The 70,215-nt window shown below is 44.5% G+C and overlaps 4 protein-coding genes across 12 annotated transcripts in view; 2 read left to right on the top strand and 2 right to left on the bottom strand.

Annotated features, from left to right (window-relative positions):
- Nucleotides 1-16,569, top strand: part of LOC118391206 (solute carrier organic anion transporter family member 2B1-like) — a 25,946-nt gene extending 9,377 nt beyond the window's left edge. For 2 of the 3 annotated variants that reach the window (XM_035782355.2, XM_035782357.2), the window contains 12 exons: nucleotides 864-1,026; nucleotides 1,175-1,399; nucleotides 1,909-2,007; nucleotides 5,751-5,884; nucleotides 7,639-7,735; nucleotides 8,002-8,166; nucleotides 9,230-9,419; nucleotides 9,539-9,689; nucleotides 10,222-10,391; nucleotides 11,317-11,381; nucleotides 13,670-13,790; nucleotides 14,008-16,569. In XM_035782355.2, coding sequence (XP_035638248.1) covers nucleotides 864-1,026; nucleotides 1,175-1,399; nucleotides 1,909-2,007; nucleotides 5,751-5,884; nucleotides 7,639-7,735; nucleotides 8,002-8,166; nucleotides 9,230-9,419; nucleotides 9,539-9,689; nucleotides 10,222-10,391; nucleotides 11,317-11,381; nucleotides 13,670-13,790; nucleotides 14,008-14,194 — 1,767 coding nt within the window. In that variant the 3' untranslated portion in view covers nucleotides 14,195-16,569. The remainder of the gene's footprint in view (nucleotides 1-863; nucleotides 1,027-1,174; nucleotides 1,400-1,908; nucleotides 2,008-5,750; nucleotides 5,885-7,638; nucleotides 7,736-8,001; nucleotides 8,167-9,229; nucleotides 9,420-9,538; nucleotides 9,690-10,221; nucleotides 10,392-11,316; nucleotides 11,382-13,669; nucleotides 13,791-14,007) is intronic. The other variant, XM_035782356.2, reaches the window with a different exon arrangement.
- A 3,105-nt stretch (nucleotides 16,570-19,674) lies between these two features.
- On the bottom strand, nucleotides 19,675-25,007 carry LOC118391207 (pigment epithelium-derived factor-like). 4 transcript variants are annotated; one of them, XM_035782360.2, is made up of 9 exons: nucleotides 24,422-24,508; nucleotides 24,273-24,325; nucleotides 22,077-22,140; nucleotides 21,581-21,770; nucleotides 21,325-21,483; nucleotides 20,976-21,179; nucleotides 20,749-20,888; nucleotides 20,400-20,610; nucleotides 19,675-20,292 (listed from the first exon to the last, which is right to left on the bottom strand). In XM_035782360.2, the coding sequence occupies exons 3-9, from the start codon at nucleotides 22,137-22,139 to the stop codon at nucleotides 20,042-20,044; spliced, it is 1,218 nt and encodes a 405-aa protein (XP_035638253.1). In that variant the 5' UTR covers nucleotide 22,140; nucleotides 24,273-24,325; nucleotides 24,422-24,508; the 3' UTR covers nucleotides 19,675-20,041. The 4 variants fall into 4 exon arrangements, with proteins under 4 accessions (XP_035638253.1, XP_035638252.1, XP_035638251.2 ...); XM_035782359.2 differs by lacking the exon at nucleotides 24,273-24,325 and having other exon boundaries at nucleotides 24,422-25,007; XM_035782358.2 differs by lacking the exon at nucleotides 24,273-24,325 and having other exon boundaries at nucleotides 22,077-22,152; nucleotides 24,422-25,007.
- A 139-nt stretch (nucleotides 25,008-25,146) lies between these two features.
- On the bottom strand, nucleotides 25,147-29,734 carry LOC118391208 (alpha-2-antiplasmin-like). 3 transcript variants are annotated; one of them, XM_035782365.2, is made up of 8 exons: nucleotides 29,589-29,734; nucleotides 28,174-28,245; nucleotides 27,849-28,047; nucleotides 27,589-27,732; nucleotides 27,242-27,430; nucleotides 26,993-27,135; nucleotides 26,601-26,805; nucleotides 25,147-26,012 (listed from the first exon to the last, which is right to left on the bottom strand). In XM_035782365.2, the coding sequence occupies exons 2-8, from the start codon at nucleotides 28,228-28,230 to the stop codon at nucleotides 25,636-25,638; spliced, it is 1,314 nt and encodes a 437-aa protein (XP_035638258.1). In that variant the 5' UTR covers nucleotides 28,231-28,245; nucleotides 29,589-29,734; the 3' UTR covers nucleotides 25,147-25,635. The 3 variants fall into 3 exon arrangements, with proteins under 3 accessions (XP_035638258.1, XP_035638257.1, XP_035638256.1); XM_035782364.2 differs by lacking the exon at nucleotides 29,589-29,734 and adding an exon at nucleotides 28,656-28,751; XM_035782363.2 differs by lacking the exon at nucleotides 29,589-29,734 and adding an exon at nucleotides 28,656-28,731 and having other exon boundaries at nucleotides 28,174-28,263.
- Nucleotides 29,735-31,826: 2,092 nt separating this feature from the next.
- LOC118391792 (Na(+)/citrate cotransporter-like) lies at nucleotides 31,827-59,403 on the top strand. 2 transcript variants are annotated; one of them, XM_035783275.2, is made up of 12 exons: nucleotides 31,827-32,097; nucleotides 38,390-38,518; nucleotides 40,085-40,221; nucleotides 40,399-40,769; nucleotides 40,989-41,178; nucleotides 41,548-41,670; nucleotides 41,929-42,141; nucleotides 56,090-56,199; nucleotides 56,300-56,415; nucleotides 58,114-58,275; nucleotides 58,904-59,041; nucleotides 59,257-59,403. In XM_035783275.2, the coding sequence occupies exons 1-12, from the start codon at nucleotides 31,969-31,971 to the stop codon at nucleotides 59,395-59,397; spliced, it is 1,959 nt and encodes a 652-aa protein (XP_035639168.2). In that variant the 5' UTR covers nucleotides 31,827-31,968; the 3' UTR covers nucleotides 59,398-59,403. The 2 variants fall into 2 exon arrangements, with proteins under 2 accessions (XP_035639168.2, XP_052313891.1); XM_052457931.1 differs by having other exon boundaries at nucleotides 59,233-59,367.
- Nucleotides 59,404-70,215: the final 10,812 nt, after the last annotated feature.

Genomic DNA, 70,215 nt, shown 5'->3' on the forward strand with positions numbered 1-70,215 from the left:
TGTAGATGACATCGCCGAAGTCGAGGATCGGTAGGATAGTCAGTTTTACTAGGGTAAGCTTGGCAGCGTGAGTGAAGGAGGCTTTGTTGCGGAATAGAAAGCCGACTCTGGATTTGATTTTTGATTGGAGATGTTTGATGAGAGTTTGCAGTCTAGCCAGACACCTAGGTACTTATAGATGTCCACATATTCAAGGTTGGAACCATCCAGGGTGGTGATGCTAGTCGGGCATGCGGGTGCAGGCAGCGATCGGTTGAAAAGCATGCATTTGGTTTTACTCGCGTTTAAGAGCAGTTGGAGGCCACGGAAGGAGTGCTGTATGGTTTAATTGCTACATTGAAATTATTTCGCCACTATGGCCTATTTATTGCCTTACCTCCTTTATCTTACATCATTTGCACACACTGTATATTGAATTTTCTATTGTGTTATTGACTGTATGTTTGTTTATTCTATGTGTAAGTCTGTGTTGTTGTTTATGTCGTATCGCTTTGCTTAATCTTGGCCAGGTCACAGTTGTAAATGAGAACTTGTTCACAACTGGCCTACCTGGTTAAATAAAGGTGAAATAATAAAAATGTAAAAAGGTTAGTTTTTTGGGGTTAAGGGTTAAGATTAAGGTTAGGGTAAGAGTACGGTTTAGTGTTAGGTTTAGGGTTAAGGGTTAGGGAAAATAGGATTTTAAATGGGCCTGAATTTTTTGTCCCCTCAAGGCAAGGTCAGCCGTACAAGACTGTGTGTGTGTGTGTGTGTGTGTGTGTGTGTGTGTGTGTGTGTGTGTGTGTGTGTGTGTGTGTGTGTGTGTGTGTGTGTGTGTGTGTGTGTGTGTGTGTGTGTGTGTGTGTGTGTGTGTGTGTGTGTAGGTGGGGAACACGGTCCTGATAGTGTTTGTGAGTTTCTTTGGTAGCCGTGTTCACCGGCCACGGTTCATCGGTGGAGGGGCACTGGTGGCCAGTCTGGCTGCTTTGATGATGGCCCTGCCTCATTTCATCAGTGGCCCCTATGAGTACACAGTCCACATCAGCCGTAAGTCACACACACACAAATGCAGACACGTACACACATTCAAATACACGCACGCACATACAAACACACATTTGTTTGAATCTCAAAACAAAAATACTTTTTATCACCTAACTTCTAACTCCTTCCTACCTCTACCTTTGTTCCATAGAATCCAAGGATGACAACTCTGGTCTCTGCCAATTAGAGAGCTCCTTCCAAACACCCTTGTCCAATCACAGCTGCACACAGCAGGAGAGTCATGCTCAGCAGGGCGTATTCCCGCTCCTGCTCCTAGGACAGCTACTCCTGGGAATCGGCGGCGTTCCCATCCAACCCTTCGGGATCTCCTACATTGATGACTATGCCAGCAAGAGAAACTCTCCCTTCTACCTCGGTATGATCACTGGGAATGACTGGGATACACAGAAAATTCTTGGAATACTGGGAATACACATTCTGATGCAGGTCCTTTGGGCCAAAACGTCAGTTTTTTAAAACTACAAATCAATAGATCATTGTTGTTTTTTAAGAGGGAGCGTTCCACCATACTTCTGCAACATTCCTGCAACTTTTGCCTGAACTCTATAACCTCCAATACTGGGAATACTTGCAGGGATGTTAATGGAGTGCTAGATGAGACATTTCACACATAACCCTGGTGCAGAAGGTGAAAAGATAGCAATGAAACAAAAGTGAATGTATTGTATCCACTCATTGTTTGCAGCTCTCAAGGCTGTGTCATGTTAAGTCTAAAAACCATGTGCAGACTTTCATTTTCTTTTCATCAACTCGGAAGTATGATCTGGGGAGAAGCAAATCATGAGCAATCACACTTTATTTTCTGTTTAACTGTATTGACCCCACGACAGGAGTGTTATGTCTGACTGTGGTTTCCACCTGCAGGTATTCTCCTGGCTGTCACGTCTATCGGTCCTGCATTTGGTTTCATGATGGGCTCCTTCATGCTGAATTTCTTTGTCGACATCGACAAGATGTCCAAAGGTTAGCACACTTGCTCGCTCACGCACGCACACACGCACACACTCACACACACACACATCCAAGGAACATCCAGGGGTCATGTTTTCTCTTATCACACTACTGACAATGAGTTTCAATGGGTTAGTGTTGAACCAGGATGTGGACATAAAGCTAGGGTTAGTGTTGAACCAGGAAGTGGACATAAAGCTAGGGTTAGTGTTGAACCAGGAAGTGGACATAAAGCTAGGGTTAGTGTTGAACAGGGATGTGGACATAAAGCTAGGGTTAGTGTTGAACAGGGATGTGGACATAAAGCTAGGGTTAGTGTTGAACAGTGATGTGGACATAAAGCTAGGGTTAGTGTTGAACCGGGATGTGGACATAAAGCTAGGGTTAGTGTTGAACAGGGATGTGGACATAAAGCTAGGGTTAGTGTTGAACCAGGATGTGGACATAAAGCTAGGGTTAGTGTTGAACCAGGAAGTGGACATAAAGCTAGGGTTAGTGTTGAACCAGGAAGTGGACATGAAAGCTAGGGTTAGTGTTGAACCAGGAAGTGGACATAAAGCTAGGGTTAGTGTTGAACCAGAAAGGGAAGTGGACATAAAGCTAGGGTTAGTGTTGAACCGGGATGTGGACATAAAGCTAGGGTTAGTGTTGAACCAGGAAGTGGACATAAAGCTAGGGTTAGTGTTGAACCAGGAAGTGGACATAAAGCTAGGGTTAGTGTTGAACCAGGAAGTGGACATAAAGCTAGGGTTAATGTTGAACCGGGATGTGGACATAAATCTAGGGTTAGTGTTGAACCAGGATGTGGACATAAAGCTAGGGTTAGTGTTGAACCAGGAAGTGGACATAAAGCTAGGGTTAGTGTTGAACCAGGAAGTGGACATGAAAGCTAGGGTTAGTGTTGAACCAGGAAGTGGACATAAAGCTAGGGTTCGTGTTGAACCAGGAAGTGGACATAAAGCTAGGGTTAGTGTTGAACCTGGATGTGGACATAAAGCTAGGGTTAGTGTTGAACCAGGAAGTGGACATAAAGCTAGGGTTAGTGTTGAACCTGGATGTGGACATAAAGCTAGGGTTCGTGTTGAACCAGGAAGTGGACATAAAGCTAGGTTTAGGGTTGGAATGCAATATAGGGTGGGTTCCGTAGGGTCACGTTAGGGTGTTTTCTTTACATGCCTGAGTTTGAAGCAGTGAATAAAATCAGGTGTTAATGAAGACTAGCTGGAATAATGTTAATGATGGCGACGACCTTATCTTCACTCCACTGCTGTGAATTCTAACAAGCAAATATTCAACCTCCTTCTGTGTGAACAAAAGCCACCACTACAGACATGTTCTCACCCTGCAATGCTTCAGATACCTCTAAAACTGGATTTACAACAATCATGGGCCAGTGTCCTGTATTTGCAGTCTGCTCTCATTGATCTCAGCTTTCCAGTTGAATTCATCTCATTTATCAAGGTGTGAGAGCATTGTCTATGATTTGATAAATGTTCAAAACTGTTCAAAGGACTGCTGAAGTCAATTTAGGTAATACTAGCTTTTTCCCGATCGTTTTGAGGTGTGTGTGTGTGTGTGTGTGTGTGTGTGTGTGTGTGTGTGTGTGTGTGTGTGTGTGTGTGTGTCTGGGTGTGTCTGGGTGTGTGTGTGTGTGTCTGGGTGTGTGTGCGTGCGTGTGTGTGGTTGTGTGTGCGTGTGTGTGTTTCCTCAAGCCTGAACTAGCGCCTTCTGCAAGGCACAGACAGTGCAGCTTAATGGAACATGACTTAATTCTTGCAAGAGCAAATATTTAGATAGAACTAATATGGACATTATATACAGTGCCTTCGGAAAGTATTCAGACCCCTTGACTTTTTCCACATTTTGTTACGTTACAACCTCATTCTAAAATGGATGTAAAAAAATGAATCCTCATCAGTCTACACACAATAGCCCATAACGATAAAGCGAAAAACGTTTTTTAGACATTTTTGCAAATGTATTAAATACAAAAGCAGAAAAACCTTATTTACACAAGTATTCAGACCCTTTGCTTTGAGACTCGAAATTGAGCTCCGGCGCATCCTGTTTCCATTGGTCATCCTTGAGATGTTTCTACAACTTGATTGGAGTTGACCTGTGGTAAATTAAATTGATTGGACAAGATTTGGAAAGGCACACACCTGTCTAAATAAGGTCCCACAGTTGACATGAGGTTGAAGGAATTGTCCGTAGAGCTCAGAGACAGGACTATGTTGAAAAACAGATCTGGGGAAGGGTACCAAAACATGTATGAAGCATTGAAGGTCCCCAAGAACACAGTGGCCTCCATCATTCTTAAATCAAATATGTTTGGAACAAGCAAGACTCTTCCTAGAGCTGGCAACCCAGCAAAACTGAGCAATCAGGGGAGAAGGGCCTTGGTCAGGGAGATGACCAAGAACCCGATGTTCAGGCTGACAGAGCTCTAAAGTTCCTTTGTGGAGATGGGACCTTCCAGAAGGCCTTTATGGTAGAGTGGCCAGACTGATGCCACTCCTCAGTAAAAGGCACATGACAGCCCGCTTGTAGTTTGCCAAAAGGCACCTAAAGACTCACAGACCATGAGAAACAAGATGATTTGATCTGATGAAGCCAAGATTGAACTCTTTGGCCTGAATGCCAAGTGTCACATCTGGAGGAAACCTGGCACCATCCCTATGGTGAAGCATGTTGGTGGTAGCATCATGCTGTGGGGATGTTTTTCAGCGGCAGGGACTGGGAGACTAGTCAGGATCGAGGCAAAGATGAAAACAGAAAAGTACAGAGAGATCCTTGATGAAAACCTGCTCCAGAGCACTCAGAACCTCTGACTGGTATGAAGGTTCACCTTCCAACAGGACAATGACCCTAAGCACACAGCCAAGACAACGCAGGAGTGGATTTGGGACAAGTCTCTGAATGTCCTTGAGTGGCCCAGCCAGAGGTCAGACTTGAACCCAATCGAACATCTCTGGAGAGACGTGAAAATAGCTCTGCAGCGACACTCCTCAGAAGATTGAAAGAAACTCCCTAAATACAGGTGTGCCAAGCTTGTAGTGTCATACCCAGGAAGACTTGTTTTTTAAAAATAAATTTGTTTTTGCTTTGTCATTATGGGCTATTGTGTGTAGATTGATGGAAAAAAAAACAATATAACCCATTTTAGAACAAGGCTGTAATGCAACAAAATGTGGGAAAAAACAAGGGATCTGAATACTTTCCTAATGCACTGCATATAATGAATAATTTAACTTATTTACTTCTGTAAAACAGTGCATGATATGAGATTAATTTCCATGAGAGAAATCTGCTTTACTCCCTTTTTGGAGTAAAATAGGTTCTTAACTGGAATTTGGGTTCCTACAGTCAGTGTGACCTCATTCAACAGAACATTTAACCTCCGGCAAACTGAGTTTCCAGGAAGAAATCACTCTCTTTCACTGGGAGAAGCTCCACATTCATTTTCAATGACTGAAAGTGAAAGACTGAGATTTCTTCCTGGAAACGTTTGACGGAGATTCAATGTTCTGTTGCATGATACCAAGGGAAAAAACAACTTTCTCTTAACACCGTCTAAAATTGCTGAAAACGTTTTAACATGTTGAAACCAGGAACTGTGCTCAGGGTACACTTCTATACATACAGTGCATTTGATTCAATTTATTATTTGATTTAATAGTTTCATCAAATATTTTTATTTTATTATTGATAATGTACTTTGCCACTAGTAAAATAATATGTCTCTCTCCTGTCAGCAGATGAGATAGGTCTGGAGAGAGGGGACCCTCGCTGGGTGGGAGCCTGGTGGTTGGGCTTTGTCGTGGCAGCCTCCTTCCTCTTTCTCACCTCCCTGCCCTACCTCTTCTTCCCCCAACAGATGCCAAAAGAGGTGATTGTATACCAGCTGTGTCACAGTCATGACATGTATTTATGATTTATTGACTCTAATGAAAGTTGCACAATCTTCTCTCATAGAAAATATGTGGTTCAGAGCAGGTGAGAGTGATGTGGTTTGACCTTGTTGAATAAGGTCTTGGCTCATATCCATCATTCGGAAATATTTTTTTTAGCAGATTTTGGTTCATGTTTCTCTAATCAAGCATCTAGCACAAAGAAGAATACTCGTGCCAGGTCTTGCTCAATAGTGAAAAAGTCTGGATATCACATTAACATGCCAAAGCATAACTTGGCGTGCACACACACACACACACACACACACACACACACACACACACACACACACACACACACACACACACACACACACACACACACACACACACACACACACACACACACACACACACACACACACACAAACAAACACAGACACACAGTCTCTCTCTCTGTCTCTTGAATGCTGGAGCTTTAAAAGCTCTAAAGCTTGGTGTGTAACTTGAGTGCACTGCATTGCAGCATACTTAGAATATGTGGACAACTACAAATACCTAGGTGTCTGGTTAGACTGTATACTCTCCTTCCAGACTCACATTAAGCATCTCCAATCCAAAATTAAATCTAGAATCGGCTTTCTATTTCGCAACAAAGTATCCTTCACTCATGCTGCCAAACATACCCTCGTAAAACTGACGATCCTACCGATCCTTGACTTCGGAGATGTCATTTACAAAATAGCCTCCAACACTCTACTCAGCAAATTGTATGCAGTCTATCACAGTGCCATCCGTTTTGTCACCAAAGCCCCATATACCACCCACCACTGCGACCTGTATGCTCTCGTTGGCTGTCCCTCGCTTCAAATTTGTCGCCAAACCCACTGGCTCCAGGTCATCTATAAGTCTTTGCTATGTAAAGCCCCGCCTTATCTCAGCTCACTGGTCACCATAGCAGCACCTACCCGTAGCACGGGCTCCAGCAGATATATTTCACTGGTCACCCCAAAGCCAATTCCTCCTTCGGCCGCCTTTCCTTCCAGTTCTCTGCTGCCAATGACTGGAACGAACTGCAAAAATCACTGAAGCTGGAGACTCATATCTCCCCCACTAGCTTTAAGCACCAGCTGTCAGAACAGCTCACAGGTCACTGCACCTGTACATAGTCCATCTGTAAATAGCCCATCCAACTACCCCATCCCCATACTGTTATTTATTTTTGCTCTTTTGCATCCCAGTATCTCTACTTACACACTCATCTTCTGCACATCTATCACTCCAGTGTTTAATTGCTCAATTGAAATTATTTCGCCACTATGGTATATTTATTGCCTTACCTCTGTTATCCTACCTCATTTGCACACACTGTATATAGACTTTTTCTATTGTATTATTGACTGTATGTTTGTTAATTCCATGTGTAACTTTGTGTTGTTGTTTGTGTTGCACTGCTTTGCTTTATCCTGGCCAGGTCGCAGTTGTAAATGAAAACATGTTCTGAACTAGCCTACCTGGTTAAATAAAGGTGAAAGAAAATAAAAAATACACTTTACATTTGATCATTTGATCATTTCGCAAAGAGACAAACTATCTCTTTGCCACATCGTGTGACCCAGGTCTCTGCAAAGGCTATTAGAGAGAGTTAATGCAATACAGGCAGGATTACATGTTTATTGTACCGTATTCACACTGAAATCTGTTTTAACACGAGTAAAGAGCATAATTGTGGATCTTCCTCTCCCCTGGTTAGGAAGCTGCAGGCAATGCCAAAGAACCCAGAGCCGAGGAGGAAAAGAAACCGCTGCCAGACCCCGTCCAGGAGCTCACCCTCAAACAGTTCCTCAAAAGTTAGACTCTTTTCTAAGACCACATCCGTCTGTTTCCTTTCCATTTCCCTTCATTGTGTCTGTGTGTAACTACATGGTGTTGAGGGTGACGGTCACTGTCATGATACTGATAGTATATGAAAAGTAGTTGTGGTGGTCTCTCTCTTCCTCTATTGTTGCTTCTCATCCCTTCTTAAATATGATCTGAAGCAGATAGCAGTGGCTTCGCTCGCCTCTTCCTTCTCCCCCTCATCTCCCTCTCTTTCTCCTCCCCTTCTCTCTCCCAGGTTTCCCCCGTATCGCCCTGAGGACCCTGCGGAACCCCATCTACCTGTTGGTGGTGCTGGCACAGGTCCACCTGGCAGCTATGATAGCCGGCCTTGCCACCTTCATGGCCAAGTTCATAGAGCGCCAGTTCACCCAGACCGCCTCCTTCTCCAACATGATGATCGGTGAGAGACACCATTCGTTATCTCTATGGAACATCCTGGTTTAGATTACGGTTCATTTGAATAGAAATAGGACCAAATGGAAATTCAACCAATGGACCAAATGAAAATTCCACTCCATGGAGAGTGATTTCTTCAGTCAAATCTGCACACCTCCAGTATTTGACATATACACAGTATTAGCTGAGGATAATTATGCTTCGATTCTCCAATGGCCTATGGAAAGCACAGGGCGCATAGAAAACTACCACATAAACACTTTCAATCCCTTAAAGTCAATGTCCTCGCCCCATGGAAATCTTTATTTATTTATTTAACTAGGCAAGTCAGTAAGAACAAATTCTTATTTTCAATGACGGCCTAGGAACAGTGGGTTAACTGCCTGTTCAGGGGCAGAACGACAGATGTGTACATTGTCAGCTCGGGGGTTTGAACGTGCAACCTTCCGGTTACAACGCTCTAACCACTAGGCTACTCTGCCGCCCCAAATCTAATTAGCATAGTAGAAAAATCTGCATAAAAATCTGTCAGATTAATGATCAACTGGAGGTAATCATTCACAGATGCTGTCCAGACGATAAAGACTCCATTGTATGTGCAGAGCACAGCCAATCAAACCCCTCCCACCCATGTTTATAGCCTTGGAATACAATGTGTTCTCTTTGATGAACAGGTTCAAATCTGGATAGGATTTACTTGCCCTTTACCCCAGTGTTGTAGCCAGTTCTTTGGCGGGGTGCAGAATCTCCAGTGTTAGCAACTGAAGCTGCCAATATATCAACATTTTCCATGACAACCAAATAAGGCTGACCATTTTTAGAAGGGGGTTAACAGAGCTAGGCAGAGGGGAACCACCCTGCCTAAGTAATGGGAAACATTGGTTGTGTTCCAGATTGTCTTTCTCAAAGTCGGGATGCGCACATCTCACAGTGTTTAATGTCTCCGGAACCATATTAACATAGCTGTCTTCTCCGATGTGCAGGGCGACTGCAATTAACATGATCTGGAACGTGCCTACTGCTTTATTCTGAGTGACCCTTACTCTTTGATCTTTGTGTGCCTGTAGGTGGGGTGAACATCCCTCTGGCGGTGCTGGGCATTGTGCTGGGCGGGGCTCTGATGAGGAGGCTGAAAATCTCTACTCGAGGCTCCGCCCTCATGTGCACGTCAGCCATCTTGATGTGTATACTCACCGCACTGCCTCTCCTCCTCCTCGGCTGCTCCACACAGAGGGTCACTGGCGTCTACCCCACCAAGTAGGTTGCCATCTCAAAAGGTTACCCTCACCTCTCCACCCTCCTTAAAACAACACTTAAGCCATATGTTGCCATATTGTACCAGGCACCATTTCTCTTACATCTTCTTCTGTTCTCAGACAGAACAGGTCTTTGGAGTGTAGCTCTGGGTGCTCCTGTCCAACTGAGGCCTTTAACCCCGTGTGTGGCTCAGACGGGGTGGAGTTCAGATCGCCCTGTCATGCAGGCTGCTTGACCAAAGTACTGGATGACAATACCAGCAAAATCCTGGTAAACCACTACACCTGCCTATCCATTAATGGGCCGAATCCTAACTTCTCCTGGCCAACCATTCCCATTCAATGAATCTTCCATGTATTATATTTGCTTAAACAAGAAAGCAGAGAGAAAATTAAATCATATAAGATGCAGAATGACTGAAGAAACACTAGATGATGGAGATGATGGGTTTCAAGGTAGTAGACGTGTCAGACAGACTCTAAAGGGGCCTCACTTCTGCTTTACTGTCACAATCCAATGCCTACTGCACAGAAAACAGAGTTTAAAGCCAGACTCAGCATTCTTAAACCAACACACACACACACACACATGCACGCACACACGCCACCATCACACAAAGCCTGGGAGAAGAATATTAGTTTTGCTTGAAGCCAGATAGACTGTTTCTTGATAATGTTTTTTCAACATCTTTGTGAGATTGTCATTCATACCTACGAATGCCAACAGTTACTGCCAGATGCAATGGTGTGAGTCTGATTGGCCAGTGGTTAACGTCATGTGACTCTCTCTGTCTCTCTGACAGAAATACACCGACTGTGGCTGCATAGGGGTCAGCAGATCCTATGGTTATGCATTGCCAGGGACATGCGGTAGTGACTGTAAACACCTCCTCCTGCCCTTCATGGTTCTCTCAGCTCTCACCTGCTTTATTGCATCATTCTCACAGACCCCATCCTACATGATGATACTGAGGTAGAACAGACACACACGCCATTCACACACAGGCCTAACATGATACTAACATACTGAACACACACACACCAATGAAAGAGAGAGGGAGAGGGAGATGGAGAGGGAGAGGGAGAGGGAGAGGGAGAGGGAGAGGGAGAGGGAGAGGGAGAGGGAGAGGGAGAGAGGGAGAGGGGAGAGAGAGAGGGAGAGCATCTGCAAATCAAAGTCACGTACACAGATTAGCAGATGTTATTGCAGGTGCAGCAAAATGTGTGTTTCATGCTCCAATGCCGAGAAAACAATACGCACATAATCCAAAAGGGAAAAGAAATTAAGAAATATCAGAACGACCTATGTCAGAGTTCAGGAAGATAAAGACATATAATGGTGTGTATAGACAGAATGGACAGAATATGAGTAGAAATGGTGTGTACAGCAGTAGTTACATAGGTTGAGCCATGACTAAAATACAGAATATACATATAAAGTCTGTAAAACAGTGTGTAAACATTATTAAAGTGACCAATGTTCAATGATTATATGTAGAGAAAAAGCAAGTCTCTAAGGTGCATGCAACAACAAAGATTAAGATAAAGTGGATGGGGGTTGTGTGTGTGTGTGTGTGTGTGTGTGTGTGTGTGTGTGTGTGTGTGTGTGTGTGTGTGTGTGTGTGTGTGTGTGTGTGTGTGTGTGTGTGTGTGTGTGTGTGTGTGTGTGTGTGTGTGTGTGTGTGAGAGAGAGAGAGATAAGTCTGACATGGTTTACTGCATCCGTTCAGCTGTTGTGATTCACTCTGATTTAAACGCAGTTCCATCCAGCTGGCCAGTAGCTTCTTCACACCAGCACTGATTCTGTTACTGATGTTACCCATCACCCATCCTTTCACTCTCCGTCCCATCTACCCTCTCCATCAATTTGTCCTTCTCTCTCCCACTCTCCTCTGCAGGACAGTGAGACCAGAGGATAAGTCTTTTGCTGTGGGGGTTCAGTACATGCTCTTCAGAGTGCTGGGTGAGTTACAGTGTTCCAGCCTGAATTTAAAATGGATTACATTTAGATTTTGTGTCACTGGCCTACACACAATACCCCATAATGTCAAAGTAGAATTATGATTTTAGAAATTGTTACACATGAATAAAAATGAAAAGCTGAAAATGTCTTGAATCAATAAGGAATGGGAAAAAATGTCAGTCTCTCGATGTGCAAAACTGATAGAGACATCGCTACAAAAGGTGGCGCTACAAAGCATTAACTTAAGGCGGCTGAATAATTTTGCACGCCCAATTTTTCAGTTTTTGATTTGTTAAAAAAGTTTGAAATATCCAATAAATGTCGTTCCACTTCATGATTGTCCCACTTGTTGTTGATTCTTCACAAAAATATACAGTTTTATATCTTTATGTTTGAAGCCTGAAATGTGGCAAAAGGTCGCAAAGTTCAAGGGGGCCGAATACTTTCGCAAGGCACTGTATTCAACCCATTTGTTATGGCAAGTTTAAATAAGTTCAGGAGTAACAAGTCACACAATGCTTAACAAGAAGTCATAAAATAAGTTGCATGGGCTCACACTGTGTGCATTAATAGTGTTTAAAATTATTTTTTAATGACTACCTGATCTCTGTACCCCGCATATACAATTATCTGTAAGGTTCCTCAGCTGAGAAGTGAATTTCAAACACTGATACAATCGCAAAGACCAGGGATGTTTTCCATTGCCTCACAAAGAACAGGGCACCTATTGGTATCGGTAAAAATGTTTTTAAAAAGCAGACACTGATTATCCCTTTGAGCATGGTGATGTTATTAATTACACTTTGGATGGTGTATCAATACACCAAGTCACAACAAAGATATAGTTGCCGGAGAGGAAGGAAACCGTTCAGGGATTTCACCACGAGGCCAATGTTGACATTAAAACAGTTAGAGTTTAATGGCTGTGACAGGAAACAACTGAGGATGGATCAACATTGTAGTTACTTCACAATACTAACCTAAATTACAAAGTGAAAATATGTAAACCTGTACAGTACAAAAAAAACATTCCCAAACATGCATCCTATTTGCAATAAGGTACTAAAGTAAAATGGACAAAAATGAACTTCATGTTCTGAATACAAGGCGTTATGTTTTGGGCAAATCCAACACAATACATCACAGGTTCAGCCTGCTTTCCAACAGGCACTGTGAGACAAATTCACCTTTCAGCAGGACAACAACCTAAAACACAAGGCCAAATACAGTAAACACTGTATTGTTGCTTACCAAGACAACATTAAATAAGTGGCCTAGTTACAGTTTTGTCTTTAAAATCTATGGCAAGACTTGAAAATGGCTGTATAGCAATAATCCACAACCAATTTGACAGAGCTTGAAGAAATAAGACATTTATAATGTGCAAATATTGTACAATCCAAGTGTGCAAAGCTCTTAGACTTGCCCAGAAAGACTTTCAGCTGTAATCACTGCCAAATGTGATTCTAATGTGTACGTATTGACTCAGGGGTATGAATACTTATGTAATCAAAACATTTTAGTGTTTATTTTCCTACTTTAAAAGAAAATATTATTATTATTATAATATTATTATTATAATAATACAGAGTATTTTGTGTAGATCTATTACAATTAAATCCATTTTACTCCCACCTTTTAAAACAACAAAATGTGGAAAAGTCAAGGGGTGTGAATACTATCTGAAGACACTGTATATCAGCATTACACAGACAGCCACACTCACCTCTTTGCCTTGGATTCCAAGAAATGTAGATAAATGACCTACGGGGATTGACTTTTCTGCTCGAGCAGACATCCATAATTTTAACAGCAAATGTCTGGGAAACTGCCTTTTAAATATTTAACCCTGAATTTTACTCTGTTTGTCCTGTTAGGTGACATTAAAGGTACAGTAGAGTCAGCAATATGACGTAGATGCACAAAGCAAACAGCATAGTGGGTCAATTTCCACAACAACTAAGAGCATTGGAGCGAGATACCAAACTTCTCTGCTGTTTTGGTCCCATGGCTACCACGTTGTAAAGTGTGAAGCATCTCACTCATCGCAATATATGCGTTTCTGCTCATGCAATGTCATTTAGCTGACTCTACCTTTAAGCAGGACCATGTGCACAATGGAAATAAGACTCTACGGGGATAATTAATATAAAAACACTGCCACTCAAGAAGAATCCCCTCACAGGAACTCATCTAAATCTATGTTTACACAGTGTGTGCATGCATGTCTGTGTGTGTGTGTGCGTGCATGGATGTGTGTTTATAATTCTGTGTATGTGTGTCTCCAGCGTTCCTGCCAGCCCCAGTTCTGTATGGCACTGCCATAGACACCACCTGTATCATCTGGGGGAAGAAGTGTGGGAGGAACACGTCCTGTCACTACTACAACATGGACCTCTTCAGACAGAGGCAAGAGCCAACAGATATGTCAGCCATGTCACCATACTAGAAAGTATTTGAGATGCGCTTGATTTAGCATAGAGTTGTTACGGACCATTTTACCAGGCAAACTAAATCAAACACAGTTCAAGTATTTAAAAGTATTTCCAATACTGTATTTCTTAGATCCAGGCCTGTTATAGAGTATACAGTATGTCTGATATTCCCCCCTCTCTTCTGTGTGCAGGTTCCTGGGTCTGCAGGCATTCTTTGTCACCGGAGCGTTTGTCTGCTTCCTGCTCTCCCTCCTGGTCCTGAGACATAGGGCAGGAAAACAAGGCAAGCAGGCAGGACAGGGATACACTATGATTGACAGAGAGCTGAGTCCAGACAAGAACACCGCCTCCAAAGAATTGCAGAATATGGCAGCATGAGAGAGGCCTGATAGAGAAGGAGAAAATAAAAAAAGAAAGAACTGAATTGCGAACTGCGTAGAAAGTCTATTTCTATCCCCCAGAGGGTCACAATGAAGACTACAGAAATGAGAGCTGCTTCGAAAGTGTTGGGGAAGCTACTCTGAAAATATAGGTTACCAAGCTAGCAATTACTTCACACTGGAAGAAGTTAAACTACACTAAAGCTACCCTCTAACAAAAATATATAGTTTTATTAAACTAAAGTTACTTTGAAAAAGGAGTTCACTATATCCAAACTACTTAGTGAAAATGTATAAAAATAAAAATGACATCTGAAATGTCATAGACTACCAGTTGCAATAACACATCACTTTGGGGTATCAACAGAATGTGTAATTTGCCTATTAAACACATATAGGCAAGTGAGAATTAAGTAATGTGTGGCTCAATTGGCAGAGCATGGTGCTTGCAATGCCAGGGTTGGGGGTCTGATTCCCATGGTGGACCAGTACAAAAATGAATCCATTTTGAATAAGCCCGTTTGCTAAATGAAAAAAAATAATTAGGCAGGTGTGATGCAGAAAAAACGAAATTATTGACTACATCACCCATTTTATTTTTGCAAAAAAGTAGGGTGTAGTTTCAGTAGTTAACTACACCCCTACATGGCAAAAAGTAATTAGGTGTGCAACTCTAGATTTCTTACATACTCATATTATTATTATTTGATTTCTTAGGCCGCTCGAGCTTAAACGATTTAACACCAAACCAACTTCCAAATGCCCAGACTGCCCCAACTGGGGTTGCTTGAGAAAAATATGTTTGATAACATTTATACCTTTTGAACCATATCAATATTTAAATGAGCTCCCAATGCATTTCAATGGAAAATGCATCTCTATTAAGCTATTAACTCCAAACCAACATTGAAATGTTCAGACTGACCCAACTTAGATTTCCTGTCAAATGATTTTCTTAAACTATGTATACTTTAACTATAAATGTGCAAAAATGAACATGAGTTTAAATGAGAACCATAGGAATACAGGGGTAGCTTATCAAAATAAACCAGTTCCTTGGCCAGTTAAGCTAAGCTACAAGACCAACTTTAAAACATTCTGACTATACCTACTTCAAATACTTTAAAATCATTAACTATAACTACATGAATGTGTCCCACATTTGCATATAACTCACCAGCAGTAACTCTGAGACCATTCAAACAAGAGACACCAAACCAACTTTCACATGTTCAGACTATCATAACTTCCAATTCTATAAAAAACGTATTAACTAGAACTATTCAAATTTGCATAAAATACCTCACCAACAGTAACCCTTGAACCATTCAAGCTAGAAACACCAAACCAACTGTCACATGTTCAGGCTATCCTATACCTTTCTAGTTACCTACTAAAAATACTACCATATTTTAATTTAGTTCAAGTAACACCAAGCCACTGCAAAATGTATTTCAATTACTGCTTGAACTACATAGTTCCCTTCTCCCAAAACTGGGCATAGAGAAGGTACACTATTACTGCGCCCAAACTGACTGTAATAATGTGTACAGCAAGTGCTGTATCTGAGCCATGGCACGTTTACTAGAGCATGTCATTCTCTGGGACCAGTCTGAGTGGTTCCCTATCCACTGAAACAGGGTCAGATCTTTTTATATACCTCCTATAGTTAAGGTTAGGACTTGGGGAGGATAAGCTGCTATAAGCTGATCCTAGACCTCTAGAGGGTAATCTCTACCTCTAGTGAGTATTACAGGACACCTGATCTATGAACTGAAGATCAGCGTTATCAGACCAAAGAGAGCATTAGATTAGACCAAACTTACCAAACTAATGGTCTTCAGATGTTGGTTGTTTTTATACCATTTTTATATACCATATATTTTTCTACAGATTTTTTACAAACTTTTTGTCCTTTGTAAACAAGGCATACTTGAACGTATACTTTCAAAGAAAATGATCATTATAGATTGAGGAGGCGCCTTACATATATACAACTCCAATAATATATCATGCTTATAATCTTATACTGTGATGAAAAAAATGTAAATATTTTCACTACATTATATGAAGTGGAATTTTTATTTGATGGACAATTCCACACAAGGCATCTGTTTCTCCATTGCTCTTGTCATGTAATGAGTTATGGTAGGCAAGCATTGTGAGTTCAAAGGCCCTTTCCAAACAGGGAAGAAATCATGCATGTAATGAACTCATGTGAACCCATGTGACATGGAAGAGGGGCATTGCTCTCCAAGGGGAGCGAGAGGAGGGAGGTGGAGATGGGACGGGGATGTTGTGAAACCTGAGCCAAGCATTTATAACTGCCATCCTGAGTGATGATACACAAGGTTAATAAACTCTATCAACAGACATGTTCAGTCCTCATCCTTTCACTGCAGAAAATGTTGTGTCAAGGAGTCCTGGCAGGAGATGGCATGTTATACTTCATAGATTAACTGTGTCTTGCTGACTTACTGTCTTAAACAGGTATGGGGTGACACAAGCTGGTACATGAACGATTGTGTGTGTGGACCTGCCAAGACCTCCCTAACATTGATATATCTGATATCTGAATGCACCTGAATCTCAGAATATCAGAGTTAACATCTGGGAGTCCTGCCATGTCCACAGAGTCAAAAGGCAAAGAGTCCCAATTCCTGTTTTCATTTCAGAGAGACACATCATTCTTGAATTGTCAGTGTGTCTGCTGGCTGGCTCTAACACTGCTGCTTCCAGAACACTATGTTGGGGTATAGGGGAGTGTGAGTGAGTGAGTGAGTGAGTGAGTGAGTGAGTGAGTGAGTGAGTGAGTGAGTAGGCAAGTCAGTTAAGAACAAATTCTTATTTACAATGACGGCCTACCCTGGCCAAACCCGGACAACGCTGGGCCAATTGTGCACCGCCCTATGGGACTCCCAATCACGGCCGGATGTGATACAGCCTGGATTCGAACCAGGGACTGTAGTGACCTGATAAAGGCAATTCAATCTCCCGGTTAGTCACCAGTTAAAGTATCCTAGGGTAAAGGTTTTTTGGGGATAAGTTAAATTACATTCGTATACATTTATTACTTCTGCATAAGTAATTGAACGTATACAAATTGTATTTTATTTATCTCTGATCCCTTAATGACCAGTCAGCTCGTCACAGAGGTGTGCTGGCGAGCGCGTCTGTCAACTGTCTTCGAATAATTTGTCAGAATTCTCCTCTTTAGTCTATGTACACAGACTAATCTTTACCTCATTCACATCTCCTCTTATTTTATTCCATTGTGAAACTGCATCCCATGTCTGCACACTGCTTCCTCTGTCTGTGTGTTCGTGCATGTGCGACTTCCTCTGTCTGTGTGTTCGTGCGTGTGCGACTTCCTCTTACAGACAATCTGACCCATAGTGCTATGAAAACATGAAGTTGTGAAATGGTGAATGGTTTAAAGCCAAAGGTTAACCATGTTTACTGACAGGGATATGAATTACTATGAATTACTCTCCTCCTGTTCTCTCTCTGCCTCCTCAGCGCTGTCCCTGATAAAGGGCTCCCTCTAGTGGCCACAATGGGGGCCTGAGAGGGGTGGCATGGAGAGAGAAACTTAACTCTGGATCTCGAAGCCAGTTCCACTGCATTTTATAATTGTTCCCCTCTAATCAGCGACTGATGTCTTCCAGGCATGGCTTTGGTTGTGTTTGTTCTGGGGAGAGTTACCGTGGCCACAGGAATCTCTTCCCAAACATAGAAAATGTATTTCGAATCAGCTCGTACAAGAAACATGACTTCATGCAAACACACCACACACACACACACACACACACACACACACACACACACACACACACACACTCTTCATCTATGTTTCATTTGAAAGATGCTCTGACGTACAGAGAAGAATGAGAAGAGTATATGTGACCCGTTCCAGAAAGCTAGGTGTATGTTCCACGTCAATACTTCACAGGAGAGGCATTTGAACGTACGTATTTCCTTTTATCAAAATGCGTTTTTTGGTAGAAATGCCTTCTGGAACATGTGAACTTCCATGTGCCTTAATAACAGACTTGTATGCCATGTAAATATGAATACAATTGTTAAATTACAAGCCTAGTTGGTTTAGCCACAGAAAAAAAACAGCAACCTCCTATCCATGATTGGCTGAGATAATGAGTGGGCTGGACATGCAGAGAGAGGCGTTCAGATTGGTTTGCCATATAGCTCGCTTCTGTCTATTTGAGTTGGTCAGTATGTGTAGGTAATCCTGTCTAACATGGCTCGTTTTACGTATCACGTAGTACAGGTATTCCCAAACTGGGGAACGCGCAACGCCGTCAGGGGTATGCCAAATAAAAATTAATCTCTTCACATTTTCAAACAGTACATTTATAATGTCAGATGGGGCTATACATTTGGGTGAGTTTTATTCCCTCGCCTAAATCGCCTCGTTTCACTGCCAAAAATAAAATTAAGCCATCTAGGTGTTCAGTGAAATAACAACACAATGTCAAATACAGGTAGCCTAGTCAAATAATTAACATCCAATCACATTAAACGTTACTCTTATCACGGGAATTCCACTAACGGTCCATAAGTAGCCAAACATAGCTGCTGCCATTTTTGGTATCTGTACTGACGGTGCAAAAGCAATGACAGGGAGACATAGTGGAGTGGTAACGCGCGTGCAAGCAGTTGCTCCCTACGCCACTTGGGTACACTGCAGTATCCACCGAGAGCCTCTTGCTGCCAAGGGAATACCTGAAAGCTGTTTTTTTCTAATCTGAATGATCTGAATCTAGGATTTCAGGGACTCTCCGCAACTATATTCAATGTGCGGGACAAAATTGGGGCTATGATTAAAAAGTTGGAGCTCTTCTGTCTGCAATAAGAAGGACAACACACAGGTCTTTCCATCATTGTATGATTTGTGTGCAAAAGAACTCAAGCTTGCGGACAATGTCAAAGGTGATATGTGAGCTGTTCTCTCATTTGTGACTGGAAGTAGTTAGCCAACGTTAGCTTGGGTGCTTGACTGTTGTCGTCGTTGTTAGGACAGAACGCTCGGCTAAAGCTTAAGAGTGTGTGAATGATGCTGAATGGGTGTAGACAATGAGCAGCTCTCCAGTAGGTACCAAAACATTCAAAGGCCATTTTCTCAAAAGTGAGGTTCAGTTAATCAACTTTCAAAGCAGAATTACTTTCCCATTGTTCCTCAAATGCAGTGTATGAAATACAATTTTGTAGCTCTGTGTCTCTGCTTTTATCCAATGTAAAAAACACCATTTCAAATTATGCAACATAAGACCGAATCAAGGCGGTTGGTCACATATGTTTGTGTTCGTCCTTTAATTTTGTTTACCAGCACAATAGCTTAAGAAAGAACATCCAAGAGTCAAATTTCTTTCCAAAATAACCCTTTACTGGAAGCAGCTATTGTATGTCAACTGGATAAAGTTATACAACTCCCTCTACGGAGTCAGACAGACAAACAGAAAGACTTAACTTCAATGTTTATTTATTGCATCGCAATTGACAATATTATGAAGAGTATTTTGGGGGGCTAAAGTATGTGCCTTTATTTAAACATTATGAGAGGTGTACTTTTCAATCACAAATGATTTTCCCTGAAAACAACTTGAGACTATCAGTTGTGAGTGTTCAGACTTTTGGTCTGAACTTGTAGCCTGAATGGTATGCATGGTTTTCATACATGATTAAGAAACTGTATTATATGATCAATGGGTAAATCTAGCTGCTTATCCATCCTCTCGTATTGTGCATTTATGACACAAAGAAGCTTAAGCTTAACGATGGCTGATACCCTCCTAGGACCTGCTTAGAATGCAGTGTGTATCTGTGTTTATATCCTCAGATTGCGTGGGTTAACCACCTTGCCAATAAAGAGCAGTGCCCCCGAGGCCTCATCCCTCACCAGGAACAGGAAGGGATGGTCCACGCAGTACGAAAGGGGTGTGGAGGCGGGGTGGGAGCTGGCATACTGGGTTCCTTCTGGGGCCATCTCCATGACAACCTTATGATTGAGGCTGCTGAGTTTCGCCGCCTGAGACGAGATCTTGGTCAGGTCCGTGTCTGCCAGAAATTCGTCGAGACCTGGAGAGATGGAGAAAGAGGATATGAGAGATGTGAAGGCAGAAGAGCAAAATGAAGACCGAGAGGGAGTGAGAGGAAGAGAGAAGGAGGGAGGAGAAGAAACTCACCCAGGTCAGTGAGCAGTGGCAGGAGGTCAGTAGAGTAGCTGAATTTTAGGACAGGCAGTGTGAGGGCCGTCTGCACGGGGTGAAGGGTCATGGAGAGGTCCTGAACAAACTCAGCTGTCAGGCTCTCCTCCACCAAGGTCATGTTCTGAGTGACATCATCAGGAAGGAACACAAACATGCTGACGTCATCCTGCATCTGGATCTGAGCAATCTGGAGAGAAAGGGAGAGGGAGTGTGGGGGGGTCATCAATAAATGTTTTCCCTGAGGCAAACTTGATAACTGGCTAGTTAAGAAAGTAATGACCACTGGAGAAAGCATAACTGCTGAATATACTGCATCTGTACTCACTGTACAGCCCAGGTCTGGGTCTACACCCATCTTCACTGGGTAATTGTCCTGCTGCATCATGGAAATGCGGGCAGGAGCCTCTCCAACAAGCTGGAAGTCCTCCATCACTCCACTCTTGCTGAACCGAGTCATCCACTTCACTACACACACACAAACAGCATCCCATAAACGACTGCACACTTTGGGGAGAAGGGTAGAGAATTGGACTGCAGACAGACTGTCCTTACCATTGAAGTAGGCGGCGCCCAGAGGAACCACACCAGAGTTCCGTCCCAGGGCCTTGGACATGAAGCGGTCGACCTTGCCGCCCGTCTGCTGTTTGACCCAATCATTGATCTCATTCACATCTTTAGCCCCGCCCATCAGAGTCTTGGGCCGCACCCCATACTGCTTCTCCACAATGCCTAAGTATTCCTGCTTCAGACGCAATCCTAGAAAGATACACACAGGTCAACAAACATACACACAATCAAAACACACAGACTGATCAAAATGATCTGAGACACATGCTCACACACACACACACACACACACACACACACACACACACACACACACACACACACACACACACACTGCGGGCCAGGTAGACACGTGCAGCGATGCTGAGGCCTTTGCCAGGTGCTCTGAGTGATGCAAGTAGGTCTCTGAGTGTGTCATGGAGCTGAGGGTCCTGCAGGGTGTGATACCTCAGAGCTCTGTATAACCACCTCTCTGAACGATCCGGAGATGCTCCTGAGAGAGATCAATATGTAATTACAAATTTGCAAATTAAATACCAGATAAATAGCAGACAGTGATATAAAGTATAACAGTGCTGAGGCTTACTAACCCATGGATAGCTGAGTGAGCACTGCAGAGATGCTGATGGGGGCCAGGAACACGTTAGTTTTTGGGTTGCGACCCGCCAAGGCCCGGAACAGGTTGTAGCCGAAGTCAGAGGTGGCAGCGGCCATCTTTGCTCTGGGCGTGGTAAAGAGCTCCACAGCTTCCTCTTCCCCTCCCGCCTCCTCTGTCTCCAACTGCATGGGATTGGTCAATCAAAAGACACAGGAAGAGAGAGAGGAGGGTTATTGACATGGCTTGTTCATGGAGAATGAGAAAAATAAGGAGATAGAGAAGTGATGTGACAAAGAGTGATGCTGTTCGGAATTGGCAAGCCAGAATGAAAATGGAGGGACGTAGAGATGGAGAGACTGTGGTGAATCTACTAGAGGAAGATGAGAGATGAAGTGTAGAATAGGAAAACCAAAGGGACGGAGTGAATAAAAGACCTGAGAGCATAAAAAAGAATTGAGAGTGAAAACAGCGATGTGGAGTGGTCTCACCAACTGAGCATAAGAGAGGGAGAGGAGGAACCCCAAACACAGCAACAGGGTCGTCCGCATCATCCTGCAACACAAACTCAATTACACACACATTATTATTCAAACATACACTCTCTCAATTGAGAATGCTTTTTAGTCCAGGGCCTAGGCTTAATCTGTGTCAGGGAAACTGGCCCATGGTGTGCGAGTCAGATTTTTTGACTGTGAGTGTGATTGGCTGCAGGGCTCCTGTGGGAGAACGTAGTTTGAACTTGTGATAAATCCTGTCAGCATCTCTTCTTTTCCCTCTTCCCTCTTCTAGGCAGTGATGTTTACATGTTTGTGTGTTCAAACTGAACTCCATTTCTTCCTCTTACTGAGCAGAGACTAAAACCATACCCAAACCGTCTGTGCGTGCAATCATGCGAAAATTGATTTTGTCCCGCTACACCAAACGTGATCACGACACACATGTTGAAATATCAAAACAAACTCTGAACCAATTATATTAATTTGGGGACAGGTCGAAAAGCATTAAACATTTATGGCAATTTAGCTAGCTAGCTTGCAGTTGCTAGCTAATTTGTCCTGGGTTGTTATTTTACCTGAAATGCACAAGGTTCACTACTCCGACAATTAATCTTCACAGAAAACGGTCAACTCTCCTCCTTCCAGGCTTTTTCTTCTTTGGACTTTATATGGCATCTAATTACCACAACTGACTATCTGACCTCAGTTCATCTTTCAATCACCCACGTGGGTATAACCAATGAGATGGCATGTGGGTATATGCTTCTAAAAGACAATGAGGAAATGTGAGGCAGGACTTGCAACTTCTATTTTAGCGCTTGCCAACGCAGACGCTCGTTGGTGCGTGGGAGCATTGTGGGTGCAATGATCGAATAACATGTGTGTACATTTATTTTGCAACGCTTGCGCACGCGACGGGTCCGGTTTGGGTAGAGTGTAAACCATGTAATATATCCCAAACTTCTGGCTCTCCACACACACAGTGTAGCTAACGCACAACACAAGCAGAGGCAGACTGTTCACACCGGTTTACTAGCTAGTCACACTAACACAGCTAGTAATGTTAATGAGCTTTGTGGGTTGAATAGGGTCATACAGAGTCCAGAGAGGTGAGCAGACTCATTGACACAGACAGAGAAGTGAAAGTGAAAGGTCACAGGAGATTATGGAGAGTTTGAGGAGGATGATTTTTCAGACCACAGACAAACACAGAATAGTAGTATAACTCTGCCAGTTCTCATTCCCAACACCCCCGCTCATCCTTTCCTTCTCCCTCTCACATTCTCTTTTAACCACACACACATACTCTCTTGTTCCCCCAGCACATCTGGTTGTCATTGAGCTTCTCCTGGCTTCCCTGATGAAAAGAAACATCCATCACTGAACCTCAGACCACACACACTTCTCTCAATTCCTTTCTTCTTCTCCGCCCCCTCTCTGCAGGCCTGATGGTTAACCCAGGCACTCCATCTCTTTCCAACCCAAAGAAGCCAGCCAAACCCACAGACAGACCACCTCTCTGTACTGAGGCAATCACAAACATGGTAAATTACCAATGTTTGGCTAATGGTACTATAGGTCATCTTGGGTTTTTTGGGGTGGGGGGGGGGGCCACAAAAAGTTTTGTTTGGACACCAAACCACTGCTCTCCTACACGCTCACATCTATTGACTCCCATACTTTCAGGCCACGAACAATGAATATCCTGCCATGAGAATGTCTATCCTGCAGGTCCTGAGGTACGGACCACAATGTGCACAGTGTTCAATTGCTCTATACACATCACCTTGCATATGGAGTCTAGACATGTCTTTAGTATTTTCTCTATTAGATAGGTTTGCAGTTGATTCAAACCACCTTGAGTGTTTACTGTGATATAGAACTGACTAAAAACAGGGACAATTAAACAAGTTGTTTGGGCTCTGGGAAAGGTTAGTCTTGGCGTGTTTCCCTTGGTGCCGTGCTCAGCAGCTTGAATGGAAATTCTGAACCAGTGAAAAGTAGCCTACTGGAAAAGAAAAGGGACCAGTGGACCAAATCCACCATAACATTGTGCACTTGTAAATCAAAAGCATGGATTATTCACTCCTGATATGGAGATTAAGGTATCATAAAATGAAGGCTTCAAAACACCATAACACTACAAAGCCTGATTAAAAAGCTTTACAAAAAAAAAGTCCTGCTTACTAAAGTGTTATTAGGTCTACTCCGTTCTGTAATTGTTGCACAGGAGGTTCTGACTGGAGAAAAGAAAATACCGGTTTAGTGCCAGAGTCTTTCATTCCGTGCAATCGACCTTGATAAAACATCCCATATGATGCGTAAAGGCGACTAACCTTTCAGCGCGAATATGGGCCACGTCGCCCGCCAGTGTGTCTTCAGCAGCGGTCTCTCGCGTAGAGTGCTGAATATAGCCGGACGATGCACACAGCGGTGTATGAGTGCGGTGGAGACAACTTTCCCCCGCCCTGCTCTGACGTAGCAGAGGATACAGCCGGTTGGGTTTAGCAAGAAGCCGGATGGCTGTTTTGAGCGAAAGGCACATTCATGGTCCCTTCTCTCCCCTGACATTACAGCATGTCAAATTTCACGTGCAAGCAAATGACCTAAAACGTGAATTATTTTTTAATCGCAAGAATGTGCTGGAGAAGAGTTAATTCTGCAATATGTAACTTTTTGGGCGACCCAATCAAAATCAGACCTTAGTTATAGATCTGTCACTCATTGAAAGCAAGTCTAAAATGCGGGAGATGCATTTTATTTCTATGCTTGTAGTTCGTGTGTCTTTTACTTTTGTACACCAGCGCCAAACTACTGACATCAGTATTTTTGGTTCCAGAAAATGTATTTCACTGGTTTAGATGGTACAATGATTCTGCACTATACTTGCTTGTTTTGTCAAACTGAAATTAAGCAAACTATTAGAATTTTAGCAACCAGGAAATAGCGATTCCTGATTAAATAAATTGGGGTATAAGGCTTAGCATAAGCCCATTTAAAATAAAATAATCAGTTCTTATACCAAAACTCCAGTAACATGATCACATCCACTACTAAGACATTCACTTCATCCCTTTAATCAATACCAGAGGTGGGAATAATTAGAACAAAGCACAAATAGTGTAAGACAGTGCACAACCAAGTGTAAAAATGGCAACAAATTTGAGTGTTCATCCACACAGTATTATGGGACAGGTCCATGGTCTCTCCTCAATCCAGGGGCATACAGTGGGGAGGGACTGTGAGAAGTCAGGTGTCTAGGCATAGGGACTGGGGTTGGTTTGGGAACTGTGCCAATGGATTGGGATTTGCTATATGAGGGCTAGGATCCATATGTGACCGGCTGGTTGGGCTGTTCTCACAGAAAAGTGAGAACTTGATGCCCAGCCTGCCCCAACCAAAGTTGGTTTAGGAAGGAACGGTATGAGAGGGGTTGGCACAGGATCTTTGCCCTGCCACTTGGTTGTTTGAGTTCCCCCTCCACTTCATTCAGGGGGTGCCGATGCACCTCCCTCCAGCAGGGGCGCCACACTATTCTCATTATGGCTGGTTAAAGTACATTGTTGCTGCTATGGGGACCGTCACTCTGTACATTGTTACTATTAGTGCTGTCACTTTGGGTATTGTTGCCATGGGGATCATCACTGAGTTGACTGTCAATGTGCATTGGGCTGGTGTCAGGGGCAGGGTTAGTGACAGTGCCCAGGAAGAGGGGAGCAAGGGAGGTGTGGTCTACCAGGGCAAACAGGAAGGGGGAGTTTACAAAGAAGATGGGAACGGAGCGCATTATGGTAACAGAGGTGGCTGCAGATGCGTCGGCCCCTTCCTCACTGAGCTCTACCCCGCAAGCGTGACGCACACTGGACACCTGCAGAGGAACCGCCGATATACCGGACAGATCAGGACCAGAGAACAGAGATCCCAAACCTGAGAGAGAAGAGATTGATTGAGCATTCATCCTACACTTTTGACTGTTGTAAAACACCTGTTTCTAGCTCACCTGACTCATGGAATAGTTTTAGACCTGAGAGGAAAAAACTTGTGGCCAAAACTATTGACCTTTCTCTGCTAGTCTAAACAGACTGGATGCCTCCCACAAATTACCAATGTTCCAGATTTCACATCAGAACTAAGACAAATGTCAGTTTGGCAGATAGGAAAGAGCGGAGTTGGCTGCCGGAAAATCCATCCAGAGCCCTGCCTCAAACATTTCCGTCAGTTAGCTAGGAACTTGCAGAGAATCAACTGAGTAGTTTGCATGCGCCATGACATTAGCGTTACAAGCTTACAACCACTGACCGGCTGTGGCAAAAATAACCGCATTGTGTGTACACCTCATGTTTGAGGGGATTATTCATTTAGTTTTTGCCCCGCCTACCCAAACTTGTGTGATTTGTTGGAAGTGTCAGGTCTGAATAGCACCCTCTCCGAATTTGCCAAGAAAATCCAACATTACTCCCAGACCTAGTGCGATGGTCCTAGGTCTGGAATTTCTTAAACTACATATGTGCTCACCCATGCTGGACAGCGCCTCCTGTAGCTCTTGACGGTACTGCAGGGTGAACTTTGGCAGTTGGACCTGCATGGTGCTCTCCTGAGGTAGACGCCTGTACAGGTCCGAGATGTTTAGCTTGGCCACCAGCGATGACACATTTCCTCTTCCTGGCAACGGCATCACTACGAGGAAGCTGGTGTTTCCCTTAAACGGAAAACATGCAACCTGCAAACAGAAGGGGGGTGGGAGATAGATTTTAGAATGGGATAATGCACTGTAAATATTACGAGAAAGTTGGAAAAGGACAGTATTTATTATCAACGTTTCAGGATCAAAACAAATCTCCAGTAGGAGGATGTCAAAATAAAGAAATTTAAGACCGCAACAGTGCAGAACAGCCAGCCCAGCTCACCTGAGCTCCAAGCTCCCCATCTTCTAACAGGCTCAGTGGGTACTTGGCTGAGCGCATCATGTCCACATGGACAAAGTTGTTGTTGTCCAGGTAGAATTCCCCTTTCTGTGTGAGCTGAGGGTCGAAGCGAGCCTCCCACTCACCTACCAGAGACAACAGGAGAACAAGCCACAGTTGTAAAGGGTAGACACTTCTATGGTGTACAGTTTCCAAACCTTTATTTTAAAGACAGGGAGTGAAAAGTCACACCTTTGAAATGCACAGCATTGATAAGCATTAGCACCATGTCGTGCGGAATACTGGGCAGGAAATTGGTCATGTGACCTTTGGTGGCCTCCTCCACCCATCGGTTGACCTCCTCCACTGAGATCAGGGGGGCAGGCTCTGATCTGTACCTACGCAGGGATTCTGCAATAAAGGACTGGTACACCTCAAACTCTGAGAGAGAGGTGAACACAACATATACCAAGTGTCAAAATGGTAAGACCTTTACAGCAGTTACAATCGATGTGCTTTATAATTATGTTAGTAGATTGCCATTTTCTGGCACAGAGCTGCAGCGCTGACATCTACTCATCCTGGAAGCACACACACACCTGGGCGCAGGTACATGCGTGTGGCCACCTGTAGGGAAGTGTTGGTGAGGTGTTGGAGCAGGCTGCCCAGGGTGTGATGGTAGCAGGGTACAGTGTGGGCATGTAGAGAACTGAGCAGCAACTTCTGGGTCTCGTTGTGAGCTCCTGATAGGGGCAACGACCATGTTGAGCACATTAAGTCTTGGCGATAAAAGCTAACACGCACATACAATCTCAGCTATACACTCTTCACATTATACATGAGCTCTCACACGCCTCACCCAGTGAGAGCTGTGCTAGTGCGAGGGCCACACTTAAGGGTGATATGATGACATTGGGCTGCTCCGGCCCTGCCTGCAGGCTGTCCAGTAGTTGCCGGCCCAGTCTCTCTATAGCACCTCCTACTGACCGCCAGGCCTCCTGTCTGAACACCTGCTCTCCACAGGAGTGGTCCTCAGGAGCTACCATATCAGTTTCATCCTGAAAGAGCAAGAGAGACAGTCTAGGGGTTAGACTAGAGACCAGAGTAGGGTTAGGGTGCTAAAAGGTTAGATATTTAAGAAAGGTTGATGTGTTTCAGGGTAGGGTTACGGTTGGCCCTCTTACAGTTAGTCCCTGCTGACAGAGGCAGAGCAGCAAGAGCACAGCCAGATACAGCACCATATCCCAACAGATAGCCTGCAAAACAGAAAAAACCTGTACAATAATGTAAGGTTACAGGTTCAATGCCCATTTAGGGGAAAGTCTGGGGCAGATGTAAAAAAATAAGGTTAGATTTGCTTGTATAGAAATAGATAAGTACACATACAAAACACAGCATGGATACCCAAAGGTTTTCTTGGGTCTCAGTTCCTTTCTAAAGTGCAACAGTGCCTTCACATGACTAGATTGACCAAGTTAAGTTACACAGTGACCAAAAACAGTGACAACCAATACTTCTCTTAATAAGGGAGGACACTGCTTGGATCTAAAACCAACAAAGCCTTTCCCAACACAAATCAACTGGAAACAACTTCCCAGAACAATGGCCACACCACAAACATTTCTTCCCAGAAAGCATGAACATGTTCTCAAAAATGGTTGCTCACAGAATTAACACTTGACACCACACCACCTTTCCAAACAATGACTGTTCCAGTACGAAGCTCTAACATGAAAATGACTCTAAGGTGCTTTTATACATTTACATGTTCAACACCAATTATAGTCCCCTGGGCAACATGGACCGAAATGATGGTTCCTACCCTGTCACAGTAACTTTGATATTTAAGATTCAATAACAGTGATTATCAATGCATAGCAATTGTTGAACCACTCACTTTTACAGAGCAATAACAAAGTACCTATTGCTGCTGGACATGGGACATGGGACATTGGCTGAGAGGAAAAGAGAGCCAATCAAAAGCAGGATTGCTTGGCTAGTGGTCAGTGTGGCGCAGCATAAGCCTGGTTCTACAGTGCAGAGATGGGTGGTGTTTTGCTCTGGGACCACAAGTGTTTGTCAGAGGGCCAAAGGTTTCTGTTTTACTTCTAAAGTCCACAAACAGCAAACACTGGCCTCACTACTGCAACGGTATCATATATATATATATATATATATACAATTTGATGCAATTTGTATCTATATCTATATATATATTATATATATAAATATATATAGATATATAGATATAGATTAAAAAATATATATATATATATATATGACTGCATAGAATCATTAGCGTTCATAGACATAGTAGAAATAGTGGTAGTGGGGATATTTATTGATTGATTTACTGTACATTTACATTTACAACGGGCTCTGTAGTCTTATTTACAAAAAACAGTTTGTGCTATTATTATATCACTAGTAAACGAATAGCTACAGCCATACATCTAAATCATGGTCCAAATAGCTTTAAATAAAAAGCACTTACTACAGTAGAATTATATGGTTTCATGCACTGTGCCAAAAAAGACTCCCCAACACCACAATCCCTTCCAAGCCTCTATCAAAGTGAATCGAGATGGTAAAAACTTACCCAGCCGATGTTTGGTCAGGGGATAGGTAATATAGGCAAAAAGGATTAGGATATAGACAGACAGAGAGACAGACAGACAGGCACGGTGAGTGTTCCCTTAGCTGGATCCTGTAGTGCACAGTATTCTACATTGTCAGCCCCCTCATTGGCCAGTTAATGTTCAACCCTGCATTGATTCAGCAGAGTGACTACTCTACCAGAAAATGTGACCCACAGGTCCAACCTGTCTTTATAAGAGCTTTGGCTCCACAACCCGGACAGAGAGCACTGAGCAGCATCATTCCTTCTCTCTTTCCTTCCTTCCCTCATTTCACAGACTTATCACTGATCTGAAACATTTAGCAGGTGCAATTCATGTACAAGTTCCCAGTAGCACAATATTTTCACCTTTCTGCTCTCATTAGATCAGTGGTATCCCTGAGGGAGGAGGACAGATGCCTTTTGAAATGTCCAAATAAGGGGGACCCTTACAAAAATCATCTTAATATCTAGCAGTAAGGACGTCTATGGCAGCTTTTACACAGGCAGCACAATGCTGATCTTATTGTCAGTAATTGTTTTTTTGACCAATCAGATCAGCTCCAAATAAGATCAAATGTCCAAAGATCTATCTGATGTCAAAAGACCAATTAGTGTGGGAAATATCAGAATTGGGCTGCCTGTGTCAACACAGCCTAAATGTCTCTATTTATCTCAGAGAAAGATGCGGGTGTAGTTTGGATTGTGACATTACTCTCTCTGACCTACAAACACATTTTCCTAGAAAGAGTTTGGAAACCCTCACAGATAGCTCTACGATAGTGGCAAATGTCAAATATCCGCCTACTGAAGTGTCTGTGACCATGAGAGTTGATATGTTCCAATATTATTAATACATGCATGGACTTCATTTACAACACTGTGTCTCCCTCTATCAGCCCTAATGGAGGAAACCCAACATAAGCACTGTAGAATGTTTCTATATGAATCAGAGTTGCTATTACACCATTTTGGGCCTAATCCTTATCCTCTGTCTCTCGCGAGCCCTTTAGGTAAAATAGAGTAAACACAGAGGGTGTCGTTTGGGGAGGGGGTGGGGGATATTGTTTTTCTTGCACAGGCCGCCCCATTCCAACCCTATGCCCACACAAGACCTTGGCACAACCGTTGCCACCCCACAATGCACCTATGAATCAGGCCATCACCTGCTCAGCCCCCTTGGGGTGGTTTGGGGTGACTGTCTGTTTACTGCCTTCCATTAGGGTAGTATAAAGGACACCACCTCACAGCCCCCACATGTTAACTCACAAGCCAATTGATTATGTTATGTATACAGGCAGGAATCTGTCAGCATAACTGATTTAGACCTTTACCTGCTACAAATAGCTGACTGCAGAGAACAAGTAGCCTTCTGCTCATTGAAATCCTGGCCCTGAAATGCGGGAAAGGAGCTTTTCACTGATTGGATTACACTGACAATGAAGAAGATGATTGGCCATATTGTATGAAGGATGATCTGCAAGGGGTTTTCCATGTTCAAATCAAATTGAAGAAAATTATCTCTGTTTCAACTCTAATTTCCCAGACCATGTTGGCTATTTCAAGTGACATATCATGATAAGGACTGAGTGTATGTACAAAAATGGCCAAAGGGTGGCAGTGTAGGATCTGAAGTCAAATAATGTGTGTGTGTGTGTGTGTGTGTGTGTGTGTGTGTGTGTGTGTGTGTGTGTGTGTGTGTGTGTGTGTGTGTGTGTGTGTGTGTGTGTGTGTGTGTGTGTGTGTGTGCATGCGTGCGCGTGCGTGTGTGTGTGTGTGTGTGTGTGTGTGTGTGTGTGTGTGTGTGTGTGTGTGTGTGTGTGTGTGTGTGTGTGGTGTTTTGGGGAGTGTAACTTCACAAAGGACGTTTGGAGTTTCCCAGCAGCTACTGCTGTTCCAAGGAAACCCTATCTATCTATCTATCTATCTATCTATCTATCTATCTATCTATCTATCTATCTATCTATCTATCTATCTATCTATCTATCTATCTCCTCCCCCTTATGTCTCTCTCAGAATACAGTACATTCTAGTTTCAGAGAGCCGTGTTTATTTTCCTATTTTTCTAAGTTAATGTTTAAGTATAAATGCTACTCAACATTTTTTCTCTCTCTAGCTGTCACACACACTCACTCACACACACACAAGAATGCCACTCAAAAGTGTTGCCACCCCTTTGTACACACACACACATAGAGAGAGAGAGTAAAATAAAAAAGAGAGAGAGAGTAGAGAGAGAGACAGAGAGATGTCATGTGCAGTTGTGTCCCAACTGTAAAGCCGGAGGTATCTGGAGGTATCTGAGCTCTCCCTCATCATTTTTGCTTTCTTCCCTGGGATGGGACGCGTGCAACTCTAATTTATGTCAGTATTCTCTGATCGAGCGAAGATGGTGTCTTCGCTCCAGATTATGTGGATGTTCAAGGATGGGGTGATTCTGTTCTGTACACCGTTCCTGCTCCTCCCGCTGCCTCTACTGATCGGAACCACGGTATGCACCAAATTTCTGGACAGACATATTCCAGGGGTCCCTATCTCCTCTTGACCCCATCTAGGCCTAGTCTTTCTGATTTCTGCACCAAGAGTACGCTATCTGTATAATGATTTAAAATATTTTTGTAAGAGCCTACTAGTATTCTATCGTCTTGTTAGATATTTCATTAATTGTTCATTTGTACACCTGACACATGCTGATTTTGACTTAAACATTTATTCCTTTAGACCTCCGCCACACACGCATGCACAGACACACAAACACGCACGCATGCACAGACACACAAACACGCATGCACAGACACACAAACACGCACGCATGCACAGACACACAAACACGCACGCATGCACAGACACACAAACACGCACGCATGCACAGACACACAAACACGCATGCATGCACAGACACACAAACATGCATGCATGCACAGACACACAAACACACACGCATGCACACACACACACAGATGTATTATGTTGATTTCTTTTTCAGAAGAGCGCACTTTTTCTGCCAATTCAGAAAATGGAAATTCCTACAAATGTACAGAGGGTAACAGGGTCAGGACCTGGTGTGACAAGGGGGTGACACATTCTTTCAGCTTGCTCCAGGGGTGAACTTAGTGCAGAACTCTCGTGTTGTCTTTAACCCTTTCTTGTCCTCTTAAGATAGAACTGCCCCGCTAAGCAACCTGGTCTCAAAGACTACAAGTAATATAGTAAATGGAAAACCGTGACAACTCAAATTAGTATGATATGTTACATTTGGTTTGGTTACATAAGACAGAAGGTTATAGCCATGGGAAGTAGGGGTGCTGAAGTAATAAGGATTCCAAAACTGTATAATTACTCATGTCTGAACACTGATTGAATTTGCGCAGCACATACACTACCGTTAAAAAGTTTGGGGTCATTTAAATATTTATTTGTTTTTGAAAGAAAATCATTTTTTTGTCCATTAAAATTACATCAAATTGATCAGAAATACAGTGTAGACATTGTTAATGTTGTAAATGACTATTGTAGCTGGAAACGGCAGATTTTTTATGGAATATCTACATAGGCGTGCAGAGGCCCATTATCAGCAACCATCACACCTGTGTTCCAATGGCACGTTGTGTTAGCTAATCCAAGTTTATCATTTTAAAAGGCTAATTGATCATTAGAAAACCATTTTGCGATGATGTGAGCACAGCTGAAAACTGTTGTGCTCATTAAAGAAGCAATAAACCGGACCTTCTTTAGACTAGTTGAGTATCTGGAGCTTCAGCATTTGTGGGTTTGATTACAGGCTGAAAATGGCCAGGGACAAAGACCTTTCTTCTGAAACTCGTCAGTCTATTCTTGTTCTGAGAAGTTAAGGCTATTCCATGAGAGAAATTACCAGGAAACTGAAGATCTTGTACAATGCTGTGTACCACTCCCTTCACAGAACAGGGCAAACTGTCTCTAACCAGAATAGAAAGAGGAGTGGGAGGCCCTGGTGCACATCTGAGCAAGATGACAAGTACATTAGAGTGTCTAGTTTGAGAAACAGATGCCTCACAAGTCCTCAACTGGCAGCTTCATTAAATAGTACCCACAAAACACCAGTCTCAACATCAACAGTGAAGAGGCGACTCCAGGATGTTGGCCTTCTAGTCAGAGTTCCTCTGTCCAGTGTCTGTTCGTTTTCCCTTCTTAATCTTTTCTTTTTATTGGCCAGTCTAAGATATAGCTTTGTCTTTGCAACTCTGCCTATAAGGCCAGCATCCCGGAGTCGACCTCTTCACTGTTGACTTTGAGACTGGTGTTTTGCGGGTACTATTTAATGAAGCTGCTAGTTGAGGACTTTCTCAAACTAGACATTTACATTACATTTACATTTACATTTAAGTCATTTAGCAGACGCTCTTATCCAGAGCGACTTACAAATTGGTGCATTCACCTTATGACATCCAGTGGAACAGCCACTTTACAATAGTGCATCTAAATCTTTTAGGGGGGGGTGAGAAGGTTTACTTATCCTATCCTAGGTATTCCTTAAAGAGGTGGGGTTTCAGGTGTCTCCGGAAGGTGGTGATTGACTCCGCTGTCCTGGCGTCGTGAGGGAGTTTGTTTCACCATTGGGGGGCCAGAGCAGCGAACAGTTTTGACTGGGCTGAGCGGGAACTGTACTTCCTCAGTGGTAGGGAGGCGAGCAGGCCAGAGGTGGATGAACGCAGTGCCCTTGTTTGGGTGTAGGGCCTGATCAGAGCCTGGAGGTACTGAGGTGCCGTTCCCCTCACAGCTCCGTAGGCAAGCACCATGGTCTTGTAGCGGATGCGAGCTTCAACTGGAAGCCAGTGGAGAGAGCTGAGGAGCGGGGTGACGTGAGAGAACTTGGGAAGGTTGAACACCAGACGGGCTGCGGCGTTCTGGATGAGTTGTAGGGGTTTAATGGCACAGGCAGGGAGCCCAGCCAACAGCGAGTTGCAGTAATCCAGACGGGAGATGACAAGTGCCTGGATTAGGACCTGCGCCGCTTCCTGTGTGAGGCAGGGTCGTACTCTGCGGATGTTGTAGAGCATGAACCTACAGGAACGGGCCACCGCCTTGATGTTAGTTGAGAACGACAGGGTGTTGTCCAGGATCACGCCAAGGTTCTTAGCGCTCTGGGAGGAGGACACAATGGAGTTGTCAACCGTGATGGCGAGATCATGGAACGGGCAGTCCTTCCCGGGAGGAAGAGCAGCTCCGTCTTGCCGAGGTTCAGCTTGAGGTGGTGATCCGTCATCCACACTGATATGTCTGCCAGACATGCAGAGATGCGATTCGCCACCTGGTCATCAGAAGGGGGAAAGGAGAAGATTAATTGTGTGTCGTCTGCATAGCAATGATAGGAGAGACCATGTGAGGTTATGACAGAGCCAAGTGACTTGGTGTATAGCGAGAATAGGAGAGGGCCTAGAACAGAGCCCTGGGGGACACCAATGGTGAGAGCGCGTGGTGAGGAGACAGATTCTCGCCACGCCATCTGGTAGGAGCGACCTGTCAGGTAGGACGCAATCCAAGCGTGGGCCGCGCCGGAGATGCCCAACTCGGAGAGGGTGGAGAGGAGGATCTGATGGTTCACAGTATCGAAGGCAGCCGATAGGTCTAGAAGGATGAGAGCAGAGGAGAGAGAGTTAGCTTTAGCAGTGCGGAGCACCTCCGTGATACAGAGAAGAGCAGTCTCAGTTGAATGACTAGTCTTGAAACCTGACTGATTTGGATCAAGAAGGTCATTCTGAGAGAGATAGCGGGAGAGCTGGCCAAGGACGGCACGTTCAAGAGTTTTGGAGAGAAAAGAAAGAAGGGATACTGGCTGTAGTTGTTGACATCGGAGGGATCGGGTGTAGGTTTTTTTCAGAAGGGGTGCAACTCTCGCTCTCTTGAAGACGGAAGGGACGTAGCCAGCGGTCAGGGATGAGTTGTTGAGCGAGGTGAGGTAAGGAGAAGGTCTCCGGAAATGGTCTGGAGAAGAGAGGAGGGGAAAGGGTCAAGCGGGCGGGTTGTTGGGCGGCCGGCCGTCACAAGACGCAAGATTTCATCTGGAGAGAGAGGGGAGAAAGAGGTCAGAGCACAGGGTAGGGCAGTGTGAGCAGAACCAGCGGTGTCGTTTGACTTAGCAAATGAGGATCGGATGTCGTCGACCTTCTTTTCAAAATGGTTGACGAAGTCATCTGCAGAGAGGAGGAGGGGGGGGAGGATTCAGGAGGGAGGAGAAGGTGGCAAAGAGCTTCCTAGTGTTAGAGGCAGATGCTTGGAATTTAGAGTGGTAGAAAGTGGCTTTAGCAGCAGAGACAGAGGAGGAAAATGTAGAGAGGAGGGAGTGAAAGGATGCCAGGTCCGCAGGGAGGCGAGTTTTCCTCCATTTCCGCTCGGCTGCATGGAGCCCTGTTCTGTGAGCTCGCAATGAGTCGTCGAGCCACGGAGCGGGAGGAGAGGACCGAGCCGGCCTGGAGGATAGGGGACATAGAGAGTCAAAGGATGCAGAAAGGGAGGAGAGGAGGGTTGAGGAGGCAGAATCAGGAGATAGGTTGGAGAAGGTTTGAGCAGAGGGAAGAGATGATAGGATGGAAGAGGAGAGAGTAGCGGGGGAGAGAGAGCGAAGGTTGGGACGGCGCGATACCATCCGAGTAGGGGCAGTGTGGGAAGTGTTGGATGAGAGTGAGAGGGAAAAGGATACAAGGTAGTGGTCGGAGACTTGGAGGGGAGTTGCAATGAGGTTAGTGGAAGAACAGCATCTAGTAAAGATGAGGTCGAGCGTATTGCCTGCCTTGTGAGTAGGGGGGAAGGTGAGAGGGTGAGGTCAAAAGAGGAGAGGAGTGGAAAGAAGGAGGCAGAGAGGAATGAGTCAAAGGTAGACGTGGGGAGGTTAAAGTCGCCCAGAACTGTGAGAGGTGAGCCGTCCTCAGGAAAGGAGCTTATCAAGGCATCAAGCTCATTGATGAACTCTCCGAGGAACCTGGAGGGCGATAAATGATAAGGATGATAAGCTTGAAAGGGCTGGTAACTGTGACAGCATGGAATTCAAAGGAGGCGATAGACAGATGGGTAAGGGGAGAAAGAGAGAATGACCACTTGGGAGAGATGAGGATCCCGGTGCCACCACCCCGCTGACCAGAAGCTCTCGGGGTGTGCGAGAACACGTGGGCGGACGAGGAGAGAGCAGTAGGAGTAGCAGTGTTATCTGTGGTGATCCATGTTTCCGTCAGTGCCAAGAAGTCGAGGGACTGGAGGGAGGCATAGGCTGAGATGAACTCTGCCTTGTTGGCCGCAGATCGGCAGTTCCAGAGGCTACCGGAGACCTGGAACTCCACGTGGGTCGTGCGCGCTGGGACCACCAGATTAGGGTGGCCTCGGCCACGCGGTGTGGAGCGTTTGTATGGTCTGTGCAGAGAGGAGAGAACAGGGATAGACAGACACATAGTTGACAGGCTACAGAAGAGGCTACGCTAATGCAAGGAGATTGGAATGACAAGTGGACTACACGTCTCAATGTTCAGAAAGTTAAGCTTACGTAGCAAGAATCTTATTGACTAAAATGATTCAAATGATACAGTACTGCTGAAGTAGGCTAGCTGGCAGTGGCTGCGTTGTTGACACTACACTAATCAAGTCGTTCCGTTGAGTGTAATAGTTTCTACAGTGCAGCTATTCGGGGGCTAGCTGGCTAGCTAGCAGTGTTGATTACGTTACGTTGCGTTAAAAGAACGACAATAGCTGGCAAGCTAACCTAGAAAATCGCTCTAGACTACACAATTATCTTTGATACAAAGACGGCTATGTAGCTAGCTACGATCAAGCAAATCAAACCGTTGTGCTGTAATGAAATGAAATGAAAATGTGATACTACCTGTGGAGCGAAGCGGAATGCGACCGGGTTGTTGAGTGGGAAGTTATATTCGGTAGACGTTGGCTAGCTGTTAGCTAGCTAGCAGTGTCTCCTACGTTAAGGACGACAAGTAGCTGGCTAGCTAACCTCTGTAAATTAAGATAATCACTCTAAGACTACACACTCTAAACTACACAATTATCTTGGATACGAAGACAGCAAAGACAACTATGTAGCTAGCTAACACTACACTAATCAAGTCGTTCAGTTGAGTGTAATAGTTTCTACAGTGCTGCTATTCGGTAGACGGTGGACGTTAGCTAGCTGGCTAGCTGCTGGGCAGTAGACTACGTTAGGACGACGAAATACGATAATTACGCAATTATCTTTGATACAAAGACGGCTATGTAGCTAGCTAAGAAGAAATTGCTAAGATTAGACAAATCAAACCGTTGTACTATAATGAAATGTAATGAAAAGTAATGAAAAGTAATACTACCTGCGGACCGAAGTGCGAATGCGACCGCTCGCTCCAACCCGGAAGTAGAGCAACTGTGTACTTGTCCTCTTGCTCAGTTGTGCACCGGGGCCGCCCACTCCTGGCGTAGAAACATTTCCTCGTCACACCATAGGGTGTTGAAGTTCAAGTTTACATTACTTGAGCTCGACGAATTCACATCGCAGATCAATGTTTATACAATGGCACCCCCAGACACAGAGAACATTGTGTTCGTGTGCTTCAGTTATTTTGTGTGTGTGTGTGTGTGTGTGTGTGTGTGTGTGTGTGTGTGTGTGTGTGTGTGTGTGTGTGTGTGTGTGTGTGTGTGTGTGTGTGTGTGTGTGTGTGTGTGTGTGTGTGTGTGTGTGCTTGTGTCCTTTTGAACTCAAGAATATTTGGGTTCTCTGTACTTCTATATGGCTCTAAATAGAGTATTGTAACTGTGTGGGTTTTCAGGAGGCAAGATGTGCCTATGTGATAGCTCTGATGGCAGTGTACTGGTGTACTGAGGTATTGCCACTAGCGGTGACTGCTCTCCTGCCCGCTGTCCTTTTCCCTCTGTTTGGCATCATGGAGTCCAAGCAGGTACGTGCGTAAAGATGTAGGATCTTAATTTGAGCACCCTGCTGCAGGAGAACTTTACTGCGATGCAGGAAATGTAAAACCTGTAGAGTATTTGAGGTTAAAGGCTTTTGAAGTTTGTAATTTCCACTTTGACTTGATTCTTCATTACCGAAAATGTACACTACATGATCGAAAATATGTGGACAACTGCTCGTCGAACAACTCATTCCAAAATCATGGGCATTAATATGGAGTTGGTCCCAGCTTTGCTGCTATAACAGCCTCCACTCTTCTGGGAAGGCTTTCCACTAGATGTTGAAACATTACTTTGGGGACTTACGTCCATTCAGCCACAAGAGCATTAGTAAGGTTGGGCACTGATGTTGAGTGATTTTGCCTGGCTCGCAGTCGGCAATCCATCCCGAAGGTGTTAGATGGGGTTGAAGTCAGGGCTCTGTGCAGGCCAGTCAAGTTCTTCCACACCGATCTCGCCGAGTGACGCAGCGGTCTAAGGCACTGCATCTCAGTGCTAGAGGCATCACTACAGACCCTGGTTTGATTCAAGGCTGTATCACAACCGGCTGTGATTGGGAGTCCCATAGGGCGGTGCACAATTTGCCCAGCGTTGTCCGGGTTAGGGTTTGTCATGCGGAAACAGGAAAGAGCCTTCCCCAAACTGTTGCCACAAAGTTGGAAGCACAGTATCGTCTAGAATGTCAATGTATGCTGTAGCATTAAGACTTCTCTTCACTGGAACAAAGGGGCCCGAACCATGAAAAACAGACCCAGACTAATATTCCTCGTCCACCAAATGTTATAGTTGGCACTATGCATTGGGGCAGGTCGCGTTTTACTGGCATCCGCCAAACCCAGATTTGTCCGTCGAACTGCCAGATGGTGAGGCGTGATTCATCCCTTCAGAGAACGCGTGTCCACTGCTCCAGTGTCCAATGGCAGCGAGCTTTACACCACTCCAGCTGATGCTTGGCATTGCGCATGGTGATCTTAGGCTTCTATGCGGCTGCTTGGCCTTGGAAACCCATTTCATGAAGCTCCTGACGAACAGTTCTTGTGCTGATGTTGCTTCCAGAGGCAGTTTGGAACTCAGTAGTGAGTGTTGCAACTGAGGAGAGACGATTTTTACACGCTTCAGCACTCGGAGGTCTCAGCTGAGCCGTTGTTGCTCCTAGACATTTCCACTTCACAATAACAGCACTTACAAATGACCGGCGCAGCTCTCGCAGAGCAGAAATTTGACAAACTGACTTGTTTGAAAGATGTTATCCTATGACGGCACCACGTTGAAAGTCACTGAGCTCTGCCGTAAATCCATTCTACTGCCAATATTTGTCTATGGAGATTGCATGGCTGTGTGCTCGATTTTATACACCTATCAGCAAAGGGTGTGGCTGAAATAGCCAAATCCACTCATTTGAATGGGTGTCCACATACTTGTGTATATATTGTATCAACCCCTACAAAAATGTCCATTCATTATAATCCACATAATAATAGACATTTCCTGTTGAGAGATTATTTTCCTGCTGTAGCAAACTGGATCAAAGTAAGATCCTACATCTGTATCAGGTGTGTATGCAGTACCTGAAGGACACCAACATGCTGTTTGTAGGCGGTCTGATGGTGGCTGTTGCCGTGGAGACATGGAACCTTCACAAGCGCATCGCCCTCAGGGTTCTACTTGTTGTGGGGGTGCGGCCTGCCCTGTGAGTAGCTAATCACAGGTGTCTATCTTTATCAGTTTATCAGGTATCAAATCAGGATTGTCTGCAAAATTCAAGACCATGTAAACCCACTGAGCTAAAGCCTAGCATTATTTCCTCCTTCTCCACTTTCTCTTTTCTCTTTCTGATACACTGGCCCCCTTTTGCTGTCCACGCCAGTCTGATGCTAGGGTTCATGGGTGTGACAGCATTCCTGTCCATGTGGATCAGTAACACAGCCACCACAGCTATGATGGTCCCCATTGTCCAGGCTGTCCTGGAGCAGCTCAACAGCCCACAGAATGGGGAGAAGCCCTTGCCCATCCCCCAGAGCCAGGAGAATGGTATGATTCCTGAGGAAAGACTGGAGAACAGTTCAAACCCACAGGACAGACTTATCATCCAGGACAATCACATTCCACTGGAGAAACCAGCCACAGAGGATAAACTGGACTCCCCAGACAAACCAGTTCACCAGGACAACTCTCTGGCTGATGGGAAGCCAGGTGAGGGGCACTGGGCTGGAGGCAAAGGTCAGAGCAGGGGGCTAGGTGAGAATTGGAGTACTGCCTTCTCACCAACACACTATAATACAGTTACATGTACATGGCGATTTCAAACAAATATAGACTTAGGTTGTATGTCTACAGGCAACAGGCACACTATAGCCTGCCTAGCTAACAACTTTGGCTGTGACCTCTTGGTAGTCCTGATTCCCAAACCTCTCTAATATATAGTGGTATTGTCTCCCCCTTCCTCTCTGTATAAAGTGGTAGTGTCCATGGTCTTGAAAGAGGGGACTGAAGCAGAGGAGCAGGTTGGGGAGGAAGAGGAGGAGAAGGAGAGGATGAAAATGTGTAAAGGCTTGACGTTGTGTGTGTGTTACGCTGCCAGCATCGGAGGCACTGCCACTCTCACTGGTACCGGACCCAACCTCGTCCTCACAGGGCAGATGAGCCAGTATGTAACACACACACGCACGCACGCATGCACGCACACACACATAGCATATGTACCTCTCACAGACATACACCTCACAAATGTTAGTGCATATCCCATGTATGAATATAGATATGGGTATCCGAACATATCGTGTTGATCAACTGGCATTTAACATTTTTGAGAAGTGAAGTTGGTCCTTTTTGAGAAGTGAAGTTGGTCCTTCTGTAGCACAGTTGGTAGAGCATGGCGCTTGTAACGCCAGGGTAGTGGGTTCGATTCCCGGGACCACCCATACGTAGAATGTATGCACACATGACTGTAAGTCGCTTTGGATAAAAGCGTCTGCTAAATGGCATATTTAAGTTCTTAACAAAAACCCACTGTCAGACTCTTCCCTCAGAACGGTGACGTGGTTAACTTTGCCTCGTGGTTCGCCTTTGCCTTCCCCACAATGCTGCTAATGCTGACGCTGGCCTGGCTCTGGCTCCAGCTCGTCTTCATCGGCTTTGAGTGAGTGACCTGGCCAGAGCATCACAGTGCATTATTCTAACTCTACTCTCTCTTCTCAGTTCAACCACGACATGATATTTGTAAAGGTTTGCATGGGCCAAATAGGGGCAATGTCTCTCTCACTCACTCTGCTTCTTATCTGACCTATTAGTTTAAATAATTTCTCTCTCTCTCACTCACTCTGTCTTTCTCTCACCCCCTTCTCTTTTGCTCCCCCACTCATTTCTCTTGTCCCTTTCTCCCCCTCTTCCTCTCTAGTCTGAAGCGTACGTGGGGCTGTGGTGCTGTGCAGTCAGAGAAAGAACATGCAGCGTATGATTTGATCCGTGAGGAGCATCGTCGTCTGGGGCCAGTGTCCTATGGAGAGTTGAGTGTCCTGGGGCTCTTCATTCTGCTGGTGGTGTTGTGGTTCACACGAAGCCCAGGCTTCATCAACGGATGGGCAACCCACATCTTCAACACAAAGGCAGAGTATGTAACACACACCACACAGTGAAATACTTTACACACCATATATACTCAACCACACAGACTCACACACAAAACACTAGCAGGTGGAAATATACAGACACATGCACAGTAACACAAGCTTGATCTGAAGGATAGATTACCTGAGTTGTCTTTAGACCCAGAACGTTCTGTTAGAACAAGTGTCAGGACACGGGGAACAGGAGAAAACAAACACAAATGTACAAAACGTGTCGTTCACAGAGTAAACCGTCTGTGTTGCATCAATAAACATGTTCTGAACTTTGACACACAGAAACACAAACTTGTGCACGTACACAAGCTCTGACCGGCACACACAAAGACTTGCATAGGCACATGCACACACAGAGTCTGGGAAACATGATCTCACTAGAGTGAATGAGAGAGTAAGCACACTTCTTTATGACAAACAGATCGATGGGCAGGAGAGGCACACACTGCGTTCTCTCTTATCTGGTCATGTGACCACCCTATCACAGAGGGCATATGTGACGTCTGTCAATCTATGAATGGGCACATCACCATGGAAACAGGTGTTGATTATAGCAGAATCCTGGTTCAAACTGGGGCTAAGGTCATCAAACATACTCTGTCCATTACATCAATCCACTCTTTATTTGTATTTGTAGTTATTAAGGATCCCCATTACCTGATGTCAAGGTAGCAGCTACTCTTCCTGGGGACCAGCAATTATATACAATTACAAATATGACATTTCATAACACTTTTCACAACACATTACGTGTGTGCCCTCAGGCCACTACTGTACTCTACTACCACATATCTACAATACAACATCTATGTGTACGTGTGTGTAGAGTGTGCGTGTTGTGGATATGTACATGTGGATATGTATGAGTGTGTCTATGCCTGTGTGTATATTCACAGTCCCCGCTGCTCCATAAGGTGTATTTGAATCTTTTTTTAAATCTGATTGTACTGCTTGCATCAGTTACCTGATGTGGAATAGAGCTCCATGTAGCCATGTCTCTATGCCGTACTGTAGTCAGTTCTGGGGATTGTGAAGAGACCTCTGATGGCATGTCTTGTGGGGTATGGATGGATGTCTGCTGTGCTAGTACTTTAAACAGACAGCTCAGTGCATTCAGCATGTCAATACTTCTAACAAAAACAAATAGTGATGAAGTCATTCTCTCCTGTACTTTGAGCCATGAGAGATTGATATGCATATTATTAATGTTAGCTCTCTGTGTACAGTTGAAGTCGTAAATTTACATTTAAACTCAGTTTTCACAATTCCTAATTCTAGTAAAATGTCCCTGTCTTAGGTCAGTAAAGATCACCACTTCATTTTAAGAATGTAATGTAAAAATAATAGTGGAGAGGATTATGTGTTTCAGCTTTTATTTCTTTCATCACATTCCCAGTGGGTCAGAAGTTTACATACAATGGTAGCATTGCCTTTAAGTTGTTTAACTTTGGTCACACGTTTCGGGTAACCTTCAACAAGCTTCCCACAATAAGTTGGGTTAATTTTGGCCCATTCCCACTGACAGAGCTGGTGTAACTGATTCAGGTTTGTAGGCCTCCTTGCTCGCAAACACTTTTTCAGTTCTGCCCACAAATTTTTCCATAGGATTGAGGTCAGGTCTTTGTGATGGCCACTCCAATACCTTGACTTTGTTGTCCTTAAGCCATTTTGCCACAACTTTGGAAGTATGCTTAGGGTCATTGTCCATTTGAAAGTCCCATTTGCGACCAAGCTTTAACTTTCTGACTGATGTCTTGAGATGTTGCTTCGATATATCCACATCATTTTCCATCCTCATGACGCCATCTATTTTGTGAAGTGTACCAGTCCCTCCTGCAGCAATGCACCCCCACAACATGATGCTGCTACCCCCGTGCTTCACGGTTGGGATGGTGTTCTTCGGCCTCCGAACATGATTGTCATTATGGCCAAAGTTCGATTTTTGTTTCATCAGACCAGAGGACGTTTCTCCAAAATGTACGATATTTGTCCCCATGTGCAGTTGCAAACCGTAGTCTGTTTTTTTATGGTGGTTAAAGAGCAGTGGCTTCTTCCTTGCTGAGCGGCCTTTCGGGTTATGTCGATATAGGACTTGTTTTACTGTGGATATAGATGCTGTTGTACCTGTTTCCTCCAGCATCTTTTTGCACCAAAGTACTTTCATCTCTAGGAAACAGAACGCATCTCCTTCCTGAGCGGTATGATGGCTGCGTGATCCCATGGTGTTTATACTTGCGTACTATTGTTTGTATAGATGGATGTGGTACCTTCAGGCTTTTGGAAATTGCCCCAAAGGATGAACCAGACATTTGGAGGTCTACAATTGTTTTTTGTGAGGTCTTGGCTGATTTGTTTTGCTTTTCCCATGATGTCAAGCAAAGAGGCACTGAGTGTGAAGGTAGGCCTTGAAATACATCCACAGGTACACCTCCAATTGACTCAAATGATGTCAATTAGTCTATCCGAAGCTTCTAAAGCCATGACAACATTTTCTGGAATTTTCCAAGCTGTTTAAAGGTACAGTCAACTTAGTGTATGTAAACGTCTGACCCACTGGAATTGTGATACAGTGAATTTTAGGTGAAATAATCTGTCTGTAAACAATTGTTGGAAAAATTACTTGTGTCATGCACAAAGTAGATGTTCTAACCAACTTGACAAAACTATAGTTTGTTAACAAGACATTTGTGGAGTGGTTGAAAAATGAGTTTTAATGACTCCAACCTAAGTGTATGTAAACTTCAGACTTCAACTGTACATTTAAGGTCCTGTTTGGAGCCAATTGTAAAGTCCCTCATCACATTGTCATTGGGTTATAATTAGTTAGTGTTCAAAAAAGGATTGGAAGGCCTCTCCCCGGCCTTCCTCTGCTGTACCTCTCCCCAACTCCCAATCCCTGTATACCCCTTCCTTAATCCCCTGCTGCCTCCTAACCCTACACAGTCTAACCCCCGCAGTCAAAATATCCTATAGAATTCAAATATAAAAAAATCATATTACAATCCAACAGCAAATCTTATCAGATTCTGGAACCTATCCTGTAGAATAGAATCTTATAGGAGTCCAATAGGACTGGTTCCAAAATCTGATAGGATTGTTCTATTGGATTCTTATACTGAAATCCTATGGGATCCTATAAAATAAAATTCTATCAGCCTAGATCTCCCAGACACTTGAATTACAGCCACTTGTCACCTAGCCTAGGGATTATAAAAGTGCCTATTAAAATCCTGTAGGAGACCAATAGGATTGGTTCCAAGATCTGATTATTCTATTAGTCATACTGTAAATTAACTTACAGCCTTGAATCCCCGGTAATGGCTCACATCAACACAATTGTCCGATAAACCCTAGACCCACTCCAATTTGCATACCGCCCAAACAGATCCACAGATGACGCAATCTCTATTGCACTCCACACTGCCCTTTCCCACCTGGACAAAAGGAACACTTATGTGAGAATGCTATTAATTGACTACAGCTCAGTGTCCAACACCATGGTACCCTCAAAGCTCATCACTAACCTCAGGATCCTGGGACTAAACACCTCCATCTGCAACTGGATCCTGGACTTCCTGACTGGCCGCCCCCAGGTGGTGAGGTTAGGTAGCAACACATCTGCCATGCAGTTCCTCAACACTGGAGCCCCCCAGGGGTGCGTGCTCAGTCCCCTCCTGTACTCCCTGTTCACCCACAACTGCATGGCCAGGCATAACTCCAACACCATCATTAAGTTTGCAGATGACACAACAGTGGTAGGCCTGATCACCGACAACGACGAGACAGCCTATAGGGAGGAGGTCAGAGACCTGGCTGGGAGGTGCCAGAATAACAACCTATCCCTCACCATAACCAAGACTAAGGAGATGATTGTGGACTACAGGAAAAGGAGGACCGAGTACACCCCCATTCTCATCGACGGGCTGTAGTGGAGCAGGTTGAGAGCTTCAAGTTCCTTGGTGTCCACATCTACAACAAACTCGAATGGTCCAGACACACCAAGACAGCCATGAAGAGGGCACGACAAAGCCTATTCCCCCTCAGGAAACGAAAAAGATTTGGCATGGGTCCTGAGATCCTCAAAAGATTCTACAGCTGTAACATCGAGAGCATCCTGACTGGTTGCATCACTGCCTGGAACAGCAATTGCTCGGCCTCCGACCGCAAGGCACTACAAAGGGTAGTGTGTACGGCCCAGTACATCACTGGGGCTAAGCTGCCTGCCATCCAGGACCTCTACACCAGGCGGTATCAGAGGAAGGCCCTAAAAATTGTCAAAGACCCCAGCCACCCCAGTCATAGACTGTTCTCTCTACTACTGCATGGCAAGCGGTACCGGAGTGCCAAGTCTAGGACAAAAAGGCTTCTCAACAGTTTTTACCCCCAAGCCATAAGACTCCTGAACAGGTAATCAAATGGCTACCCGGACTATTTGCATTGTACCAATTGCTGGGTCATTCTACCAATTTGGTGCCTTTTGAGAAGTGTAAGGTGGTCCATTTTTTTCAACTAATTTTAACATTCTGTCATAAAGAGCACATGTTCAACTTCATCAAAAACAAGTTTTCCCATCTCAAGAAGATTTTTTTTGTAAATTAATATAGTAAGTGCTTATTAAGTGCCAAATAAAGTAAAAAGGTTGACCAGAACAAGGTTTATGATTTCTTATTAAATCAGCCATAAATCCGCTTGTTACAGGGGGAATGAAAGCTTCCCACTGGGCCCACACTGGTTGAGTCAACGTTCTTTCCACATAATTTCAATTAAATTACATTGACCCAACATGGAATAGACATTGAATTGATGTCTGTGCCCAGTGGGCTGTTGTGTGCAAACAGGGAGTGGCAATTGAATGCAAGCTTCACATTTATCGATATTCTTTGTACCTGTCTATCTATGGGTAACAGGGTTGATGTGTTATGCTCAAGCCACTCAGTTTTCCACCAAAAAACACCAGAAAATTGCCAAAAAGAGTAGAACCAGCTTTCCTGCTTTTGATTGATGATTTGACTATTAGATGTTCAATGTTTCTTTAAATTGTTTTTTACCATATTAAAACGAGAGTTCAGTTCACGTAACATGGTTGACAAAATGAGGGGCAAATGAATCACTAATCACATAGAATAAATAATGATCTTCAAAAATGACTGTCAAATAAACAAAATAACTAGGGCTATACAATGATGGTGAAACTTGAACACATTTGGGGATTAAGTGGGTTAAAATCATCCTAGAAGTGACACAGGTTTGACGGAGGGACATGTCAAAATGCTGAATTTGGGCACTTTAGATCAAAGGGCCTGGAGCTGAGTTTCTACTAAGCTAACATATGGGAAATGGTGTCGACAGATGGGCTGTCATGCTCTTAGGAAACTTTGCAGTATTTCATTTTTTATGTGTTATCTCTTACATTATTAGCCCAGGAAATATTTGTGTTATTACATACTGCCGGGAAGAACTTTTGGATATTAGAGCGGCGGTAACTCACCAGCATTACCAGCATTAGGACCAGGGACACGACTTTCCCAAACCGGATTCTTTGTTCCCCGGGGCAATTGAACTGATTCCAGAGGCTGTTCCAAAACACAGCCGAAGGAGAATAGGTACCCGGAGTGGACTTTTAGTCCAACTCAGTAGGCGCGCACACCATCCACCGCTTCCGAGTATATTACTCGCTAATGTTCAGTCTCTGGATAATAAAGTTGATGAGCTCAGGGCAAGGATATCCTTCCAAAGAGACATCAAGGATTGTAACATACTCTGTTTTACGGAAACATGGCTCTCTCAGGATATACTGTGTCCGTTCAGCCAGTTCGGTTCTCAGTTCATCACGCAGACAGGAAAATATCTCCCTGGGAAGAAGGATGGGGGTGTATGTTTCATGATTAACTACTCATGGTGTGATTGTGAAAACATACAGGAACTCAAGTCGTTTTGTTCACCCAGCCTAGAATAACTTACAATCAAATGCTGGCCGTATTACCTCCCAAGAGAATTCTCTTCGGTTATAGTCACAGCCGTGTATATTCCTCCTCAAGCCGATACCACGACGGCCCTCAAGGAACTACACTGGACTTTGTGAAAACTGGAAACCACATATCCTGAGGCTGCATTTATTGTAGCTAGGGATTTTAACTAAGCAAATTTGAGAAAAAAAGTTACGGAAGTTCTATCAACAGATTGACTGTAGTACTCGCACTGCTAAAACACTCGGCACTGCTACTCTAAATTCTGGGATGCCTACCAGGGCCTCCCCCATTCTCCCTTTGGCAAATCTGATCACGACTCTATTTTGCTACTCCCTTCCTATAGGCAGAAACTCAAACAGGAAGTACCCGTGCTAAGGACTATCCAACGCTGGTCTGATAAACCGGCATCCACGCTTCGAGATTGTTTTGATCATGTGGACTGGGATATGTTTTGGGTAGCCTCCATGGAGCAACATAGACGAAAACACTGATATGGTGACTGAGTTTATCAGGATGTGTATAGCAGATGTTGTACCCACCCACAGGTGGCAGCATTTGTGCAAAACTGAAAGCACGAACCATGACATTTAGCCATGGCAAGGTGACTTGGAATATGGCAGAATACAAACAGTGTAGTTATTTCCTCCATAAGGCAATCAAACAGGCAAAACGTCAGTATAGAGACCAAGTCGACTCGCAATTCAACGGCTCATATACGAGACATATGTGGCAGGGTCTACAGACAATCAAGGACTACAAAGAGAGAACCAGCTATGTGGCAGGCACCAACTTCTTGCTTCTGGACAAGATAAACACCTTCTTCGCCCACTTTGAGGACAACACAGTGCCACCGACGTGGCCCACTACCAAGAATTGTGGGCTCTCCTTCTCTGTGGCCGACGTGAGTAAAATGTTTAAGCATGTTAACCCTCGCAAGGTTTCCGGCCCAGACGGAAACCCTAGCCGCGTTCCTCAGAGCATACGCAGACCAGCTGGCTGGAGTGTTTATGGACATATTCAATCTCTCCCTATCCAAGATTGTTGTCCCCCTCCATGCTTCAAGATGACCATCATTTTTCCTGTAACCAAGAAAGCAAAATTAACTGAACTAAATGACTATCGCCCCGTAGCACTCACTTCTGTCATCATGAAGTGCTTTACCTTACCTGACACCCTAGACCCACTTCAATTTGCTTACCGCCCCAATAGATCCAGAGACGATACATGCCCTATCCAATCTGGAAAATAGTAATACCTATATAAGAATGATGTTCATAGCTCAGAATTCAACACCATAGTACCCTCCAAGCTCTTAAGCTTGAGGCCCTGGGTCTGAACCCTGCCCTGTGCAACTGGGTCCTGGACTTCTTGACGGGCCGCCCCGTGGTGAAGATAGGCAACAACTCCTCCACTTCGCTGATCCTCAACACTGGGGCCCCACAAGGGTGTGTGCTCAGCCCCCTCCTATACTCCCTGTTTACCCATGACTGCGTGGCCATGCACGCCTCCAACTCAATCATCAAGTTTGCAGATGACACTACAATAGTAGGCCTGATTACCAACAATGACGAGACAGCCTACAGGGAGGAGGTGAGGACCCTGTGAATGTGGTGCCAGGAAAATAGCCTCTCACCCAACGTCAACAAAACAAAGGGGCTGATCGTGGACTTCAGGAAACAGCAGAGGAAGCACCCCCCTATCCACATCGACGGGACCGCAGTGGAGAAGATGGAAAGCTTCAAGTTCCTTGGCGTACAGATCACTGAAAAACTGAAATGATCCACCCACACAGACAATGTGGTGAAGAAGGCGCAACAGCGCCTCTTCAACCTCAGGAGGCTGTCGAAATTTTGCTTGGCACCTAAAACCCTCACAAACTACCTACTGGTACGGCAACTGCACCACCCGCAACCGCAGGGTTCTCCGGAGGGTGGTGCGGCCTGCCCAACTTATCACCGGGGGCAAACTACCTGCCCACCAGGACACCTACAGCACCCGATGTCATTGGAAGACCAAAAAGATAATCAAGGCCAACAACCACCCGAGCCACTGCCTGTTCACCCCGCCATCATTCAGAAGGCGAGGTCAGTACAGGTGCATCAAAACTGGAACTGAAAAATAGCTTCTATCTCAAGACTGTTAAATAGCCATCACTAGCACATTAAAGGCTGCTGCCCTGTATACATAGACTTGAAATCACTGGCCACTTTAATATTTGAAACACTAGTCACTTCAATAATGTTTACATTTGTTTACGTATTTACTGTATTCTTTATTATTTGTATTTTTTTGTTCAAGCTTTACAGAATGTACATCAATGTAAGTACAAAGATTTTACCATATCCCAACCACCCTCCTTCCCTCCCTCCATACAACACATCCACCCAACCCCCCTAGTCCCTTCCCTACCTCTCCGCCCTACCTCAGTCAACCCACCTTGATTTCCTCCCATCCCATACCCTCCCTCAATTCTGTCCTCGAAAAAACAAAAATTCTACAGAGATATCGCAACAAATAAACATTCAACAATACAGGGGGGGGGAGAATATACAAACAACTCAATACAGATTCAATATACAAAAACATAAATAAATAAATGATCAGTAAACCTTAAATTGTATGAGACCAAGACGAGCGCAATATGTAGTGGAGTGTACTCTATCAATCGCCTCATCCCACCACTCCTGTGTAAATTCAACACCCATCACCCGTTCCCAAGCAGATTTTATTTTGTTGGTGGAGTGTTTGTCCAATGACAACATATACAAATAGATAATTAAATATATAAATATTAAATATAAATTACTGCTTTCTGTCAAGGTAATAGAGTCAATATGCCATCCCAGGGTTGGCAAGGGGGTGGAGTAGGGAAGCCAGAAAATTGGGAGGAGACACAATGCCTAATTTGAAGGTAATGGAAAAAGTTAGATGGAGAGAGAGTATTTAGAGGCCAGGTTGGGAAAACTATCAAAAATGAGAAGGACTTAATACCTTTCCTTGTCCAGTAAGAGAAAGCATCATCTATTAGAGAAGCGGGGAATACGGGATTCTTGTCAATAGGATCCATAGTAGATGCAGCACAGAATTTAAAATGTTGTCGAACCTGGTACCAAATCTTAATTGGGGAAAGCACTACAGGATTCTGAGTATAGCGAGAGGGGAATGTTGGGAGAGAAGAGCAGAGTAAAGCAGGAAGAGAAGCAGAAATACAAGAATGTGCCTCTAGGTGGCACCATTGGGTATCTGGAGCATGTAACCAGAATGGCAATTTCTGAAAGTTGGCTGCCCAGTAATAGTATAAAAAGTTGTTTAGTGCCAGCCCTACACTAAACTTGCAGCTCTGAAGTAAAAATCTACTGACTCTGGGTACCTTTTCTCCCCAGATAAATGTGGCAACAGCCTGATTTTAAAAAACAATTTGGTAAGAACAATGGGACAGATTGAAATAGATAAAGGAATTTGTGTAAGCATCCTTACTATAAGTGATAGTGGTAAGCTACCCCATCTCTGAAAATCAGTTTTCATTGAAATTCTCTGCTGCTGCAAAGTTTGCAGAAAAAAGAGCATGTAATGAGCGAGTTACGTTCACTCCAAGGTATTTGAAACCAGAGCGGCTAAGCTGAAATGGCAAGTCTGTCAGCTGGAGCTGTAGTGCTGCTGGATTGATTGGGAAGCACTCACTTTTCTGAAGATTCAGCTTGTAACCGGATAAGGAGCCAAAGTTTACCAGAATGGAAAAAAATTGTATTTAAACAGGTTACAGGGTTATTTACATAGAGTAACAAATCATCTGCATATAATGATAACCTATGTTCAACTCCTTCCCATGTTACACCTTGGAAAGAGGAGGATGCCCATAAAGCTGCTGAAAGGGGCTCAATGGCGCCATAATAAAGGGGACAGTGATTAACTTTGGCATGTTCCACGTTCCAGGGCAAAATAATCAGAATGAGTGTCATTGGTACAGACACTGGGGAGATGTATGCAAGTGACGGATCCATGAGCTAAATTTGTCTCCAAATCCATTTTTTTTAGGACAGCAAATAGGTACTCCCACTCAATTCTGTTGAATGCTTTCTCTGCATCTAGGGAGATTACCACCTCAGGGGAGTTGGAGAATTGTTTAGAATAAATAATAAGGGGCCTAAAATAAGAACAGAAAGTGAAGGAAAAGCGCTATTGAAGCCTGTGTTAGGGTAGGTGGCAACGAGCCTTGTTCAAGTGATGCGTTATACATAGATAAAAGTAAAGGGGCTGACTTGGTATAGAATTTCTTAAAGAACCCAGTTGGAAACCCATCAGGCCCTGGAGCCTTGCCGTTCTGCATTGACTTGTTAGACTGAATAACTTCTTCAAGGTTGAGAGGGAAATCAAGGTCATCTGCAGTTTCAGCCTCAACTGTGGGAGTCTCCAATTCACCCAAAAATGTAGTCATGTTGGCCGTATCTGATGGAAATTCAGACGTATACACAGAGGAATAGAAAGATTTGAAGGTGTCATTGATCCCCGTAGGGTCAGAAATCAAAGTATGAGAGGAATCTTTCATTTGGGGAATCAGACGGGTAGCAACACTGCGTTTTAATTGGTGTGCGAGCAGACGACTTGCCTTGTCACGATGTTCATGGTAGGTACCATGTGAATGCAATAGTAACCGTTCTGCATCTGTAGTGGACAAGATATTGAATTCAGATTGTAAGTTCAAGCGTTGCTTATATAGCTCTGGAGATGGCGTCAGGGCATATTGATGGTCTAAGTCAAGGATGGCTTTAGAGTTATTCTAGTTTAGCTTTCCGAGTTTTGTTTAAATGAGAAGAATAAGAAATCATGTATCCTCTAAGATAGGCCTTAAGTGATTCCCATAAGAAAGAATGAGAGTTTGAGCTTGTCTGATTTATAAAAAAAAAAAGATCAATAGAAGTGGAGATAACGTTACAGAAGTCAGCATCAGACTGGAGAAAAGAGGAGTACGAGTTTTTCCTGATAGGACTATGTCGAGGGCTAAAGGTCCATGGTCAGAAATTACAATGGTTAAATATTCAGAAGAGTTGACATTTGGAAGTAACTTATGATCAATAAAGAAATAGTCAATATGAGAAAAAAATGGTGTACATGTGAAAAGAAAGAATACTCTCTTGCCTGGGGTTTCTGAAATCTCCAGGGATCTGTACACCCATTCTGAACTATAAAACCTGAGAAGGACTTTGACATAGCAGAAGGAGACATAGTTTTGTGGTTGGAGTGGTCCAAAGCCGGGCTAATAACACAATTCAGATCCCTGACAAATATCAAAAGATGGGTGTTCAGAGAAGGGATTTTCCCCAGCAACCCATTGGCAAATTCAACATCATCAAAATTGGGAGCATATACATTGACCACTACTACAGGTGTGTGTCAAATGGTGCCAGTTATGATTAAATATCTCCCATGACTGTCTGAAATAACATTAGTAGTAGAGAAATGTATTAGTTTTGTAGCCTTGAGTGATCTTTAGTGTGTAAATGGGTCTCTTGTAAAACATACCACATCTGCTTTTAGCTTTTTCAAATGAGAGAAGACCCTAGACCTCTAGACAGGATTGTTCATTGCCTTAGTATTCCAAGATACAAACTTTATAGGATTAGGCCTACCTATTCCCATTATACTATTATTAGCGTTGTTAGCCATCTAAAATATTGAAATGAAAAAGGTGTGAAAACAGATAAAGCATTTGCAAAGATATCAGAGAAAACTGATGAAAAAAGCAAAACAAAAAAAAGGCCCGAAAACGGTGCAGCTTCGGTGCATATAAGCAGAAAACCTTCCTATCCTAATGCGGAGAGGCTCCATAGCACCAGTAGAGAAATACAATCGAAAAGGCATTCACAAAACGGTAAAGAAGGTCAACAGATAACCAAAACAAACACCCCATAACAGTGAAACGGAACTGTCCTGAATCAGGGAGTCTTCAATCAGTGCAACACGTACAATGTGTCTTAAGGATGGCCAAATAAGTGTCCCGCAGTATGCTACCCTGTTGCAAAAAGGAAAAGGGGCAGAGTGTCTTTACATGTACAAATGATCAATAGGGCGAAATAAAGTGGTGAAAAGTCCTTCAGTAAGTGTCTAGACCAAAAGAAAGAAAAAAACAACAAAGGAAAGAAAGCTCGGCAAAAGCTTGGAATTGTAGCCATGCATTACTATGCTAGCCATCTAGCCAAACAAAAAGGACCTCCCAAATGTGTAGCTTAAATGACAACCACACAAGACAGTATTAGTCGTTTTTATCAGAGTTCAATAACGTTCGTGTTCAATGTGCAGACGAGCAGGAAAGCGGAGTGAGAATTTCACTTTCTTCTGATGAATTTTACATTTCACATTGAGGAATTTAGCTCCTTTCTTGGTGACATTTAAGCTGAGGTCAAGAAAGATGAACACCTTGCGTCCGCAGAAGTGTCGCTGGTCTTTGCCCTGCCTCTGGAGGATGCGCTTCTTGTCACAGTAGTAGTGAAAACAGACAATAAACACTCTAGGCTTGGAGTTGTCGTCTCCACTCACAGGGGAGGGGCCAATGCGGTGGGCTCTATCCAGCTTCGGGGGTGATGGATCGATGGCTGGACCCAGCACATCCGCAAAGAATTCTGACATGAACTTAAATTAGTCCCCTCTTTCACATTTCTCTGGTATACCAACAACACAAAGATTGCAAACGCGAGAACGGGATTCCAGGTCATCGGTTTTGCCAATCAGCTTTTGGTTTTCGGAGCTCAGCCAGGCGACTGTTTTCTCAAGTGCTACTATGCGGTCACTGTCATCACACAGGTCATGTTCAAAGCAATCAATTTGGCGGCCTTGTTCATCTGCAGCGGCTCGGACACCATCCAGGACGGTGGAGAAGGGGGCCAGAGCAGCATCGATGGCAGTTTTGAGCTGAGTGGCAATGGTAGCTGTCATTTCCGAGACCAGAACCGCACGGAGGTTCTGAAGATCTGTGGGGAGTGTGACCTCATGAGGCTCTGTAATAGTTGGATTGGAGTTGGCGCCATTACCATTCACGTTTGCCATTGCGGTTGAAACGTTAGTTACAGGTCTTCTGCTCCTCAGTTCGTGTGACATTTGAATCAAAAAGGTATGACTTACGAACTCACCAATGAAATATGATATGTAAGAAAATGGAATGCAAAGTGCAAATTTGGAAAACTTAACTAATGCGTAGGAAGCTCTTCCACGAGCTTCTTCTCTCACATGCTTAACCAAAACTCTGTATTTACTGTATTCTATCATATTCTATTGTATCTTCGTCTATGCCTCTCTGACATTGCTCATCCAACTATTTATATATTCTTAATTGCATTCCTTTACTTTTGATTGTGTGTATTGTTAGATATTACTTGTTAGATATCACTGCACTGTTGGAGCTAGAAACACAAGCATTTTGCTACACCCGCAATAACATCTGCTAAACACGTGCATGTGACAAATAAAATTTGATTTCATTTTGAAATTCTGTACAATGACAGAAATAAGACTAAAACATTGAAAACTTCATAAGGAAAGAAATACTGTACTCGCAGTTCTTGCGTTCACACACAGTAAAGGATAAAACTAAGAATAGCTCATGTTAGAAAACCAGTGATTTTCTGCAGAGCCACAAACTATAATTTAATGGGTTTAATTAAGAAAACAGTTTTAATAGGATACTGATCGGGTGACACAAAATCCTACAATAGTGTTGCCAATAGGAAAAAGTATTCCAACAGCATTCCAATAGGATTCTGATAGAGGTGACACAAAATCCTATAGGATCCAATAGCATTACTTTTGATTTCCAATAGGAAAAAAGTAGTCCAACGGGATTCCAACAGGGTTCTGATAGAGGTGAAACAAAATATTATAGGATTGTGAGAACCCTACAGGATTCCGGTGGAAAAATCACAAATCCTATAGGATTGTTTTACTAGGGCCTTACCTTCCAACCATCCAACCTCTCCAGGTTTGTGACTGATGCCACAGTGGCAGTGTTTGTTGCCGTGCTGTTGTTCGTCTTGCCCTCTGAGCCCCCCCGCTACCTCTGCTTCTGGAGAACACAGAGCTTTGACACAGGTGAAACACACACACATACACACACACACACATACACACACACACACACACACACACACTGTAGAAATTGCTTGACATGTTTGTGCCCCTCTCCCCTCAGAGCCCCCCCGCGGCCCCACCCCTGCCCTGCTGACCTGGCAGGTGACCCAGAGGAAGATGCCCTGGAGCATTGTACTGCTGCTAGGAGGAGGCTTCGCTCTGGCTAAGGGTAGCGAGGTGTGTTTGTGTGTGTAACCTTGAGTGTGTACAGTGGGGAGAACAAATATTTGATACACTGCCGATTTTGCAGGTTTTCCTACTTACAAAGCATGTAGAGGTCTGTAATTTTTATCATAGGTACTCTTCATCTGTGAAAGACTGAATCTAAAACAAAAATCTAGAAAATCACATTGTATGATTTTTAAGTAATTAATTTCCATTTTATTGCATGACATAAGTATTTGATCACCTACCAACCAGTAAGAATTCCGTCTCTCACAGACCTGTTAGTTTTTCTTTAAGAAGCCCTCCTGTTCTCCACTCATTACCTGTATTAACTGAACCTGTTTGAACTTGTTACCTGTATAAAAGACACCTGTCCACACACTCAATCAAACAGACTCCAATCTCTCCACAATGGCCAAGACCAGAGAGCTGTGTAAGGACATCAGTGGTAAAATTGTAGACCTGCACAAGGCTGGGATGGGCTACAGGACAATAGGCAAGCAGCTTGGTGAGAAGGCAACAACTGTTGGCGCAATTATTAGAAAATGGAAGAAGTTCAAGATGACGGTCAATCACCCTCGGTCTGGGGCTCCATGCAAGATCTCACCTCGTGGGGCATCAATGTTCATGAGGAAGGTGAGGGATCAGCCCAGAACTACACGGCAGGACCTGGTCAATGATCTGAAGAGAGCTGGGACCACAGTCTCAAAGATAACCATTAGTAACACACTATGTCGTCATGTATTAAAATGCTGCAGCGCATGCAAAGTCCCCCTGCTCAAGCCAGCGCATGTCCAGGCCCATCTGAAGTTTTCCAATGACCATCTGGATGATCCAGAGGAGGAATGGGAGAAGGTCATGTGGTCTGATGAGACACAAATAGAGCTTTTTGGTCTAAACTCCACTCGCCGTGTTTGGAGGAAGAAGAAGGATGAGTACAACCCCAAGAACACCATCCCAACCGTGAAGCATGGAGGTGGAAACATCATTCTTTGGGGATGCTTTTCTGCAAAGGGGACAGGACAACTGCACCGTTTTGAGGGGAGGATGGATGGGGCCATGTATCGCAAGGTCTTGGCCAACAACCTCCTTCCCCCAGTAAGAGCATTGAAGATGGGTCGTGGCTGGGTCTTCCAGCATGACAATGACCCGAAACACACAGACAGGGCAACTAAGGAGTGACTCTGTAAGAAGCATCTCAAGGTCCTGGAGTGGCCTAGCCAGTCTCCAGACCTGAACCCAATAGAAGATCTTTGGAGGGAGCTGAAAGTCAGGTATTGCCCAGCGACAGCCCCGAAACCTGAAGGATCTGGAGAAGGTCTGTATGGAGGAGTGGGCCAAAATCCCTGCTGCAGTGTGTGCAAACCTGATCAAGAACTACAGGAAACGTATGATCTCTGTAAATGCAAACAAAGTTTTATGTACCAAATATTAAGTTCTGCTTTTCTGATGTATCAAATACTTATGTAATGCAATAAAATGCAAATGAATTACAATGTTATTTTCTGCATTTTTGTTTTAGATTCCGTCTCTCACAGTTGAAGTGTACCTATGATAAATAATTACAGACCTCTACATGCTTTGTAAGTACAAAAACCTGCAAAATCGGCAGTGTATCAAATACTTGTTCTGCCCACTGTATGTGCATGCGTGCATGCTTGCATGGGTCTGTGTATGTGTATAAGCTTGAATGTGTGTGTATCCATCCAGGTGTCTGGTCTGTCGCGGTGGCTGGGTGATCAGATGATACCTCTCTGCTCCATCCCTCCCTGGGCCATCGCAGTCATCCTCTGTCTCCTCACTGCCATCTTCACTGAGTGTGCCAGCAACGTGGCTACCGCTACACTCTTCCTGCCCATCCTAGCTTCCATGGTACACCCACCCACACTCAACCAACCACACACACACACTTCTCTCTCTCCCCATCTCGCTCACACACACAAACACACTTGATTGCTCTCCATTCTGGGATCAAGATTCCTTTTGATAAAATTGGATTGTACTGAATAGAGCTGGTCAATAGGGGATCTGAGCCAGGCCTACTACTGAAGAGTCTCTCAGAGAGTGAAAGAGAGAATGTACGAATGAAAGAGATAAGCAAATAGCGAGAGAAGACAGAGGGAAAGAGCTGAATGAGTGAAAAGTCAACTCAGAGAGAAAGAGAGAGCGAGAGCGAGAGCGAGAGAGAGAGAGAGAGAGAGAGAGAGAGAGAGAGAGAGAGAGAGAGAGAGAGAAAAACAAGACAGGTTATTCACACTAATAGGTCACATTAGAGGCCAGACATTGAGACTGTAACAGCACTGTGTGTAGAGCTCTCAGCTCTGTTCATTCAGTGACAATAATCTTTGATAACTGAGCCAACACAGAGCCACACACACTTTTTTTCATCCTATTCACATCCACATCGCAGGATAATAGGCTACTAATTGTGCATGTACTCATATGTGTGCATTTATGTGCATACGTATGTGCTGGCTAATATGTGTGTGTTCTATTGCAGTCCCAATCCATAGGAGTGAACCCACTGTATGTGATGGTACCCTGTACCCTTAGTGCCTCCTTTGCCTTCATGCTCCCTGTCGCCACGCCTCCTAACGCCATCGTGTTCTCTTATGGATACCTGAAGGTGTCGGATATGGTGAGAGCCTCACTTTTGACCTCTGCTTCTATGGAAACCTACTATACAGTAGGAAGTATGAATAATAAGTTAATGTACTGTATGTTGGCATATATTTCACCCTAACAGCCCACCTTAAATCTAAACCTCCTCCTCGCACCGTATTCTTCATTCACCTTCACCACCATCCCCTCAACCTACCACCACCTCAGCTTTAACCCCTCTCTCTCCTCTAGGCTAAGACAGGTATAGTGATGAACATCATTGGGATCCTGTGTATCACTCTGGCCATTAACAGCTGGGGTAGAGCCATTTTTAACCTGGACACCTTCCCCTCCTGGGCCAACACCACCGCTAACATCACTACAGGAGGATGAGGGGGGTGACCCCCAAAAACACCATCATACGCCCCTGTACTGCAATACCACTGCTACCGATGCCAAAAAGGGGATGAGGGAGGAGGAGACCACTGACAACCCTCACTTGGGCAACAGAGGGCTGGCCATGGGAACACTGTTTTACTGGTTTATTATCAGTGTATTTTATACTTACTATGTACAGATAATATTATTATATTATATGGTAATGAGGGAGCCTTAGAGAACTCGGATGATAAATAATTTGTAAAAGCCAAGACACGCTGTAATACTGTAACTTATATTTGTATTAATGGCAATATTGTGATATCAATTGATATTATATAAATATATTATCTTACATAAAATTACAGTGCCTTTGGAAAGTATTCAGAACCCTTGACTTTTTCCACATTTTGTTATTACAGCCTTATTCCTCATCAATCTACCCACAATAACCCATAATGACAAAGCAAAAACAGGCCCAGAAAATGTTGCTAATTTATTCAAATAAAAAACAGAAATATCACATTTACAGAAGTATTCAGAACCTTTACTCAGTGCTTTGTTGAAGCACCTTTGGCAGCGATTACAGCCTCAAGTCTTCTTGGGTATGACACTTCAAAATTGGCACATTTGTATTTGGGGAGTTTCTCCCATTCTTCTCTGCAGATCCTCTCAAGCTCTGTCAGGTTGGATGGGGAGCGTTGCTGCACAGCTATTTTCAGGTCTGTCCAGACATGTTCGATCGGGTTTAAGTCCGAGCTCTGGCTGGGTCACTCAAGAATATTCAGGGACTTGTCCCGAAGGATCTCATCAAGGATCTCTCTGTACTTCGCTCCGTTCGTCTTTGCCTCGATCCTGACTAGTCTCCCAGTCCCTACCGCTGAAAAACATCCTCATAGCATGATGCTGCCGCCACCATGCTTCACCGTAGGGATGGTGCCAGGTTTCCTCCAGATGTGGCGCTTGGCATTCAGGCCAAAGAGTTCAATCTTGGTTTCATCATACCAGAGAATCTTATTTCTCATGGTCTGAGAGTCTTTAGGTGCCTTTTGGTAAACTCAGTGGGCTGTCATGTGCCATTTACTGATTAGTGGCTTCCGTCTGGCCATAAAGGCCTGATTGGTGGAGTGCTGCAGAGATGGTTTGTCCTTCTGGAAGCTTTGCCCATCTTCATAGGAGAACTCTAAAGCTCTGTCAAAGTGACAATCAGGTTCTTGGTCACCTCCCTGACCAAGGCCCTTCTCCCCCGATTGCTGAGTTTGGCCGGGCGGCCAGCTCTAGGAAGAGTATTGGTGGTTCCGAACTTCTTCCATTTAAGAATGATGGAGGCCACTTTGGGGACCTTCAATGCTGCAGATATTTTTTGGTACCCTTCCCCAGATCTGTGCCTCGACACAATCCTGTTTCGGAGCTCTACGGACAATTCCTTCGTCCTTATGTCTTGGTTTTTGCTCTGACATGCACTGTCAACTGTGGGACCTTATATAGTCATGCCCTGGTCGAAGTATTTTGTGTTTATCTTCATGTTTGGGTCAGGCCAGGGTGTGGCATGGGGTTTTTGTATTGTGGTGTTTTGTCTTAGGGTTTTGGTATGTATTGGGATTGTACCTAGTGGGGTGATCTAGCAAAGTCTATGGCTGTCTGGAGTGGTTCTCAATCAGAGGCAGGTGTTTATCGTTGTCTCTGATTGGGAACCATATTTAGGCAGCCATATTCTTTGGTTGGTTTGTGGGTGATTGTCCTTAGTGTCCTTGTTCCTGTCTGTGTTAGTTTTCACTATTATAGGCTGTTTCGGTTTTCGTTACGTTCTTTGTTTTGTAGTGTTTGTATTTTAGATTCGTGTTACGTTTTTGTTCATTAAACATGGATCGCAATCTACACGCTGCATTTTGGTCCGACTCTCCTTCACCACATGAAAACCGTTACAGAATCACCCACCACAAACGGACCAAGCAGCGTGTCAAAAGGCAGGAGCAGCCCAAAGAGGAGATGCGCAATAAGGATTTCTGGACATGGGAGGAAATCCTCGACGGGAGAGGACCCTGGGCTAAACCAGGGGAGTGTAGCCGCCCAAAGGTGCAGCAGGAGAAGAGGCAACAGGAGCAGCCCAAAGAGGAGGACGAACTGGACGGTGAAGGACCTTGGGCTCAGCCTGGAGAATATCGCCGCCCCAAGGAAGAACTGGAGGCGGGGAAAGCGGAGAGGCGCTGGTATGAGGAGGCAGCACGGCGACGCGGATGGAAGCCTGCGTGTCAGCCCCAAAAATGTCTTGGGAGGGGGCTCAGGGAGAGTGTGGCAGAGTCAGGAGTCAGACCTGAGCCAACTCTCCCTGTTTATCGTGAGGAGCCAAGGAGGAGACCAGAACCAGAGCCGGTGTTGGAGGTGAGCGAAGCAGAGACTGTGAAGGAGTTAATGGGGAAATTGGAGGAGAGAGAAATGAGGGAGTTGCTGTGTTGGTGCTTTTTGCATGGAATTCGCCCGACGGAACATGTCGGGGATTTGATGGCACCTGAGTTAGCGCTCCATAATTGTCCTGAGGTGCGTGTTAGTCGACTGGTGAAGTTGGTGCCAGCCTCACGCACCAGGCCTCCTGTGCACATACCTAGCCATGCACGTCCTGTGCCAGCACTGCTCTCAAGATCTCCAGTATGCCTTCACGGTCTAGCCCATCCTGTGCCACCTCCACACCCCAGCCCTCCGGTAGCAGCTCCCCGCACCAGGCTTCATGTGCGTGTCCTCGGTTCAGTTCCACCAGTGCCAGCACCACGCATCAGGCCTACAGTGCGCCTCGCCTCTCCAGCGCTGTTGGAGTCTCCCGCCTGTCTAGCGCTATCAGAGCCATCCTCCTCTCCAGCGCTGCCGAAGTCTCCTGCCTGTTTAGCGCAGCCAGAGCCTTTCTCCTCTCCTGCGCTACCGGAGTCTCCCGCCTGTTCAGCGCAGCTAGAGCCTTCTTCCTCTACAGCGCTGCTGGAGTCTCCTGTCTGTCAAGCGCAGCCAGAGCTGTCAGCCTGCATGGAGCAGTCAGAGCTGTCAGCCTGCATGGAGCAGCCAGAGCTGCCAGTCTACATGGAGCAGCCAGAGCTGTCAGTCTGCATGGAGCAGCCAGAGCTGTCAGTCTGCAAGGAGCTGCCAGTCTGCAAGGAGCTGCCAGTCTGCAAGGAGCTGCCAGCCTGCATGGAGCAGCCAGAGCTGCCAGCCTGCATGGAGCTGCCAGCCTGCATGGAGCTGCCACTCTGCAAGGAGCTGCCAGTCTGCAAGGAGCTGCCAGTCTGCACGGAGCTGCCAGTCTGCACGGAGCTGTCAGTCTGCAAGGAGCTGCCAGTCTGTAAGGAGCTGCCAGTCTGTAAGGAGCTGCCTATCTGCAAGGAGCTGCCAGTCTGCACGAAGCCGCCAGAGCTGTCAGCCTACATGGAGCAGCCAGAGCCGTCAGTCAGTGTGGAGCAGCCAGAGCCGCCAGTCAGCATGGAGCAGCCAGATCTTTCAGTCTGCCAGGATCCGCCAGTCAGCCAGACTCTTCCAGATCTGCCAGTCTGCCAGACTCTTCCAGATCTGCCAGTCAACCAGACTCTTCCAGATCTGCCAGAACTGCCAGTCGGCCTGGATCCGCCAGTCAGCCAGGATCCGCCAGATCCGCCAGTCAGCCAGGATCTGCCAGTCAGCCAGGATCTGCCAGTCAGCCAGGATCTGCTGAGACCACCAGCCAGCCAGGATCTGGTAGAGCTATCTACCTGCCTGAGCATCCTCTCACTCCTGAGCTTCCTCTCACTCCTGAGCTTCCTCTCACTCTTGAGCTTCCTCTCACTCCTGAGCTTCCTCTCACTCCTGAGCTTTATCTCACTCCCGAGCTTCCCCTCAGTCCCAAGCTGCCTCAGTCCCGAGCTGTCCTTCAGTCCCGATCTGCTCCTCAGTCAAGTGGGGTTCTGGGTGAGGACTACTAGGCCGTGGTCGGCGACGAGGGTGGACTATCTAGGGACGCGAGGAGAGGGGACAAAGACATTGACTGAGTGGGGTCCACATCCCGCGCCGGAGCCGCCACCATGGACAGACGCCCACCCGGACCCTCCCTGTTGTTTTGAGGTGCGTTCGGGAGTCCGCACCTTAGGGGGGGGGGGGGTTCTGTCAAGCCCTGGTCGAAGTATTTTGTGTTTATCTTCATGTTTGGGTGAGGCCAGGGTGTGGCATGGGGTTCTTGTATTGTGGTGTGTTTTGTCTTGGGGTTTTGGTATGTATTGGGATTGTAGCTAGTGGGGTGATCTAGCAAAGTCTATGGCTGTCTGGAGTGGTTCTCAATCAGAGGCAGGTGTTTATCGTTGTCTCTGATTGGGAACCATATTTAGGCAGCCATATTCTTTGGTTGGTTTGTGGGTGATTGTCCTTAGTGTCCTTGTTCCTGTCTGTGTTAGTTTTCACTAGTATAGGCTGTTTCGGTTTTCGTTACGTTCTTTGTTTTATAGTGTTTGTATTTTAGATTTGTGTTACGTTTTTGTTCATTAAACATGGATCGCAATCTACACGCTGCATTTTGGTCCGACTCTCCTTCACACCTAGAAAACCGTTACAAGTCAGGTGTGTGCCTTTCCAAATCATGTCCAATCAATTGAATTTACCAAAGGTGGACTCCAGTCAAGTTGTAGAAACATCTCAAGGATGATCAATGGAAACAGGATGCACTGGAGCTCAATTTCGAGTCTCAAAGCAAAGGGTCTGAATACTTGTGTAAATAAGGTTTTTCTGTTTTTGTATTTAATACATTTGCAAACATTTCTTAAAACCTGTTTTTGCTTTGCCATTATGGGGTATTGTGTGTAGATTGCTGAGGATTACATTTGTTTTATCCATTTTGGAATAAGGCTATAACTTACCAAAATGTGGAAAAAGTCAAGGGGTCTGAGTACTTTCCGAAGGCACTGTATGATAGTTGCTTTTCAGTAAGTGTAATAACCAATTTAGCTAAAAACCTGATTGCCTCTGCCAGGAAACTGACAATCTTCCAGCAAGACAATAACCCCAAGCACACATCAAAATCCACAAGGAAATTGTTAATTGACAACTAAATCTACAATTTGCAATGGCCATTTCAGTCTTGACTTTGAAGAGGGCAGTCCATAAGCGCAGACGGAGGACATCAAGGATCTGGAAAGATTCTGTATGGAGTAATGGTCTAAGATCCCTCCCAAGGTGTTATCTAATCTCAAAAAAACATTTTAGAAAAAGGTTCAGTGTCAATATCCTTGCAAGGGTAGGGTGCTGGAGTACTGAAAACAGAGGAGCCAATAATATATTTATTACTTGTTAAAATAAATCTTTCTGAGCAATTGTTTTAGTATAAAATAACAGCGTACAATACAGCTCAGTATTTGTATTATATATTGTATACAGTCTATTTTGCTCATGTTTGTCAAATAATTGTTGACCCCTCTGTACAGTATATGCCATGCATTACCACAACAGGCCTTTTTTTCGAACACACATATGGTGGGTAGTGACTAGGAGCGTATTCCTCCACACACGAAACGCAGCAGGACAGGATTAAGTCCACCAACACCACAAGAGAACATGACTGACTACAAAAAAAACCTGTATCAATCTCATACTGACAGTCTTCAGTCAAAGAATATCAAGTGTATTTCATCTTTCCCCTCCCAGTTAAGTTATTGGATGCTTTGGTTGAATGATTTAAAAAAGATATATGTTTTGTAATTCAGAGTATTGTGAGAGCAGGAGGGTGCATTGGCCCTCTGTTTGGGGCAGGTAGAGCTGTGGGAAACAGTGACATTTCAGCTCAGCAGGGGGCCAGAGGCATGAGCATTATAGCCCTTATAGTATCAATCAAGCTAAATCAACATAACCGGGACCCCAGGATGATAAATGCTGCCTTATTTCCATGATACCTATGTCTACACCCGGAGGCGTCATGCCCCCTCAGATTTGATCTGTTAAAAAATGCATGCAAAATATTTGTTTCTCTATAATACTACTTGCCACCTAGCAATTTTATGAAGTTGGCTTTAGCTAGCCCAGATAGGTTTGCAATCTCCCAAACTAATAACTAGCTACCAATAAACCATGTCACGTTATTAATCAAGTTAGAGTAGCTAGCTAGTCTAACTGTCTTAGCGAGCATGCCTGCTGGCAAGGTTGGTAGACATTTAAAAAATAAGCAATAACTAAATAAGACTCCTTTCAAACTTTGTGTTTTTAAAGAAAGGACTGTCCAGCCAGTGATCCCAGATGATTGGTGTTTATTTTGACAATAAGACACAAGGAAGCATATTAGATGTGCAGGACAACAGTATGTTGATGGCTGTAGATTCTTGATTTGTCACTTGCATGTCAATATCAGACTGGGTATTTTGTAATCAAACATAACCATGACCAAAATTGTACAAAATACAATACAATATAATACACATGTAAGTACCTGACGATAAGACACAAGGAAGCACATTAGATGTGCAGTATAACTGTGTTGGTGTTTGTAGATTTGTGTTTCATCTGTTAGCATGGAAATAACTGAATTAGCAGGTAGCTAATGTGACCATTAAAATTATAGCTAACTCATTCTAGCTAACTCATTCTTACTATCACGCTGGTATAAAGGATTTGGAGAAAGGCGCAGGAATACATAAAAGGGTTTTTTAATACACCCAAAACAAACACGTATACAAACCACTGGGACGTACCCAAACGAAAGAGTGAGGGTAAACGTCGTAGAATGACACGGGACGAAACCCGTAATGCACAAAAATACACGGCACAGAAGCTGAAACAACGCATAGGTAGTCACACAACCAACGGACATGGGAACAATAACCAACAAGGACAATGGAGAACAGAAGGCACATATATAACATACTAATCAAAGGAAATGGGAACCAGGTGTGCGGAATCGGGGTTGATGTTAACGAATCCAGTTCAGTGAAGCATAGACGGCTGGTGACGTCGACCTCCAGAACTGGTGGACAAAATGAGCAGCAGTACCGGAGAGATCCGTGACACTTACAGCAATAACAAAAGCACATCTCAGGATGCCCCCAATATCTAACAAGTACCGTACACATATTTATACACATCAGGACATATACATAGAGAACTCATACACATTGTAAATATGAAAATAGAATAGAGTATTTCAGGACGTGACATCCCACTTGCACGTCAATATCAGACTGGGAAGAACTGAAGTTCGCAATCTCCCCCCATCTGTAAGCATGACCTATGGCATACGCCACACCCTTATTTTACCCACGTGACCTACCACTATAAAAAGCACTGTGGCATGACATACTGTCTGTTACTTCACTCAAACCCCACGGAGGTGGAGGAACGACATGAAAGCGTGGCGACCCGTTACTCTACTCAGAGAACCATGGTTACACCCGTAACCCAACGTTCTCTATCGTTTTCATAACGGGTCACCAAACAACCTACAGGAGAGGCTGTACCAGAGAGGTAATTTGGACAACAGAGTAGGATAACTCACCATTTAACTTAGTCCAGATGAGTCCCTGGGACTTCCTTGCATCCACCACAGGATGCAACAGATTAAAATTACCCAACAGGGCAACACAGAATCTCAACTGTGGTACACAACCATATACACAAGCGAACTGAAAGCTAGAACTTACAACATGAGGCTTCAATTGGGTGCAACACCACCAAGAGTGGAAGGCCTCTGTATAGAACATCCATCTCACTGATGGTTGATAAGTAAGTATGTACAAGGTCCACGGGCGTGCCTTGTCCAGAACCACAGGGCCCACTGACTTGTTGACATAAAATTGAGTCTGTAGCCCAACTTGCAACAGAACAGATAGAGTCCAGGGAGGCCCTTCATAACATGGCCCATGAAGTGTCCATACCCCTAGTGGAGTGTCCATACCCCTGGTGGAGTGTCCATACCCCTGGTGGAGTGTCCATACCCCTGGTGGAGTGTCCATACCTCTGGTGGAGTGTCCATACCCCCTAGTGGAGTGTCCATACCCCTGGTGGAGTGTCCATACCCCTGGTGGAGTGTCCATACCCCTGGTGGAGTGTCCATACCCCTGGTTGAGTGTGCTACTACGCTGTCTGGAGTTGGTCTACCTACTGCAGCATATGATTTTGACACTGCAGTGGTAATACAATGTTCCAGTCTCGGCTTCGAGACATCACACCCTTGGTGTTTATTTAAAAATATATATATTTAACCTTTATTAAACTAGTCAAGTCAGTTAAGAACAAATTCTTAATTTACAATGACCGCCTACCCCAGCCAAACCCTCCCCTAACCCGGGCAACGCTGGGCCAATTGTGCGCCGCACTATGGTATTCTCCCCATAACACACAAAAAGCTGTTCTGTTTGACAAACAGCTCTTGTTTCAGCAAGATATGCACTCAATGTCCTAATTGGGCAAAGTGTATGCAACTCACGACACTCTTGTGAGAAGGCGGAAGAAATGTCACTATAATTAAGGGCTGGTTAGCACGTGATGATGAAAGCACCTTTGGTAAGAATGCTGGATTTGGCCGAAGCACTCCCTTACATCCATCTTCTGCTAAAGTGAGGCATGAAGGATGGGTAGAAAGTACATGTATACTGAACAAAAATATAAACGCAACATATAAAGTGTTGGTCTCATGTTTCATGAGCTGGAATAAAAGATCACCAAAATGTTCCATAAACACAAAAATCTTATTTCTCTCAAATGTTGTGCACAAATTTGTTTACATCCCTTTTAGTGAGCATTTCTCCTTAGCCAAGATAATCCATCCACCTGACAGGTGTGACATATCAATAAGCTGATTAAACAGCATGATCATTACACAGGTGCACCTTGAAATGGGGACAATATAAGGCCACTCTAAAATGTGTAATTTTGTCACAGACCACAATGCCACAGATGTCTCAAGTTTTGAGGGACCGTGCAATTGGCATGCTGACTGCAGGAATGTCCACCAGAGCTGTTGCCAGAGAATTGAATGTTCTCTACGATAAGCCACCTCCAACGTTGTTTTAGAGATTCTTCACCTGTGGGATCGTCTGTTACCATCCAACCGGACAGATTATTGAAACTGATTAGTATTTATATCTGTTATAACGCCCTTTTGTGGGGAACAACTCATTCTGATTGGCTGGGCCTGGCTCTCCAGTGGGTGGGCCTATGCCTCCCCTGGCTACGCCCCTGCCCAGTCATGTGAAATCCATAGATTAGGGCCTACTGAATGTATTTCTATACACTGTAACTCAGTATAATTGTTGAAATTGTTGCATGTTGCGTTTATATTTTTGTTCAGCATAATTCTCCAACAGGCTTTGCTGAAACAATAACCAATAGAAAGGGAGTCTTGACTGAGAGCTCACATTGCTCAAGTGAAGACGGGCTCAAATGGTGGGCTCATAAGTGATTGTAGGACAACATCTAACTCCCATGAGGGTACTGTAGGAGCCTTGGGGGGCCGTAGCCTGCGGGCACTTTTCATGAATTGCAATACTAGAGGTTGTGTCCCTGGTGATGCATCCACAATCTGGTCATGACCCATAGAGAGAGACATGGCTGCCATATACACTTTCAATATTGATGGGGACTTCCTGCAGCCAAAAGCTCTTGGAGCAATGTCAAAATGACAGAAATTGGGCAGGAAAATGGCGATTCTGCATGGTCGACACATCGCTTCCTAAACACATTCCACTTCGCACAGAGGATGTCAATTACCAAGGAGGGCAACGCTGCAGCTACAATGCGGTCACATTCAAGGGCTACACCCACAACTTCAGTATTCTGGGTTTGGGGTGCAAAAGCTTGTTGGGAGGTTGTCAGCTGTACAAGGTCTGAAAGCCAGTGATGTTGTGGCCAATGTGGAGCAACTACACACTCTTGAGACTGACCTACCTTGAAGACCTGAGGGAGCAATGGAATTGGTGGAAATGTATACAGCACCCCCCTTGGCCATCTGTGTGATAGGGCATTGACCCCGAGTGGGCCTGCTGGACCTTATAGAGAACCACATAGGACAATGGGTTGAGCCTTGCGATGCAAACAGATTAGCAATGGACCTTCTGAATCACGCCCAGATCATCTCCACTACTGTAGGATGTATCTTCCAGTCTAAAGGAAGAGGGCCTCCCCTCTGAAGAGAAGGTCTGCTGCCTGATTCTCCAGCCCCGGCAGGGCTATTGCTCTACGGGACATACAGTGTCTGTTTGCCCAAAGAAGTTAGTCCCTTGCTTGCAGTGCCATTGACCTCAGTCTACCCTGGCAGTTGATGTGTGCAACCACGGCTGTGTTGTCTGTCCATATCAGTACATGCTGTCCTCTCAGTACTAGGAGAAAGTGTCGGAGTGCAAGGTGAACTGCTGTCTATAGTGATGACCATACACAATGGAACCCTGACTGGTACAAGACTGTTCCCTATCCCTGTGGGGAGGAGTCTGTGGTCAAAATCACCTGGTTGTGAAATGCGCCTAGGAGAACTCCACTGGGAAAGTGCTTGGTGCCACCTTTGTATTGCTCTCCAGCAACTCATTGAAATTGTTAACACTTTTTGTTTGTCCCTTCTGGGACATAGATTGTGTCTGTTGTACTAGCACTCTATTGGCCATATATGGAGAAAGCCCAATTGGTACAACATGGACTGCAGCAGCTAGGAGGCCTAGAAGCCACTGACTCTCTAGCACTGTCACCCGTTTTCTCACTATGAATGTTGAAAGACAATTTGTGGGACGGGAGTAATGGGAGCTTGGACCATAAATGGCATCATAGTTTGTGGAGAGGCGTTCCTGCAGCTGCTTCTGATAGAAGAGCAGAATCACTGCTGAATTGCTAAGCCTAGCAGCTGTCTAGCGTAGGAAG

This window comes from Oncorhynchus keta, chromosome 12 (assembly GCF_023373465.1).
Source record: "Oncorhynchus keta strain PuntledgeMale-10-30-2019 chromosome 12, Oket_V2, whole genome shotgun sequence".
In the NCBI taxonomy this organism is placed as follows: Eukaryota; Metazoa; Chordata; class Actinopteri; order Salmoniformes; family Salmonidae; genus Oncorhynchus; species Oncorhynchus keta.

What these genes read in the sequence shown, in the direction of transcription:
- LOC118391208 (XM_035782363.2), bottom strand. Translation starts at nt 28,721, where the DNA reads ATGTTAGAGCTTCGTACTGGAACAGTCATTGTTTGGAAAGGTGGTGTG. An exon ending in TCTGTCAGCAGGGACTAACT is followed by an intron (nt 28,048 to 28,173) that starts GTAAGAGGGCCA and finishes TTGCTCTTTCAG; the next exon opens with GATGAAACTGATATGGTAGC. An exon ending in GGAGGCGCTGTCCAGCATGG is followed by an intron (nt 26,013 to 26,600) that starts GTGAGCACATAT and finishes CTTCTCTCTCAG; the next exon opens with GTTTGGGATCTCTGTTCTCT.
- LOC118391207 (XM_035782358.2), bottom strand. Translation starts at nt 24,630, where the DNA reads ATGTGCCTTTCGCTCAAAACAGCCATCCGGCTTCTTGCTAAACCCAAC. An exon ending in ACGTGTCTACCTGGCCCGCA is followed by an intron (nt 21,180 to 21,324) that starts GTGTGTGTGTGT and finishes GTATCTTTCTAG; the next exon opens with GATTGCGTCTGAAGCAGGAA. An exon ending in GGGCGCCGCCTACTTCAATG is followed by an intron (nt 20,889 to 20,975) that starts GTAAGGACAGTC and finishes GTGTGTGTGTAG; the next exon opens with TGAAGTGGATGACTCGGTTC.
- LOC118391792 (XM_035783275.2), top strand. Translation starts at nt 31,969, where the DNA reads ATGTCAGTATTCTCTGATCGAGCGAAGATGGTGTCTTCGCTCCAGATT. An exon ending in CTCTACTGATCGGAACCACG is followed by an intron (nt 32,098 to 38,389) that starts GTATGCACCAAA and finishes GTGGGTTTTCAG; the next exon opens with GAGGCAAGATGTGCCTATGT. An exon ending in CTCACAGGGCAGATGAGCCA is followed by an intron (nt 41,179 to 41,547) that starts GTATGTAACACA and finishes ACCCACTGTCAG; the next exon opens with ACTCTTCCCTCAGAACGGTG.